Raw genomic sequence first — 72,089 nt, forward strand, 5'->3', positions numbered from 1 at the left:
AGAGGAATAGAAAGATTATTAAAGTTCCAAGGTTAGAAGAAAGTAGTAAGGCTTTAAAAAATATTGAGGATATGCGCTGCCGCACTGCAAAAAATCGGTTGAAAAGGCGAGTAGGGATAAATTTCCGGTGCTCATTGTGGTAAGATCTCCGTGTATCACTTCAAAATATAAAACATATTTCTAAATAGGTAATTGTTCACTGTTCTTCTTGTTGATTTTGAACTTCAACAACATTAACAAGAACTTTCCTATAAAGTTCATGATTTTTGAAAAAAAGAGAGTTGGAAACACATTTACACCAAAGCAACACCACTCGATATGATCCCCTACTGGCACTGTGGGCGGGTGTTATACCATTGACATTAACACCAGCACAGTGTCAAAATATCACCAGCGTGATGGTGTCAAATTGGCACCACAAAGTACCAGGTGAACACTTTTTCAAGACCATCACAACAAATTATTTTCTACACCTGTGGGTGTGGTCCTCTATTGACACTTGATCGATGTTAGATTGGACATCCATGGTGTTAAAGCTAACACCAATCTTTCTGCACTACGGTAATCTTGTTATTGTAGATACTGGGAGGAAAACAGACTCAAGAAGAAAAAAAGGCAACCTATAGCAAACACGGTAATGCCTTTGGTAATAAATGTAATGTGCATAAAGGTGTGTGTGTATATACTTCATATTATTTTTAACTGTGTCCAAAACCTGTGTGTGTGCCATCACACATAGTATTGTGTATGTTTCTGTTTGTGCCATGTATAACGATGTAGTATAGGCCTACCAGCCTACAAACATTACCGTGGCATATAACACGTATCAATATGTATACGACAAATAACAAAACATTGTAAAAAAAACATAATAATAGTCCTAGTAAAAGAATTGTATGTCAGTTTATGGAAAAAGAAAGGAAGAGAAAGAGAGAAAACAAAAACAGGGAGCAATAAGGAGCAGAGCGATTTGAGTGGTTTGAATAATTTTTGAAGTGGAAACAAGTACGATTGAGCCTTATACGTACAAAGTATATACCTCATGCAAATTATAGAATAACAGCGCTGCATGCATAGATACACGCACACATTCATATATATGTATATATATATATATATATATATATATATATAGTATATATATGAATATATATATATATATATATATATATATATATATATATGATCCCACATACAATATTTATGTCGTATTAAGACAGAGAGAGAGAGAGAGAGAGAGAGAGAGCGACGGAGAGTTGTGAATCAGAATCATTGCTTTGCCCTAACATAGCAATTACTCTTACAGTACATTATTATTATTATTTTTTCTTTGTTTAACGTGTAAACCGCTGTGAGTGTCGTCAGTTGCTAGTGCTTTTTTACGTCCTGGTCGATTGTAGGGATATTGCATGACATTGTGTGAATATGAAGCTATGAAAACTTGTTGAACATTGTAAATCAGGATGCTTAAAAAAAAATCAAAACTTGTGAATGAAGAGAAAACAAACCATACAGGGCTATTACAATATTGAATTCTCTCCATGTAAGGGTAGATTGCAAGATCATAAATGTTTAAGATTGTGGTGGCTCAATTAAGAAACATTGCTGACTGAGCCTTATAATTATGTTTAAAAGGGAAAAATGGTGTGTGAAATAAAGGTCATGTTCCACACTATCCAGATATCTCTGTAAAAACTCTACATTCTACATGAATATTGATAAATCAATGCCGATAATTTATTATCTAAATTTTATATTTCACAGATTCCAAATGGCATGGCATGCGCAGTCTTTATACTGCGCATGTATACAGGGGGGGGGGGGTGGCTGATTATAGATCTATAGGTCTGTAATATTGAAACTATGTGAACAGATGTTGCCCGAATATACAGCGAGAAATTTAGAATGTCAGATAGTCATCATACAAAGACATTGTGATCAATACACATAAAAATAATAACACATGAAGAGTTTGTTTGCAAAAACAGATAAGTCCATTTTTGAAGATTTTGAAGTACGGTCTCTGTCATAAAGCACAAAATAATACCTTTTAAATGATATATTGGTCACTATAAAGATATATTTTTGAAGTTATGGTCAAAAGAAGCAAACGTTTTCTTATTATTCTCTTTATTTTTCTCGACCTTTAATCGCAAATATCTCCATTTGACAAAAATGGACTTATCGGTTTTTGCAAACAAAATCTTCACATAATGGTCATGATGGTAACAATGATGGGATCATTATAATGACTTTGCTAACAACAAAGATAAAATTGATGACAATGTCAGAAAAGTGTTAAGGTGTTGATGGGAGGAGAACTTTGAACACGTTTGGTTCATTTTAAAGCTGATTGTAATAATCTGAGAATGACATTTTATAGATAAAAAAAATAAAATGACGTCAGACATTGAAAGTTTGATCATAAACGTTCCAATAAACCTAAGTCAACGAACGGATATTCAGTTACTTTAATAATAATCGCTATATGGGCCGAGAATAATGAATATCATCCAACACACACCATACACACAATCAAACAAAATAAAGACACGGTACTTTTTGAACCTTGACGTCGCTTGTGGAAAAAAAAAATTAAAATCTGAATGCCACGTCAAACGAAACTATGCTCTCCCTTTAAAGGGGGGTGGGGGTGGTGCAGGACTAAGAAAGAAAAGTTCAATGAATACAATGGCTAATGGTCTAAGTATTTTTCATCTGCACATAACAGGGCCGGCGCAGTGTCTTCAAAAGTGTGGGGGCCCACTTCCGGGTTTCATGAGCTAACAAGCAAAAACAAACAAACAAACAAACAAACAAACAAACCAAAAACAACTCATTCTCTCCCCTCCCATATCCGGGTGTTATAAAAAAAAAAGTCTTCACAGAAAACACTTAACCTTACCGCCGCCATACCTTACGTACTTCCGGGTTGAAAAAAGTGTGGGGGCCCAAAGTGATGACACCTTATGTATTCCTTTGTATGGTGCACAAAAAGTGTGGGGGCCCGAGCCCCCACGGACCCCACGGCTGCGCCGCCCCTGCATAATACTGTGAAATCAATGTATGGCCTATCATGCATCTTTATCTCCGTGTAAAGGCCTCTACATGGTGCTTGTATAGTCTACATGATGTACAGGCCCCTGTATTAATCCACGTATTATTAGTTCAGATCGTTTCATACAATAAGGCGAAATATAGTGGAGTGGGGTGGAGTGCACATATCATAACAACAACAGCTAGTGCATTTGATACTTCTTCTTTGTGCATAAATGCAGGATGGGGGAATTTCTTCATAGGATTTGTACTTACTTCATTGGTTTGCAACTGAAGATTGAAATGTTTAATCAGAGTATCACGGGCATGACAAGGAAAGTCAAATGACCTGCATTATCAACAGGATCAAATGCAACATTCCAAGATTGTAGGATTATATCTTGACCAGGCAAACTGCAGATAGTTGAATTTCACATTTTAATTGATATGATAGGCCTATAAAGGGTTGTAACACATGACAAGATATAACTGAATGAATGACGAGAGTATCAAAGGAAATAATGGAAAGATGAATTAGAACCCTACTTGATTCAATAAACAAATGACTGATAAAAAGACAAAATAAATAGCCTGTAGACGGATAAGCGTCTGAATTCAATGGGAAAACTGTATAATATGTATGTATGTATGTATGTATGTATGTATATATATATGTATATATATATATATAATATACACTGTATATATATTTTTTCACATCTGTATATTGCTTGTATGTTGTATCTCATGTCAATGGGTAGGATCCAAATTGAATGTTAGGATGAGTACTAAAGTGTGTTTACAAGTGTGTTTCGAAAGTCTGGTTGAAGGCCTTTGAAGTGTTCGTACATCGTATAAAAAAAAAAAAATACTAGTAGTAGTACTTCATGGTATTGCTGAGTGCGGAAGTACTAAGTGCTTGTGACCGTTCGGCTCAAACTCGCACGCAAGTGTACTCAGTATAAGTTAGGCTGGTATCTTGCGAAATTATGGCATCTGCGAAATGATGTCTCAAGTGTTGTATGAAAGGTATGAACCCGAGTACGTGTGGGAGAATTCAGTTTTTACCCAGACAGAATAAAATGGTTGTTTTTCATAGAGTAGGCCTACTATTGTACAATGATGAATCGTCAATTCGATCTCACAATAAATATCATTATTCTCCCTTATATTCGCTATACGTGATCCCATTTCAAGCTTGTCGATCGGGAAGGGGGGGGGGGGGGGGTCAGGGAGCAGGTGCCCTCACGAAAATAAAGGTGAGCGGACAAACATATAATTTTGATCCCGCCCCCATATTATAGAAATGGAAAATCTTTGCTGTTTTGGGAGAAAAAAATCTCCAAATATTTCACCCGATGCGTGTACCAGATGGTTGAATTTTAATTGATTGATTGATTGATTTTATTTCCGCAAAATAAAAAAAAAATATGTACATCAATTCTCATTGAATAATACAAAGAAATTATCACAAAAGTACATGAAACTGCGGCTGGATAGCCCTATATACTCTAATTCTAAACACACAACGAAATCTCCCTTTTCTGGCCTGGCAGGATATAAAATCTTATAAGAATTACTCTCAAAATGTAATCAAGAAGACATAATGGGAACTGTTTTTCTGAGACGAAGATGGATATGGACTGGGCATGTGGCAAAACTCAGGATAGATGCACTTACTACAGGGAAAGACACCGCCGGCGCCACGTTTTCAAAAGTGTGTGGGGGGGGGGGGAGGGGCATTTCCGCGTTTCTTCAGCAGACAAAAAACAAACAAACAAACAAACAAACAAACAAAAAAGGTCTTCAGCGCATGACCGGGCTCAAAGGTTAAGGTTTCATTCTATTTTCTTTTTTTTTTTTTCTACTACCACTTTCGGGGTAAACAAAAAGTGTGTGTGTTGGGGGGGGGGGATGGGGGAGCCCCCCCCCCTTTCCGGTTCCCCCGCCCATGAAAGAGGGGACGTCTCAAGAACACCTGGAGAAGCAGAATGGAGGAAGAATTAAAGGCCCTAAACAGATCTCTCCAGAGAAATGGAGGATGTTCGTTGCTGCCCTATATACCCATGGCAATGGAGGCATACCAGACAGTAGGCCTTATTAACAAGCACAAGAAGTAAGTAAAGTAAGTATGGGTCTTTAAGTAAGTAAGGACGGAAACTTAAGTAAGTAAAGTAAGTATACATATGTAACACATCTAATTGAGTGGGTAAACTCTTAATACTTGAATCCAAATAAAACGACCAGTCAGCGGGGAGCCATAAACAAATGGGTGGTTCGGTAACTCTTGAGGCCTGGGTTAATGAAACTGCACTTTCGGAGCATGCGCAAATAGAGGACGTATTTTCGCACTGATGATAATTTGTCAGACGCACTTCAACCTAACCGCACAGTGTATCCGGTCTGCGTATCTATTTCTAGGAAGGAACAACGTGAAAATCTGGGGTGTTTTAATGTTTTTTGCGATATATCGAGTTGGAAATGATGGTTGGCGTTTGATGGTGATATCAAGAGCAGGCAGTTTTCAAACCGTACAATTAATGGTAAGTATGATAAAATCAAGCACCGAAGAATCGAGAAGTTCATGGATTGTCGCAGTGCAGCGCCTACGTACAGCTATGTGCGTCACCGGAGGGGAGGTACGGACACAGCCCTCCTCCCAGCTCCGCGCACCGGCTTGCCGCTCCGCTGTTGTTGTTGCATGTACAGTACCGCCTCCTGACTTTCATTGGGTGGTTTTGGCCTGTGCTTTGGGTGTAATGACTTCATGCTAACCATGCATGGCCATGCTACAAGTACAGGTACTCATGCAGGTACTGCTGTACAATACTAATAGCCAGTGTTCCTGCCCCAGCCCACTCGCTGCACGGCTGCTTCCTGGTGAAAACGCAGGCCAACATAACTTTATTTTTGTTCATAATCATGCCGTGTATAACTGTAGCAACTCCACTGCATGCTGCACAGTTCTGCCACGTACCAGTGACCACTTTTGCTACCCAACGTTAGACATGTTGCTATATCCTGTGCTATATCTCATACGATCATTGTCAAACCACAAGTACAGCAGTTGGTGTAAGGTAAATTTAAATACGTAAACTTTATGTAAAGATAATGGTAGAATCCTATGGATATTTGGCCTTTGGGTGTCCAACACATCGACGCCCTACATGTAGGCCTAATCAAATGTTTTTGTATCAACAGATAGACAGGGTCTAACAGTTAGGTGACAGGTCCCTACTTAATAAAATATCTCACAATTTGCCTGAAATTTTACTCACATGTAAAGAAAATACGGCAGCCTCTGAATTCACAGGTGCACATTGAAAATGCAATTTGCGGTACATGCTGCAAGAAAACTGCTTTAAAGGCATAAGGTTATTTTGATGCGCTCGGTTGCGCCCAATTTTGAAACCAACATCCAAACCCTCTTGACATGACAATACATTGTACGTGTGAAATGCACTTAATGCTTTTCCTATGTGTATGGTATGTCTATGGTATCATTGTTTTGCTGTTGATCTTGTTTATTATCTGGTTTTCCAGTAATATATTTGGACATTTTCGAATCCCCAGTGAAGAATGCAAAACCACTGCGCGTAGTCTCATCCATGAAAGTTTGTTCTTTACGTGCGAAGCTATAAGCTACCAAATTGCAATTGTTTAGCATGGGCATGTAAGCAGGGAGTGGTGTTGAAGCACTGAAAACACTGGACACTCAAGACTAGGGCATTTGAAAAGTTTGTTTGACTACGGTATATGGTAAAGTTATCCCTGTGAAGAAACCAAGTTAAACCTCAATGATATACAAAGCATTATACTTTTGATAGTGCTAAGCGTATTAACCCGTTGAGGACGAGTCCCGAGTATACTGGGGTCTATGGGGATTGTGTGCTATAGCAAAATCAGTTCGTCCTCAACGGGTTAAAGTAGACTACAGGGCTTTTTGCACTTGCAAATTTTTGCTTAGTCCCGTACCAACGGTTGGGCTAAGGGGGCCTTAGCCCCACCATTGGTACCGGACTTTCCTTAGCCCACTTTCTGTTTACACTTGTTTTTGCGAAAGTAGGCTAGCCCCACCGATAATCCCGTACTATCTGGCCCTGCAAAAAAGCAGGGTTAGTACCGCAATTGCGATGCCAAGCAAGCGAGTGTAAACAGAACAAAGAAATAATCTGGGGCTAAGCGACGGAGACGAAGTCCGACCCCCACTGACCAATCAGAAACGAGGTAATCAAGTGCTGCTGGTGCGTGCGTGTACTTGTACAGTGTACAGTGTAATCATGAATATATCATGTAGTTTGGAAAGTACGGGACTAAGAAATATGAGTGTAAAAAGGTCAGTTTTTTCTTTAGCCCATGACAAGAGCTTAGTACGGGATTGATTGGTGAGTGTAAAAAGCTGCCAAAATTGGTACTGGATTAACGATTATCCTGAGTCAGAGAAAGTACGGGGGTAAGAAACACAAGTGTAAAAAGGGCTTTAATGTACGAGGAGTGCTCATCACAAAGTGACATTATTATGATGAGGCGCTCTCAACTCTGTTCAAACAGACCACCGTGCCCAGGGTGCCTTGAAGTGTGCCAAGTATTACCCCTTTTGAATTCATCATTTGGTAGCTTTCCTTCAATGCTCAATGAATCAATTGATAAAACTGTAGGGACCAACACCATGCCCGCGGCATTATATTTCACGTTCTGGCTGGTCACAGTTAGCTCTGGAAGTGGTATGGGGTGTGCGCTTTGCTTACTAATGGAGCAGAACTCTACAGTGTAGGTCCTCATATTAACGGTAAAAGGTCATACTGTGCTTTGTAACATGGGAAAAGCATGTTGTAGACTAAATCTCAAAGTTTTCAGTGTTTATACAACCAATATTTGGTTGGCAATATTCACTGGTTTGCAGCACATGCGGCATGGGCAGCTCCTAATGACAGCTCCTCTTGATACATGCTGTACTTTTACAATGCAGCAGTGGCTACTTTTTGCTGGTATTTTTTGAACAGTTACATAACTGTAAGAGATCATGTTGCTACTTTTGGCTACTCAATGATTTGTGTAAGAGAGGCATAATCAATATTGTAAGCTTCAGTCCACCGAAGCTGGAAAATCCAGTCTGAAGATTTGTGTCATGACCTTGTAATAATTATGATTTAATTTACCACACCAACAAAAATAAATCCAAGTTACAGCCTTCCTCTTTCCAAGAGATTATCTCTCTCTAGAGCTCTCTCTCTCTCTCTCTTTATGAATTCTCTGTCTGAGGCGTGACGCGTTATTAAAGTTTTCTGTCTAGATATTTGTGATGCTACTTTTTGCTATAGATGTTGATTCTGCATGTCTTCCATTACAATACACACACACACACACTCACAAAACCCCCCCACACACCTCACAAATAAACAAGCAACTAGTGAATAGCATGTGTATAATGCAAATTGACAATAGATAGTAAGTCCCCATTGATGATGGCACACGATTACATCAAAACTTTTCAGAGTGATTGTGAAGCCATCTCAAGGCAATGTTTAAAGAATGTTGCTAGCAACAGAGCTGAGATCTGGAAGATTTGAAGTGCTATTCCTTGAGTGTCCAGCACAGGACAGTAAACCAAACTCTCCACAGCACAGTCAATGCACAGGTTTCTTTTCTATGGCTGTACAACATTTACTTCTACTCTCTATGATGCACAGTTTTTTTTTTTTTTCTACAGCCTTGCATTGTTTATTCGAGCTGTGATGCACAGGTTTCATTTTTTACAACCTTGCAAGGGTCACTCTCTATAATGGACAAGTTTTATTCTTAAATACAATGGTAACTTGACAGATTGGCTCAGGGCAGTGGAATATTAAAATATTTCTTCCTCTTTTTGAAAAAGTGATTTAAATGTTTGTAAATGAATGTTGGCAAGAAAGGGCAGTATATCAACCATTAAAGATGAGCTGATTTTGATATAACACACATTTCCCATACACACCTGCTCGAGTATACTTGGGACTCATATTCAATGGATTAATTGCTCCAGATCAAGTAATGAATGGAGAAATAGTTCTAACAGAGTTACAAAGTGTACATTGTATACAGTGCAGTAATTAAAGGACAAGTTCACCTTCATAAACATAAGGATTGAGAGAATGCAACAATATTAGTAGAACACATCAGTGTAACTTTGAAGAAAATTGGACAATCGATGCAAAAGTTATGAATTTTTAAAATTTTTGTGTTGGAACCGCTGGATGAGGAGACTACTACAGCTGGTGAGTCATGTGCGTACAACAGTATAAAGAAAATGTAAAAGAAAATTGCACATATTTTCACTTTTTTCGCATAATAAAAGAGCTCTTGACTTCCCTCTTTCTAAAGGCAGGGGGAATAATATTACCCATAACATTTGTCGGTAACGAGTCAGGGGAATGTGTACTTTTTTCAAAAGATGAAATTTTGTGAAATTCTCTTTATATTTTCTTTATATTGTTGTACGCATGTGACATCTAAGTTATTCATACACTGCAGTAGTCTTCTCATCCAGCGGTTACTACACACTTTTGAACGGATTGTCTGATTTTCCTCAAACTTTCAATGATGTGTTCTATTAATATTGCTACATTCTCTCAATCCTAATGTTTATGAAGGTGAACTTGTCCTTTAAGGTAATGATGACATCTTGATGTTGACAAGTATGCATCAAAATTCCTGCCAAGGCATGTCTGTTATACATTGTAGTTCCACTTTGAAAGCACAATTTTGTAAGGTCTGTATAGCTTTTAAGCAGAAAGAATGTCTTATCTGTAAGTAAGCATTCATCATCATGAAGGACAGCTACAAAGTGTAAAAGTAAGTTGGGCTATTCCACAGGTTGGTGGACATGAGCTTAAAAATTCAAATTCAATATTTTTCTGTGTTATTCTCATTTTTAGTCCTTCATACATGATATTTTCAGGAACCAAAAATAAAAAGTTAATTTTCAAACGTTTACTTTGGGGAAAAATGGTTGAAAGTTGTGACTTCCATTCTGTACCAAAATACAAGAAAAATAGAGAAAAATGGAATATGGCATATTACCATTTCATTATTGCAACATCATACCAGTTTATTCATTTCCGAATTTTAGAAGACTCAAATTACCTAAAATACACAACAGCTTTTCAAGTAAATTTGTAGAACTCGTTCAAAAATAAATATTGTAACCCACTTAGGCGATGTAACGTGAGTAACCAAAAAAACTGACTTTGTTTTCTGAGAGAAAAATTCTTCACATTAAATTGGTGGGATTTGAAATTCTCTTCCTTCAAACAAACTCTGACAAGGTGATGACTATCAAAATCACAACAAAGTACTAATCTTTATAAAAATGATGAAGAAAAACTGTAACGTGAGTAACCTTGTAACGTGAGTAACCATTTTGTAACGTGAGTAACCAGCAAAAATTATGAATTTAGGTAACATTTACTGTGGGATGGCAAATTTTAAGTCTCATGGTAAGCTTTGAAGTTATTTTTGGTTAATTAAAAGTGAGATGAGAGTACCCCTCTCTGATGTGACTCTTTCCTCATAAAAAATAAACAAATAAATAAATAAATATGAGCTTGGTACATGGCATTGTCAATTTTGGAAACGCATGCTCTTTTCTACAAGGTGTTCCCAGATGTCAAAGTGGGAAAGTATAAGTAAAATTTACTGAACTTTGTCTCGATCAGGTCCAACTTTCAAACAAGCTTCCCCACAATGTTTGTTTTTAAGATATGTACAGTAAATATCACAAGAACTTCATCATGGAAATTAGTGCTCTTCACAAAGTATCATCACCATGTCCCATTCTGCATGAGCTCCCAGAGATCTAGAAATTCTTGTGTACATAGTGAACCTACACGTAAGTGAGCACGCTGGATGAATGAGTGCAATTTGTGCAAGGATGGTGGAGATTCATAAGAATCATGAACTCTGACAGTGCTGGTACCCAGTGTATCACCCCTAAATGTAATATCAATGCTAACTGTAATATCGATCCTAAATGTAATACACCTTAACCCTAAATGTGATAACAACCCTAAATGTAATACATTTTAACGAGATCTCAAAATGCAGCAAGTCAAGTTTAACCAGAGTCAGAGGAGGCACAAGAGAACCCATCTATCTATTAGAGACTGGTATACAGTGGAGTAAGACAGAAGAATGTATCCTGGAGAAGTAATTTCCAAGTTCTACATATCAAGTATATTTTACACTGTATCTGTAATGGAGCAAGTTGGGATGTATTGGAAATGGCCCAACCCTTGTAATCTTTTACATGAAATAGAAGATGTTTAAAGAAAAAAACTACCATAGTTGCACCAGCTATCAATATTGACAATAATTGTTGACACTTTAACTTTCAATACAAACACATATCAGCTGGATAGTATAGTCAAAATGCAGGCTAAATGACATGGACAGTATCAAGAAAGGAGAGCTCAATGTGAACATTTGATTTGGATTTTGAGTCTATGTCTAGGGTCTATTGTATAGCCAATCTGAAGAGTATTTAATTATGTTTGTCTATTTTTTTTATACTTACTGCTGTTCTTTTTTACACTTTGCAATTGATGCTGAGGCGAGAAATTAAATTGAATGCATTTGTTTTCGAGTTTTTAGCTCACCTGAGCCAAAGGCTCAAGTGAGCTATTGCGATCGCCCTTCGTCCGGCGTCCGTCGTGCGTCGTGCGTCGTGCGTCGTGCGTCGTGCGTCGTGCGTCGTGCGTCGTCCGTCGTCCGTCGTCCGTCGTGCGTCGTCCGTCGTGCGTCGTGCGTAAACTTTTTACATTTTCATCTTCTTCTTGAAAACCCCAAGACCGATTTTCATCAAACTTGGCAGGTAGCATCCCTAGGGGGTTAGGAACTCAATTTGTTAAAATGGGCACCATGCCCCACCCAGGGGGCCCCCAGGGGGGCCCAAACCCCCCAAAATTAAGGAATCTGTAAAAATCTTCTTCTCTAGAACCAGAAGTGATAGAGCTAAGTTAATACTATGAGTTAGTACATTGATGACTGTAGTTTCAAGTTTGTTCATGGCAGAATCAGGGGTGCCCCCCTTGGGACCCAGGGGAGGGGGAGGGGTGGGGAAGGGTTCTAATGGGGCCTAAATTGTACATTTTCATCTTCTTCTTGAGAACTCCATGACCCATTTTCACCAAACTTGGCAGGTAGCATCCCTAGGGGGTTAGGAACTCAATTTGTTAAAATGGGCACCATGACCCACCCAGGGGGCCCCCAGGGGGCCCAAACCCCCCCAAAATTAAGGAATCCGCAAAAATCTTCTTCTCTAGAACCAGAAGTGATAGAGCTAGGTTAATACTATGAGTTAGCACATTGATGACTGTAGTTTCAAGTTTGTTCATGGCAGAATCAGGGGTGCCCCCCCTTGGGACCGGGGGGGGGGGGGGGGGGGGGGGGGGGTGAGGAGGGGTCCTAATGGGGCCTAAATTGTACATTTTTATCTTCTTCTTGAGAACCCCATGACCCATTTTCACCAAACTTGGCAGGTAGCATCCCTAGGGGGTTAGGATCTCAATTTGTTAAAATGGGCACCATGCCCCGCCCAGGGGGCCCCCAGGGGGGCCCAAACCCCCAGAAATTAAGGAATCTGTAAAAATCTTCTTCTCTAGAACCAGAAGTGATAGAGCTAAGTTAATACTATGAGTTAGTACATTGATGACTGTAGTTTCAAGTTTGTTCATGGCAGAATCAGGGGTGCCCCCCTTGGGACCCAGGGGAGGGGGGGGGGGGTGGGGAAGGGTTCTAATGGGGCCTAAATTGTACATTTTCATCTTCTTCTTGAGAACTCCATGACCCATTTTCACCAAACTTGGCAGGTAGCATCCCTAGGGGGTTAGGAACTCAATTTGTTAAAATGGGCACCATGACCCACCCAGGGGGCCCCCAGGGGGCCCAAACCCCCCCAAAATTAAGGAATCCGCAAAAATCTTCTTCTCTAGAACCAGAAGTGATAGAGCTAGGTTAATACTATGAGTTAGCACATTGATGACTGTAGTTTCAAGTTTGTTCATGGCAGAATCAGGGGTGCCCCCCTTGGGACCCAGGGGGGGGGGGGGGGTGAGGAGGGGTCCTAATGGGGCCTAAATTGTACATTTTTATCTTCTTCTTGAGAACCCCATAACCCATTTTCACCAAACTTGGCAGGTAGCATCCCTAGGGGGTTAGGATCTCAATTTGTTAAAATGGGCACCATGCCCCGCCCAGGGGGCCCCCAGGGGGCCCAAACCCCCCAAATGAAGGAATCTTTAAAAATCTTCTCTAGAATCAGAAGTTATAGAGCTGAGATAATACTATGAGTGAGTACATTAATGACTGTAGTTTCAAGTTTGTTCATAGGAGATCCAGGGGTGCCCCTCTTGGGGGTAGGGGGGGGGGGTGGTTGGAAGGGTCCAAATGGGGGCCTGAATTGTACATTTTCATCTTCTTCCTGAAAACCTCATGATGGATTTTTGTCAAACTTGGCAGGTAGCATCCCTAGGTGATCAGGATCTCAATTTATCAAACTGGGCACCATGCCCCACCCAGAGGGCCCCAGGGGGCCCCAATTCCCCCAAATTAAGGAATCTTGAAAAAAATTGGGCCCTTATTGTACATTTTCATCTTCCACTTGAGAATGCCTCGTCAAAGTTTGGTGGAGCTGTGAATAATTTAGATTAGTGACTGCGTGAAAGGTGAACTTGCGATACTCAGGTGAGCGCTAGACCCGCGGGTCTCTTGTTTTCATTTGCAAAGCCCATGCCAGATCTCATACAGTATAGTAAATACATAAGTAGCATATACATATTGTCCAATTTAGTAAAAGAGAAAAGGAAACCTACTCAGAATGTTATCTTTAAACATAAACTGGTCTCTGATATCCTACACACATTATTTCAGAAAAAGAAACTTGAATGCTACACACATTAATTTTTTTGTGACATTTATATTAAGGACCATACATGGACAAAATGTAACGTGAGTAACCGTAACATGAGTAACCACCTTATCTGCACCCCAAGAAAAAAGCATGCGTTTGTTATTTTTCATACTATAAACAAAGTTTGTCTCCCTACTGTACCTCTTTGAAATGGATATAATTAACTTTCATAAAGGCTTGGTATGAGGACACTTTTCACTTTTGTCGACTTTTCATTTTATGCATGTCCAAATCGTGTAACGTGAGTAACCGACACATTTTAAAGATTTGCCAGGAGCATATCGAAATTTCTCAAGTTTTGTTTTTATACAAAGGATAGTCAGACTGTATACTTTGTTGTGATAAAAAGTTGTTTGGTTCATATCTATAATAAGGGAGTTACAGCTCCAGGAATGAGTGAAGGTTTCTCCAAGTGTAACGTGAGTAACCGTGGAATAGCCCAGTTAGTTTGATCAAATATATCCCATTGACATTGTTATTATCTATGGAACATACCTTGTACCATGGTCTGTAGCAAAATCCTTTCACATTTTAGATGCAAAGTCATGTGCAGATGTTGGAATATATGTCCCTGTTTAAACACTACACATAACTAGTGTTTAAACTCCTGTATCTGGGGAAACAGATAGCACTGCCTTTTAACCGGTTGAGGACTGACTGATTTTGCTACAACATGCATTTCCCGTAGACATCTGCTCGAGTATACACGGGACTTGTCCTCAACAGGTTGATAAAATAAAAAAGATACAGTGTACTGATGTGAACACTGTCTTTAAAAACAGAGCTGAAGTTTTACAAGTGTATGCTTGAGTTGATTCAACTAGCAACTGAGACATACAGTTTAGATGGACTATGATTTTAATTTCAGGGCTAAGTCATATGTGCTTATGTTGTAGTTTCTTTGAAAAAACAAACAGAAAGCAACAACATCCTTGTGCAGTGTGTTTTTGTACTTCATGCAAGATGGTCTTGGAGTGAGACTAGCAAGAGCTACCATTATCTGATACATAGGAAGTGTTTGTGAAATGAAAGGTGACATGCTAAGTACTACAGTATCCTTCATTATATCAGTTACAACCTGTAAATCACTGTACATTGGCTACACTTAAATGTATAATCACAGTCAAGTTCCTCTAGTTGAAATGAGGAATCCAATATCTACTTTAAAAGTCAAAATTACATTGTAGTAAAGTTATGGTGCAATAAAACTAGTGTCAAGGTATGCACTTCCATGTGTAAACTGTATATTTTAAATTGAAGCATGGAGTCAAAAGGGGTCTGAGCTTTTGATCATAGCAGAATCTTTGTTAGACTCAAAATGACATTTAAAATACAAAGTTTACAATCTAGATGTTATGGGATTGTTATGGTGTAAATTGAAATATAAAATAGTCATCTGAATGGTTAGAATTAAATCTGGGGGGGGGGGGGGCGTTTCATCAACGAGTTCATCGGAGGTTTTCACCGACAAATTTGCTATCAGCCAATCAGACGCAAGGATTTCAGTAGCTTTTAACAGATTGTCAGTGTAAATCACTGACAAAAAGTTTCATGAAACGGTCCCCAGTATTTGTATTTACAGTATACTGTACCTTGCAAGGGATCTTCAAAGATTATAGCCAAATTTGGTCTTTGGCCATTCATGTAGATACCTCTTTATATTCAATTACTTGTTATTCTGAGTGAAATTCTGCATTTTCAAGAGAACAGGGATGACAACACTTAACCCTAACTTGGCCGGGGGGGGCCTCCGAGGCCCCCCCTCGACGTTTCGCGCGATGTATCGCTATCGCGAGAAGCTATCGCCACAACGTTTCATGACTTTTTTCTTTCGAGTCTCCCGCATCTTTTGACACCAAATTTGCGATGCCCGGGTGTGCAGTTCCGAAGTTACGCATAAATATGCACGTGCATGTCAGACCAAAAATTGCTCAAAAACGTGAATTTGTGTACAATTTCAATGGAAACTGTGTTTACAGGCAAATTTCATAAAAGCATGATTATTTTGGGGTTTTATTGATTAAAATCAATTAATAACGCATTTTCTTGTTCGGAACAATGTCACGGACAAATTTCATCGAAAAAACAATGAAAAACATAAAGTCGAAAAAACAAAGAAATACATAAGAAATTCAAAAAACAATAAAATACTTAGGAAATTTTTTCTGATTGTGCAATTTATTTCTCTTACATTTGCTAAGGACACTAAAAAGAATATTTACAGAAAAAATGTGCCTGTTTTGAGCTTTATTTAGTGATTTATACCAAATTGTCTGATTTGATGCATCATTATGCATAAATTTGCATAATTTAGTGTAAATAATAATTTTTGAAGAAATTAACTTCGTGGTACTTTAGATTACATCATAGGCAATGCGTGTGCCAATTTTCATCGCGATCGCGCGGTCGACGGCCGAGATCCGGAGGGGGGGGGGGGCCTGGGAGGCCCCCCCCCTGGCTCTATCATCTACCTAAATAGCCTGGCCTAGTTAGGGTTAAAGGATACAGACAAAAAGAAAAGAAAGACTCGCAATTCTCTAACTGCTTATACAAAAAATTGTACAATCTGTAAGGGGGCAACACAACTTGAATACAGATTACCAAAACAGACAGCTCAATGCTTTAATACAAGAACAAGATACTAGCCCAAATACTTGTTCACCTGAAGTGGGTACCCCAGTAGTATTCCCTTTAAGTTTGAAAAAGAAAAAAAAAAAGAATGTGGGTGTACTGCACCGAAAAAAAAAAAAACACCCCAAAAAACTAATGGGAGTGTGTTTGCTTCAAACCTTTCAGGTTCTTTGTCAAGTAGTGCACCTGCCCTGCTCCTTTTAGTGGGGGTAGATTGTACGTTGTATGTTGTAGGGGTACAGTGTACAATGTACTTGTATGTGGTAGAAGGATATGCATTGTACTGAAGTGGAATCTCCAAACAGGTGCAGAAGAGTTACACTTCATACAGTGAGTTGATAGCAAATCATGATAGCATTGAGCATTTTGATGATGACATTTGACAATTCAATACAACTTCAGGCATTCTTTTTTTTAATTTTATTTTTACATTGTCATGTGCTGCAATGTACAGATGATGTGCTAGCAATTCATAGAGATATTTCACTTATTTTCAGAATAAGGGTCATCTAGGATTCTATATCTTTGGATAGTGAACAAAAAATCAAACCCTATTGCAAGAAACACAGGTAGGGAACGACACAATTTTTGTACGATCTCAAATTCCGTTTCTTTGTAAGTTAAAATTTCTAGCAATAGGTAGCCAGTGTACACTGTGAAAGCTTTATAGATGATTAAATACTTATGAATGGATTTACCCCTTTTCTTTGTTTTTATCTTTGCAGCTTGCACAGATCATTGACTAAGGACATACATTGGATGTCAGCTTCTGAACCTTGTTTATAAGGAGGAGGAACCATACACTTTACAAACTGGTATTTATTTCATGACTCAGTGCCGTCGATACTGGTGTGTAAGTGAGAGTAGAGGTCAGGAGGCAAGATGAGTACTACCAGTGGAGGGGTAGCTCCTGGCTCCCAGGACGTCCAAGCCACCTCCCAGGAAGATCAGTTTGAAGCTGATATCCAGAGAGCTTTGGCACTCAGTCTGGAAACTCAGCGAATGGATGAATTGAGACGAGACAGATTTGGCATTCCATCTGTAGCAAAGACTACTCCCAGTGGAGGGGTAGCTCCCAGCCTACCACAACGTGTGACAACCCTACCAAGTAGCACTACCAAAAAGCCTCTTGCAGTGACCAAGTCTTACTCAGTAAGAGACACTCAGACTGTATCCCATGGCATTGATACCTCTGGTCGCCATGGAGCTTCGGCTGGTCTGTCCAGGAAAACTCCTTTGAGTGCCAGTATGTCGGTGCCACCAGCTGAAGAAGACCTCATGTCATTTGGATTTGATCATGTCATGAAAAACTACAGTGCCAGCAGTAAAGGTGCCACAAGTACAACGGCTCCACAAGTTGGACCAAGCCCCTTGCCTAGCCCCTTGCAGTCTGGCTTACCATCCGTTGGCCCTCACAGTTTTGGATTAAGCATGAGTAGACCACCTTCACTGCAGAACACTTCCACTAGGCAAATACAACCAGTAGGAATGACAAAATCCCTGGATCTAACGAGTGAATCACCCAAAAATCCTTTTGCTCCACCTCTTGTACTTACCGGTCCTCAGACTAGCCACATGTCAAGAGGTCAACCACCTCGGAGCAGTGTGACAGGTGGTGGAGACGTGTTTAGTCAAGGACTGAGTGTGCAATCACAGCGACACATGAGTAGATCTTCTCCCTCCAGTCCTGAGACTCGGCATCGTGAAATGTCTGGACTCCCCGCAGCTACTGGCACTCCTGTAGAAGCCAACCTCACAAGTGGCAAAGAAATGTTTTCAGACCTTTTAACATCACTAGGAATTGACTTTGGGTCATCTAAGCCAAAAGCTGAATTTCCATCAAGTGATAGTAAAACTCCTGCATGTCAGAGTGATGTGAGTCTTATCAATCTAGCTCCTACTTTTGAACAGATTACTGGTATCCAACAAGGAGTTCAGTCATCAAACCTTGGTGGACCACCACCCCAGACTCATGGTCAACCGCCTCTTCCACCAAAGATGCGTCGCTCCCAGCAAAGTCAAATGGCCAATTGCCTGGGTGCCAGTAACAGTGGAATGCGTCGCATACACAGCAACCCCAGTTTCAGCTCTTTGGAAGTTCAGCCTGCTCCCCTCCCTCTTGCTACAACAGGACTGGGACCAAGAACTGGACCAAGTCCTAGCAGTCAGGTTTTTAGTCAACAGTCAGACTTGCAACCATCTGTACCAGGGACTCCCAAGGGCCCTATTGATCCTAATGATTTGATGGTGTTTAATCTTAGTTTAGCAGACAAAGCAGATTTCTTTGACTTCAGCTACTTTGACCCGTTACGGCCTCAGGTCCCTGACCCAGAGCCTTCCCCTGCCCAGGCCCAAACTCAGCAGCCAGGTGCATCTCCTGTTGACAGGTCTGAAGAAAAGATAGACTCAAATGCCGAGGATGAATCTCAGGCCGTTCCAAAGCTGAGGAAACCTAAACGTGAGGAGGGTTCCGGCAATCAGCGGCCAGCATCCATTGATGTGGAGGAGTCTGAACAGCCAGGAAAGAGACCAAGAAGTATCCATGGTGCTAAAGGTGCAGCTGTGGAGGTCGTTGAACCCGAGCCATGGATTCCAAAGTCAGCTGTCACTACTGCATCGGCCAAGAAATCAAAGGTAGCTTGACTTTTGGAAGATTGAAAAATGATAAAAATAAAATCAAAGGAAAATGTATCTTGACTCTAAAACTTCTAAAAATCAAAGGTAGCTTGACTTTTGGATAGACTAAAAAATAATGATAAAAATAAAATCAAAGGTACATGTTTCTTGACTTTAAACTTCTAAAAATCAAAGGTAGCTTGACTTTTGGAAGATTGAAAAATGATAGAAATAAAATCAAAGGAAAATGTATCTTGACTTTAAAACTCCTAAAAATCAAAGGTATCTTGACTCTAAAACTTCTAAAAATCAAAGGTAACTTGACATTTAGCCTGCCTCATGCACCCTGTCTGTAGTGTCTGTAATATCTTGCACACGTACTGTACATGCAGTACTTGGGATGTGGCAAGCTCTCTTGAAATTTAAAGGGGTTCCTTTCATGGTGACAAAAGTTACAAAATGATTGATTATGCTTGATCAAATTTTTATTCTAATTTTTATCTTAACTCAGGAAGTCTGCTCTCCTATAGTTAAAAAGGATTTGGCATTGCAGTAGATAATTTGTTTGTGTGTGTGTGTGTATTGCGTATGATGCGTGCAGTATATCATAGTCATTTGTTGCAACGCTAACAATGATGATGCATTAAATTGAAAGAAAAATCTTGGTCATGTCAAATTGGGTGACTTAAAGGAAGTCAAAGTCTGAATTGAGGTTCCTCTAAGTTTTGAAAATGGTCTATGAAAAAGTGTGGGTATTTTTTTCATTCACAGTCTTATGAAAACAGCAGTTAGAATGCTTGAAATAACATACTCAATGCCTAACATGATTTGTAAAATGTGAAGGACATCATGACATTTCTGTGTGTTTATATGTTTCTGGTAATCTTAGTATTTTAACATATGTTTTTTTTGTTTTCTCTCTTGTTCCATGACATTTTGTTATACAGCCCGAGAAAGTGTTTTTTGGTGATGGACTATTTGACCTGACTTCACAGAGAGATGAAGAAGGAGAGACATTTGCACAAACCATCAGCAGGTGTGTATCACTTTTTGACACAACCCGTTGAGGATGAGCTGATTTGCTACAACACGCATTTCCCATAGACCCTTGCCCAAGCACGATTATACTCGGGACTCATCCTCAGTGGGTTAAGAATCTCAAAATACGGCTGGGAATTTCAATGAATCTTTATTTCAGAATCATTGTGCAAATTTGATACATCATATATATTACCTGTGAAAAAAAATTCAAATGGAAACTGAAGATGGTGAGAATTTTATGTATATGCTGTGCATTTGGTTTTCTGCTCTGTAACAGGTAATTATGATATATATATATTTTTTTTTTGCAACTGATCGACAAATTGCCCTACATCGACGTAAATCGACTTTAATCAGTTGCAATGAAAACATCTTGATGGAAGAATTTCATTAATTTTTTTATGTATTTCTTGTTTTCTGAATTTGACAGGCTGAGAAAGAACTATCCAAGTATTGACACCATGACTAACAGAGGCTTTGTGAGTTCTCTCATCTTCTCTAAGAGATCTTATGAAGACATGGAGACAAGTGTTAAGGTGGTCCTACTCAGAAAAGATGTCAGCAGACCTATCATTTTCACCTGTGATGGTAAGACCTTAAAGATATCCTTTCCCCAAACTCTGTAACTTTCATTGCATGGTGGTTAAAAGCCTTTTGGATAATAGCATCAAACAATCAATTCTTACGCTGTAGCTCTCACCTGTCAAAAGAAAGAATTTGTGCATATCTTTTGGAGATATATGTACTATATATGAAAAAAAAAAATACTCCCAATATCTTAGTTTTACCTTTGATACTATAATGACTTTATCATATCCCTGTAATCCTGATGCTTATTGAGCAGTGCTGAGGTGTGTTAGAGACCTTCCTTATCACAAGGTTACTATCAATGTCTTTGCTATCCACATTTTTTTTCTCATAATTTAATGACCTTTGTTTACATTGCGTTATAAGCAATGCTTTGTACTGTACGTTTTGCAGTGTTTTTAATGATGTGATTTTCACAAGTTGGCTGATATTTTTGAAATTAAGACCTCTCTAAACAAGAGATATTTGCTTCTGATTTTGTGACTCTATTTCATGATTGCAAATTCAACCTCTTGTAAACTTGCTATGCAAGTCCCAATTTGCAAAATATGTGTCATCACAAGCGTGTATATAGTTGTTGGTATTAACATTGTGACCACATTTATTACTTTTGAATGGAAAAGGCAACTGTATTCCAAAGCAATATGTCACTCATGCTTACTGAAAGGAGGAAGTATTTCTGTAACGAGCAGAGTGCAGAGTACACTGTATACAATTGTATATCACAAATGAAGTGTTGGATCTCAAAAATGTGCGAGTACAATCTTTATGTTTTGCAGTGCAAAAATTATTCTACTCTTGAAAGTGAAACTTTTACTCCTTTTAATACATTGCGCATGTAGTAATTGATTTGTAATATATCCCTTATCTGCGCTCAATGCTGAATGTTCTTTTATTATTTGATTTCTTTGCTCTCTGCTGCAGTGAATACATCCATTCAACACGTCATCAGTCAGGCGCTGTGTTACATAGAGGGCAGTGTGGACATTTCCAGTGACTCATTTGTCCTCAAAGTCCCTGGGTTTTCTGAATATCTCTACAAGTGAGTTCACAGTCAAGACATTGCTTAATTTTATGGTGTGTAACATCCAGTGGCATGCTTTGTTTGGCCTGCATGTTTTGTTCTAGTACAGTACTATGACAGGGTACGAAACTTGCTGTCTTATTTTCATTAAATCCCTCATGAAAAGATCTCAGTTTATAATGACAATTCTAGCCCTACAATAGGTAGATACAGTAATGACATTGAATGGTGTGCCATACAGGTATTCAGAGAATTATAATTCTCCATCAATACGATCTTAGTGAGTTCTCTAATGCTATATCAACTTATATATTGTATTATAGTTTTGGTTGAAATCTAACTTCAGGTTTCTAATATTTTTTTTTTGTGTGTGAGATAATGAAGAACCTCTCATGAAATATGAAAAAGCATGTAATTCCAAGAGGAATTCAACTTTTATTTGACAAAAAATGGTTTTGAAATGGCAGAGATGTCCCAAACAGAACAATCTGAATAAAAGGTGGGACCCGTCCATTATTAAGATCTCTTTGTTTTACTTTGTTTTTGGATATCTCAGCCATTTCAAAACAGAATTTCGTCTAATAAACTTTGAACTCCTCTTAAAACAGTATGCTCTGTACTTTTTCATAAGTGGTTTCTTGGTATCTCTCTAAAAGTTAAATGCCCAATCCTCATCTCCACCAATACTAATACCATCCCTTTTAACGAGGCTCTTCACTGGTTTTGTGTGTTATTTTGTGGCAATGGGAATGCACTTGGTCACTTGAAATGAATATCATATTTAAAGTGGTTTCTGTTTTGCCATCATGTAAAATCTCAAGTAGTAGAATACTGTATATAGTATGGTCTTTGTTATACTGCCCTCAGTGAGACCTCCCTAGGTGACTATGAGTATGTCCAGGAATGCTACAAGCTGGACAGAGATGTCCGCCTGGTTCTGGTCAGAATTGAAGACGTGGACACATCTCTTGGGAGAACAGTAAGTGACTCTCCTCACTTTGGGATACCATGCAATGATGAACTCAATATTTAAAACTTTGAATAATGTATTATATGGATGTATGTATTTGTGTATGAATGTACAGTTGTATCTATGCATGCAATTTTTCTTTTCAAAACAATGAAGTTTAGAAAAAAACGTTTCTGATATTAATATTTATCTGTAAATCTCTAATATTGCTGAAATTGATGGCCCAACCATATGTAAACAAACTACAATTGTACAAGTGTTGGTACCCAAAGGATTCACTTTTTATACACTTTGTATGTTTTATAAATTCTTGTCAAAGTGTATTTCAGAGACTTGCTATATTGAATGGCAAGTAGAGCATTTTAATAAAACACTATTAAAGAAATAGAAAGAAAGAAAGATACATAGTATCAAAGGAAGGATTGTAGTTTCGAATAATAGCAGGAAAACCAAGTAACATTTCTGCCAAGAGAAATCTACCAGTGACTGGACAGGTGTTATTGTTCATTCATTTGTTTATATTCCTTGAGATCTCTTTAAAGCTAGATGAGTTGTTTATTTGGAATGTTTGTTTGTGCTTGATACTTCTACAAGAAATGACCAAATTACATTCTTAAAATGACATGTGATCTGGTATATATTCACCTCTAAAATCCCAAAAGCAATGCATGTATAATCAACATCCAGTTAAAGTTGATGTTACAGTGCATCAGATTTGTCTAACCAAGTGAGATGTTTTTCTTGTTTCTGATCTTAGAGTGCTGATGATGAGGGTGATGTTGGTATGAGCACCTTCTCCAATTTATTTGACAGACCCATCACTACATCAGTCTCAAAGTAAGTGTGCTCTACTACTATCCCTTTACACAGACATAGATTCTCAACAATTTAACCGAAGTTTTCACACCATCACCAGTTTATGTATACACCAGTGTATGACACTGTACACCTGTGAGGAAAGGGTGTGTGAATATCATTTGTACAGTGTAGTACAGTATTTGTAAGAAAATATTGAATGAAGGGTGTTTCAATGTCTGATTCACTGGATGGGAAACCTCTTCATGGTATGGTGTTCAGTTAAATGATAAAAATCACCGGTCATCTCAAAGCCTGTCAATTAAGGAAATCATGAAATTTTCGCGAATGGGAGCTGATGGTCTTTTTCACGGCATGAAATTTTCGTGAAGTGCCTCTGGCATTTAATGCATATTGTGTAGACAAGAGCTTTCACGTGCATTCTAATTTTGTGAATCTTGGCTCTCGTGAAATTCACAAAATAAAAATGCCTGTGAGCATTGCTCGTTTTACACTATATTTCACGAAGGATGTTATTCTTCTACTGTTAATTAATTAATAATTGAAAATAGATTCCATAAGGCAGTAATCTTGAGAAATATGTCTGTAGTACAAAATCCTCTGAGTGATGTGGTGTTCACAGTTTTTTGGGAAATTAATGTACAGTCTGGTTCTGAGTAAAGCATGATTTTTCTAGAATTTGAAGTATTTTTGTCTAGATGATGTAACTGTTGTTTTGATGAGTTTTGACATTATTCCTGTCATGATTCTAGGATGGGGATCAATGTACTGATGGATGCCTTTACCACAGAGTCAGAGAAACTGAAGAAAGCTGTACAGGTGAGGCAAGATGGATGTCAAATAGATTTCAACCCATTGAGGGTGGTCTGATTTTGCTACAACACACTTTCCCCATAGACACTTGCCCGAGTATACTCAGGACTCATCCTCAATGGGTTAATTTACAGCCAATGTTAATTGTCTTTCTTTGTTTATGTGCATTTGTCTAGTTCAGTCACTTGCAGCCTTGTGATGTTTTAATGTGTAATGTAGATGTGTCTCATCTTTGTAGCATGATGAAAGAGCTCTTGGTTTACTCTTTTCAAAAGGCAGTGAAAATAGTATTACCCTTTACATTTGTCAATAACAAGTTGAAGGAATATTTTCATATTTCAAAAAATTCTCTTTCATCTTTGTCTATTTGTTGGTGAGATATTGTGACATTACATGTTGTTGTAGCCTTACCTTCCAGTGCTGATGCCACATGCAATTTTCTAAACCTTTTACAATTCATAACTTTAAAATGGCTTGTCCATATTTCCATAACTATCACTGATATGTTATACCAATTTGTCTGCGCTCCAATGTATCAATGTGTTTGTAAAGAATATATTTCCCTTTAAAATCAAATACACAGAGAGGTAGATTAATACCAAATGTTATGGATTCTCATGTTTTATTCATCAGTGATATTAGATGCAACCACTAAATGCCATCAGAGGTAGCTTGAATTCCAACCACTCTGACCTGTCCATGAATTCTCTTTTTTGTGCTGTGATTTTTAGGCCAAGGTTCATCAACCCTACGTGGGTCCCTTAGTGCAGACAGTGAAAGCAATCTGTGCTACTCTTGCCTCAGTGGAGTCCAACAGTGTTACCATGGCAGTCAAGATCCTACAGACCGGCCATTCTCCACTCCTTGCTCTAGAGAGATTGACGGATGCTGTCCTTCAGCTGGTAGACATTTATTGCCAGGCTTTTGATACTGACATAGGACCTGAGTTGACACCGGGCGTGGCCTCCACACGAGGAACTATAGAGGCTGGGTTGGAGGATATTACTACCATGGGACAGAGTCTGCGAGTCAAAATAGCCTCTGCACATCGACTTCCACTGGCCTGGAAGAATGCGTGAGTTCTGACAAGTCTTATACTGGTCAACAGAACACACAATTTTTTTTTATACCCCCCCCCCCAAAAAAAAAAAAAGAAAAAATACTTTGTCAGTAGTATGGGATCTCTATGATGTGTTATGAATGGACCAGTATGGATGGAGTGCTTTTAGAGAAGCTTAAAGAAGAAGGAGTTAATCTTAGGCTAATTAAGATAATTAAAATTTTGCCAATTGTGATGGATTTATCTTGTCTCCTTTGTCAAAGTATGAGAGTCTTGTAAGGGTTTTGTGATGAAAATGTTCAAGTATTATGATAGAACAAGGGAATAAGTGTTTTTACTAGAAGATTTGTGGTTTTTAAGTGATATTCATTTTTTCATGTACATTATTTCCCTTCTTTGAATAATTTATGCAGTGTCCATTAGAAATAAATTTGTCTCTTCTGCTGGCACTTGATCTGGAGAGCTGAGATTTCTAGTTATCATTGTAGCACATGACTTCGACTCTACTTTGCAGGCATGACATGTTTGACATGATTTTCTAGTAATCATTGTAGCACATGACTTGACTTTGTTTTGCAGGCATGACGTGTTTGACATGATTTTGTAGTAATTATTGTAACACATGACTTGACTCTATTTTGCAGACATGACATGTTTGCAGTCACTTGTCAAGTCCTGTACGGTGGTCAGCCGCTCCACACTCCAGTGGAAACCTGGCCTTCCAAGATTTCCAACGGATTTTTTGACAAAGTTTCCTGGCATGAGGAGTAAGTGTGCAGGTTGAGCTTCAAGCTGCTTTAGAGACTTGAAGCTCTCATCTCATTTTATACAGATGATGGACAACTATAGGCGTGGTCAGACTGGCAAAAGATTGAGAATTTTAACATTGTCTTCGCGATCTTTTGTTGTGCGGTCACACCGGCAGCCAAACTTCTCGATCTTGGGTCATTAGTGCGCGTAGGCAAGAAAGAATAAATTGTGTACATGATGATGCATTGTAGTCTTCTTGCTTTAGGATTGTGTCATAGGACCATCTAGGAGATCTCTCAAGAGGTGAGAGTGTGGCAAATAGGGATCTATCAGAAACCTTTATAGAAGGATCACAGAAAAAAAGTTTGTGTCAAAACTTGTGCTAATGATCATCCTAGATTGGTTCACATTGTGTTCAGGACATTGAATAATGACTCTGGGTGGGATCTATTAAAGTATCCGACTAAATGGTGTATTTCCGTAAAATTTCCAAAGTACATTGTATTATACATACAAGAGATTTTTAACTACGGAGCATTCTACTCATAAATTTCAAACAGTGGTCAACGTATGATGAACTTCATAAGTTACATATTTGCAACAATTTTTTAGGTTGAATAATTTTCTGGAGAGTGACAAATTAATGTACTCTGGTATTATGACATCAAATATATACTGCAGTGATATGGTTGACATGTAGTTGTGTAACAGGTGTTGGCAGTTGAGTGCTAAGACTGAATGAGTTCATGTGAGCCTTCTGTTTTGTTTTGTTCTGTTCTCGTCAGTGTTGAGCTGCCAGTCCCAATTAGCCGGCTACCAAGAGAAGCTAGGATCTGCCTCTCACTGTGTGGAGTAGATATGAACAGTGGAGAGAAAACGGTACTAGGCTGGGTGGCTGTACCTCTCTTCAACTTTAGAAGGTAACCTGTCTATCAACCTCGGCTCATTTCTCATAGTGCTTTGATTGGTAGAATATTTTGATGAGAAGGATTTATTCTGAGAGGCGAAGGGAAGTGAATGATTTTACACTGTCTCTGTCATCTCCTGTCACTTTTATTAGTTTATTACATACACAGCAATTTCAGACCTGGGGCCAGTTTGAGGAGGATGCCTTTGTATTCTTAACCCGTTGAGGACAGTTTGATTTTGCTACAACACGCATTTCCCGTAGACGCTTGTCCTAGTATACTCGGGACTGTTCCTCAATGGGCTAAAAAGTAATCTGTGCTTGTTCATTGATTTCTAGCATAACCCCCTGCTTTTGAAGTGACACATGATAGACGATAAATTTGATTTTCTCTGTTTGTCTCTGTAATTATCTTTTCCTGTTTTTCTTTTGTTTTCTTCTTAAATGTATAGAGACTTTGCCAAAGATATTATGCCCTATGTAAGAAAAATGGTGATAATGATAATGATAATAAAGTATTGCAAGTAGATACTCAGTTATCGCAGCAGATAGTCGGTGATTTCATGCTTTCAAAGTCAGTGTTTGGCAGCTCATGAATCGTTCTGTAGGTCAAAGGGCAGCTGAAATTAATCCATTCACAACACATTTTATTTCACAGCAGATTGTCAAGATTATCAGATGCTTGAAAGAGGTTGATAAAGCAAGATTATTGGAAGTTAACAATGTGATAACCTTTATCTATCGCCGAGATGATTAATGGAATTTGTCACTGCAATCAGAAGGTTGGATTGTGACACATGTAATAAAAAAAATAATGAAAATGATGTACAAGTGGGACAGACATCATTGACAATGTAAATTTGAGTCACAGTAGTTGAGGAGAAGGATTAGAAGCTTCCTCCACGGCTGTAATCTGGCAGAACTCCCTAAGTCGATTTTGGTCGATTTTCAGGTTTTGAGTGTTTGGGTTTTTTTTTCTCTTGCTCTTTCAAGTGGGCCAAAAAATAAGTTGTGATTCGGTACAGAAAGTTATTTTTTGAAAGTAATTTTGGCAAAATTCCTGAGGAGAGAGGGCGATTAATCTGGCAGAACTGCTTAAGGCGAGATACGAAATGAATTTTCTGATGTTAATCAGGCAGAACTGCGTAAGTTGACTTACGACAACGCTTGGACCAAGGTGTTCCTGCATCCCGCACGGACATGGTATATCTTAACACGCGCGTGCGCGGCCTTGGTAGTGACGAACGCGCTGTGCGTTGTTTTGAAGTTACCATGCAGCACGTCGCAAACAAGCGCGCTAGTACACGACAGTCACGCTAAAGCAATGGATCCAAAAGCAGTGACCCTCAGCTCTTGGGGGAAATTGCCACTTTCTTTCCCTTCATAGACTGGCAGGCTTCAAAACAGGTCAATATGCGGTATGCCTTACTATTAAGTTTTGCTACAATTTTGGGTTTTTTAAGCCTAGAGCATTTCTAGATCTAACAAACGTTATAGTTTGCATCTTGTCTGACAAAACGCTCCAATCAACTTTAGGCCTAGGGTCTACTTAGTACTGCAGCACTTGTCCATTGTTAGTGTACGTGAAATCAATGTGTACTGTGCGGTAGGTCACGCGAACAACAATATCTGTAATCCATTGACCATAGCTTCTCATTTTGTTTTTCATTGTAATAAGCGGTTAGTTGGCTTGGATCTTCTATTTCTAATAAAGCTGTAGGCCTAAATAAACTTTTAGTCAGGCCTAGCTCCTAGTGTTCTTTAGTTTAAATAGAGTTTAGGCCTTTAGCCAAAAGGGTCTAGGCATACTCTCACTTTAGGCATAGAGTAGGAATGATGACATCAGTAGGCCTGTCGTATGCAGATCCCTATACCGCTCTACTAGTCTGACTCTAGATGTCTGTTGTATCAATATAGGCCTGAATAGACTACGGTCTAGATGGTCTACAATGTAGTAGCTGTAGTCATGATGAACATACAGCTTATCATCTAGTCTAATATTATTCTTAATCCAAATGCAATGCTTCATGAGATCGACAATGACCCAAGAAGCAGCCAGGCTTTTGATGTAGCGGTACTTCTCGTGCCGCTAAATAAGACTAAAACATAAACACAGACGGACAATATTTGGGGAAAGTAAGTTATTTTCCACATACGAATTAATAGATAAAGTGAAATTGAATGTGAATCAATAATGATGACTTTATACAATGTGAACAAATATTTCCAAAAAAAATGTACTCGATCTAAAATATTCATTGTTTTGACACTGCATCCGCTGAATAGTAAGAGGGATGGATGGTAAAATCCGATAGACAATCCGCAGAAAATAGACTGAGATACGTAGTTCTGGCTGATAAACCACATGTTTTATCAGCCAAAACTGCTTATCTCTAGGAGATACGCAGTTCTGGCTGATAAGCACGTGGTTAATGACGAAAAGAAATACATAGTTCTGCCTGATGAAACACGTGCTTATCAGGCAGAACTGCGTATCTCCTAGAGATACGCAGTTCTGCCTGAAAAACCCCCCGCATTGCCAAAGACTTACGCAGTTCTGGCTGATCAACCCGGGCACTTGACCAGAAATACGCAGTTCTGCCAGATTACGATCGCAAAAATTTGGCGATGATTAATCTGACAGAACTGCGTAAGTTTTTAAAATGGTAATTATTACTACTTAAAAAGGTTAAATTGTCATTTTTTTGCTGGAAATGAATTCTGTAGGCCAATTATGACCAAGAAAAAAAGAAAAATGCAACTCATCGTATGCCAGTTTAGAAAGGTGTAACATTGAATCTTTAAACCCGATTTCTGGCGTAGTGGGTTAAAGGAGATACGCAGTTCTACCAGATTACGGCTGTCCATTCTGCTGCAGTAAATATCTCACTACATGACATTTCTGCTGTAGTAAATATCTTACTACATGATACACAGATGAAGGAGGCTCATCCTGGCATTGCTAGATTGATTAATATCAACCTTTGACGTCCTCCTTTAAATAAACAGAATGATGTGTTGTAGACTTCCACTGCAAAACTTACACAGAAGTTATCAGACAAATGATTTGAAGTTTTCAGAGGGTTAGTGTGTGGATAGGAAGCATCACAATACTCTCATCTTTCCAGAAAGTTGTCAGAATATCATCTCTATAAGTCAGACTTTTTGGTCTATTAAAAATGTCCATGCCTGTTATGAAAGCAGGTACATAAATAAAGGCATATAGAGTTGCATCAATTATTTTTAATGCCTCTACCAACGAAGTGGCCGGAGGCATTATGTTTTCGGGTCGTCCGTCCGTCCGTCCGTCCGTCTGTCCGTCCGTCCCGTTTTTTTTTTTGTCGATATCTCAAGAACCGTGTGGTGGTTTTACATCAAACTTGGTATGAGGGTATATCCTGGGGGGATAATACTTTGTTTGGATTTTAGGGTCACGGGGTCGAAGGTCAAAGGTCACAGGTTATTTTTTTTAATGTGATTTTCAGGGTATTGGTACACTTTAACATAAATGCACAGGAAGGATAGTACACTGTTAGCACAATTCCCGCCATGGTATCAATCTTATGGTACTGTAGTGCTCTGATCCAGCACCTTACAATGCAGCACATCTATATGAAGGTCTTGGTTTCACTTTATTCAGACTTGGGAAATTTGTGATGATGCATGCAAAAGAAACAAGCCAAATAGCTCTATATCACACACACACACACACACACAAATCCAACTCAATAAATTGTTGATGGTTTTGCAAGCTCTGTGTGATAGCCAACTGTATGTTTTCCATCTGAAGAGGGCTGCATACCTCTACAGAGTTCATAATAACAAGCATTGAGTCATTGAACTGTACATGTCTTTCAAGTGAAGAGTTTGTTTGCAAAAACCGATAAGTCCATATTTGCCAAATGGAGATATTTGCGATTAAAGGTCAAGAAAAATAAAGAGAATAATAAGAAAATTTTTGATTCTTTTGACCATAACTTCAAAAATATACCTTTATATGTAGTGATCAATATATCATTCAAAAGGTATTATTTTTCACATTATGACAGAGATCGTACTTCAAAATCTTCAAAAATGGACTTATCGGTTTTTGCAAACAAACCCTTCAAGTATTGTTCAATGGTGTGATCTTTCTCCATTGGCTGGTTCAATCAAGTAGCATACTGTACACATGAATGTATGCCATTTGTACATGCATAAAATTTGCTATATGTGACCGTGCACCTCAAAACGAACATAAAGTCGCACAAACTGATTTTGCGTAAAGACTGAAAATAAGTGAAATGGGTCAACCTAGCCGAACTTGACTTTTTCATATTTTCTGAAAGAGCGGGTATTCTTTTACATTATGTTGAAATTTGGTATCATAAAACGGGCAGGAAAGTGTGTTTTTTTAGCAGTTTATCTCGAACGTTTTTGGTAGCATAGTGTGATTAGGTGTGTCTTTAGAATCCCTTTTTCATTTCTGAAAAACCTTGTCCACACTCTTCACTTTCAACTGTAATAACTTTTGAAAGGATAGTGCTAATGCTTTGAAAGTTGGCATTGAATATGAACAGAATGTGCTAATGAGGCATGCTTAATTTCAGTTTAATCTGATAATCCCTTCATTGTTGTTACTCTGGTGGTTTACTTCCTGTTTTTTGTCCCATTCATCGCACAGCCAGCACGGTTTGGTAAAGATTAAGCGCTTGAATAGACACTGTACTTCAGAGCCTCTTTTCTCAGTTCACACTTTTCCTGAGTTTGTGTTTTCTTTCCAATATTTAGATAGGTTAGGAGAGTCCATTTGATTTGAGTTATACATCATTTTAAAGCTTAAAGTCTGTTCTTTCAGTATATGGTCTTAACTAAAAATTCATGTCTGGCGACTTTTTGTTTGTTTTGAGGTGCAGAGTCACATATATGAATGACTGCAGATCTGACATCGTTACAGAATGCCTGATCACATTTATATATTCATATACAATAATACATATATTCACATACATTGTATATACTCATATATTCATATATTCATATAATCATATATTCATATATTCATATATTCATATAGTCCTATATGTAGTATGGACCTGTTGATCATTTGTGATTATTTGTAAATATTTGTAATTGTACAGTTACAGACAAGCCTGATTTCACATAGACCATGTACAAAGTACAGCCGGGCCAAAGGCGGGGCCTAAGGCCGGACCCAAGGCCACGGCCCAAGGCCCAATGCCCAAGTGGGCCCAGGCCCAGGGGCCCATAGCTCAAGTGGGCCCAGGCCCAGTGGCCCAGGGGGCCCGGTGGCCCAGGGGCCCAGGGGCTCACGGGGCCCAAGGCCGGGCCGAGGCCAGGAGCCTAAGTGCTGGCCCAAGGCAGGGGGCCCAGCCAGGGGCCACCAGACTGAGACCACTAAGAGTACCAGTCATGACTTGCTGTGATAATGATGTGACAGGCCTCTGCATACACATATTATGTAAATACACTGTACCAGGGCTGTGCATATTATGTAAATACACTGTATATAGACTATACACAGCCCAGTCTCTGTATAAATTGCGACAGGGCTGTACCTGAGCAGCCCACAACACAGAGCAAACACAAAGCAAATTTTACGATTGCATTTAGGTTTGATACTTGACATCAATTTTTGTCACCTCAAACGCATCAAAGACAAGCTTTATTAATGAGTTATTTGTGGGAATTCTGCGATCTGGGTACTATTCGCAAATCTAACAACATGTGAAAATATCAACTCCTGATCATGTAACGTGCATGTGTACATTTCTGTGTTCACTGCTGTATTCCATGAACATGAATTCAACAACTACTGTTATATCCTGTAAAATGAGCTGCCAGGACAAAACTCACGTACGCTCTGATTCTGTATAGCAATCACTTTCAAAGCAATGTATTGATACATTTCTGCCAGCTAAAAATTCTTAAATGTTGGTTCACCCATGTGAACGGGTACAGAAACTGAAGCCTGGGTGGTGGGTTAAGCAGAATTGCTGCTGTCCTTACAGTCCCACTCATATGTTTTCATGTTAGTCTGATGCTAGTTTGTGGCAATAAGAGAGTGTGCCAAGCAGTTTGCCAAGCAGGGATTCAGCTGGATGTCGAAAGTGATTAGCCATTCTGATACTTGAATTTAACAATACCATTTAACAATTCCATACCACCTAAAACCCCAATCCTATCAAATTCTTTAGAATTTCTGCTATCAAAAACAATGATAGGATAGTCTGCAGACAAAGTAGATTTTTTCTGTCACAAATCTGCTGTTACTGTGTTATTACCTCCGCCAAGGGGGAAGGTTATGTTTTCGTTACCGTTGGTTTGTTTGTTTGTTTGTTTGTTTGTTAGTTAGGTAGTTAGTTTGTCTGTGTGCAAAATAACTCAAAAAGTAGGTAACGAATTTGGATGAAACTTGCAGGAAAGGTTTAGATTGATACAAGTAACAGATGATCAAATTTTGGTAGTGATCTGAGAATTTTGGAGGACTTTATGAAGGATTTTTGATATTTTGGCAGGTAGGGTCAATGAACTTGGGAGTTCAGGCTGCGCGTATTTGAGGTTTGCATGCGCGCACTAAAGTGCGTGCTCTAGTTTCTGCTAGGGTGAGGCGCGCCGTGCAGCTGAGGGTTTATGACGTAACAAAGGCTTCTATATTGGGAAATTGGGCGACTTTCAGCACACAATGCTACTTAAAGTATGTATGGGTGGAAATCACTTCTATGGAAGATCAAGATCAGTGGTGGAAATGAGCTGCCTGCTTGGCGGAGGTCTGCGCTCTCAGAGTGCTTCTCTAGTTTTGAATGTCTTCCTCTGTGAAAAATGTGAAATCAATGAAAGGAAAAAATATGGTACCTGGGCCCTGTTTCATAAAGCTGTTCGTAAAGTTACGAACATCTTACGAGCGACTGGTGATCAGTTCTTGTGCTGAATTATGGAAATTCTAATAAGTATAGCACATCAGAACTGATCACCAGTCGCTCGTAAGTTGTTCGTAACTTTACGAACAGCTTTATGAAACAGGGCCCTGGTAAATATTAATAGCTGTGCACATTATTCACACATGTACTATACAATGTATGACAGTAGCATATATTCACTCACAAAAAACACTAATACATGTAAAGGAGTTAAAGAATCAGCAGACATAGTTTTACAAAATGTATTGCAGAGTTCAATTAGTATTAGTATTAGTAGTAGTATTAGTATTAGTAGTAGTATTAGTATAGTAGTAGTAGTAGTAGTAGTAGTAATAGTAGAAGAAGTAGCAATGATGATAATAATGATAATAGTGGCCACTTGTATAGCGCACAGGTCCGCTTTTTAGTGCTCATGGCGCTTCATAAATGAAAAGATAGATATAACACATGTTCAAACATGACAACAGAGAAGAAAATGGCAAACAACAACAAACACATACCAGATAAAGAATACAATTGTTCCGAACATTATAGACTGCAATTATAGTCCTCAGTGTGAGAGGAATAGGTAACGTTTTGAAGTTTGGATTTGAATGTTTCTGTAGATGACAATTATAGCTGTACACACAGAGAAAATGTTACAGTTAAAGTGGAACGTAGTCATACAAAGTGTATGTATTTCACATTTTTCAGTATTTTCAATCTTTCATATCCATATGCAATGGGCATAATGGCCTCATTTGCATATCATTTGCATAGTATGCTATCATGGGGTGTGAAAGTATGCTGAGTGTTGACATCCACTCATTGTATCCCCCGAACAGAGTTCGGAGGATACTATGGATTTGGCCTCGTTGCGCCGCGTCCGCAGCAGAGATTTTCTTGTGAGCACTCTACTGGCTGCAGTTCTTCTTAGATCATCTTCAAATTTGGCATGAAGGTGTGTTATGGTAAAACGAAGACGCCTATTGTTTTTGGTGATGGTGCCCTCGCTTGTTCCGACTTTATACATGAAAAAGTAAATTTAACAGGGTCTGCTTGTTTGTGCGACGCTGGCCTTGCTTCGTGACCAATTTTTTTTATGCCTCCGCCAACGAAGTGGCCGGAGGCATTATGTTTTCGGGTCGTCCGTCCGTCCGTACGTACGTCCGTCCCATTTTGTTTTTGTCGATATCTCAAGAACCGTGTGGTGGTTTTACATCAAACTTGGTATGAGGGTACATCCTGGGGGGATAATACTTTGTTTGGATTTTAGGGTCACGGGGTCGAAGGTCAAAGGTCACAGGTTATTTTGTGGAAAAAAAGGTTGAAAATTCATGTTTTTCTCCATATCTCGCAAATGGTTCAAGGTATCTTCATGGAACTTAGTATATATGCTTGTTCCAATGGGCAGTGATTATCTAGGGAAGTTGGGGGTCATGGTTCAAAGGTTAGGAGTCAAAGGTCAAGGTCAACTCCTCAAAATATCACTACTTTCCTTATATTTATGCAATGCCTGAAGGTTTTTTTTTTTAAAACTTGATGTATGCATGTATTACCCGATATATATTCTTTGGGAAGTTTCTTGCCAAAAGGTCAAAGGTCAAAAGGTCAAAGGTCAAGTGAAAGTGTTGAATTGCACTTTTTCCTCCATATCTCAAAAGTAACTCAAGGTATCATCATGAAACTTACATATTTATGCATGTTCAACCTAACAGTGATTCTCTTTGGAACTGTGAGGTCAAAGGTCAAAGGCCAGATAATGCTATTTTCCCATTTGATACTGAAATTATACTTTTTCTCAATACCTTGAAAATTACTCAATGCATAAACTTATAAAAGGATCAAAAGTCAAGTAAAAATCATCAGTTCCCCAAATACCTGCACTCTGACATTTTTAATCATTCATCCAATTGAACCAAGTTCTAGGAAAGTGAACATTCAGCACATTTGTGGCAAACCTGTCATTTTAATATTTTGCCAATTGTGTGAAACTGTCATCACACATTGTCAAGACATTGTACTATAGACCTATTAGGAGAACCATGCATTATGGCGGAGGCATATCAGTCGCCGTAGCGATATATCTAGTTTGTCTGATATATTCAAATCATTCCAACATTGTATTGTGTGCTATACAGAGTCATGTTTCTTGATGGCTACATGTTTTATTACAGTGTGTTACTGACAGGTAGTCAGTTACTGGGACTATGGCCTGAGAACCAAGCTAATCCAATAGGAACCTGTGCATCCAACCTCCTCTCACCAACCAGTGCCATATTACAGGTATCTCTCTCTCTCTCTCTCTCTCCAACTCTACTTTCTTGATTCCACAGAGAGATTCCCATGGTCTGTACCCCCACAATAGTCGATTTTATTCTAGATTCTCCTCCCAAGTGTGAAAATTGTACAGTCATGTAACTCTTTGCAAAGTAATGCAATTATAGATAACCATTAAAGTATGAAACTGGTTTTCTTTTTTTATTATTGTATGTACATAACGTATAACATTTCCTTGTCTGAAAAAAAAGAAGAAATATTAGCATCACAAAACCACCAAAAAATTACCAAACATGGATTTTTATTGAAAGCAGATTCTGAAAGAGCAGCCTTTAAGCTTTAAGATGGCATATCCTGTGTAGGTCAATACATTATGGTCTTTCCAAACTTGGCTTGATAATGGAGAGAAAGTAGACACCCTGGAAAAGTGTGTAGTGAGAAAAGAGGCTTTGAAGAGATGGGTCAGTTGATGTGATCAACCTCACCAAGCTGTACTCTGGAACAAAGGACAGGAAATTAAACTCCATAACAACCACTATGAAGCTATTATTGAACTAAACTGAAAGTTAGCACACTCATTAGAATTCATTCTGTTCATGACTGATACTATATTGTAGTTGTCAATGCAATAGCATCATTCTTTCAAGTTATTTGAGTTTAAAGTGAAGCCTGTGCTCTGAATCTATAAATCTTAGAATGCCTTTGTCAAACTGAAAAGTATTGTAGAAAAACTGCAAAAAGGACATTTTTATTTTTGTTTTATAGTCACAAACATTAGAAATATAGATAAGAAGAATTGCTCTTTCAGAAAAAAAAAAGAGAAATTGAATAGGTTGACCCGCCTCTTACGAGTTCTCACTAAAAATCTGGATGTATAGCTTGTTGTTGATTTTGTGATGCATGGTCATATTACACAGAACATGGCTTCTCTTCTAAACAGAGGAAGCAACATACATCTGAATAGTACCCTAAATTTTCTGGAACCAAGCAAAGCATTGTTAATCAGAAATGTTCATCAGAAAGCAGACCTTTAGACTCATGCATAGAACTACTCTATAGTGTCTGTGTTCCTGCTACAAAACAAGGAAAGCTTGACTAGAATTGGTTGTTAGAAAAGATAAACCCTTGTTGTAAGCAGTAAAAGAAAGGTCCCTGTTGAATGTGCAATGTAAGTCCTTGTTGAAAGTCCTTATTAAAAGGGGAAGTCCTTATTGAAACCATGAATAGAGAAGTCCTTGTTGAAAGCTCTAAAAAAGAAGTTCTTGTGGAAAGCTCTGTTAAAGTTCTCTTCATCTCTTTGTTTGCTGACAGGTGGATTTCTCTACTTTCAAACACATCGTCATCTTTCCTCCCATTGAACCCAAGAAGGCAGTCATCCGTCCAACCAGCTTCACTGCTTTGGAGGAACGTGAACAGTATCGTCTCCATGGCATACTCAAGAAAGACTCTCTCTCACCGTGAGTCTTACCAGGCTTTTCTAGTTCACTTTCCATTGTGGAATGCTTCATTCATTGTGATATTTCATTTTTGCATTTGGCTTCTTCTTAAAGAGCCAAGGGAGCTTTAAAACAAACCTGAAGTTGAAGACTAGTCTTGAGTATACATGGCGAGGTGTCTATGGGAAATGTGTTTTATAGCAAACTTGGCCCATCCTCAATGGGTTAAGTACTTTTAGATCATAGTTTGCGAATGTTATGCAACAAATCATGTTTTCAATATTATTTGATTTAATACAGAGTACAGACAAGAACATATTCCCATTAAAATAGGAACTATTTTACTTGTTAGTGATAAAAATGTAGAAATATCTGTAGAAAGCTTTCAAGATTTGATAGTAATCATAATCCTTCCACCATGATAGAACGTGCCAGAACATTGAGACATAATGGCACAAATTCACGAAGGTGGTACAATCTTGTCCACTGTTTAAACCATGGACAAAGACCGTAGTTCTGTATGAGGTGCTAAGTGTTGCATGGCCTATCTAGTTACTAAAGAAGTCATTTTGTCGACGAAATGACAATTTCATTAACAAAATAACTGATTTTGTAACGAAATAGGCCATACGACACTTGGCGCCCCATACAAAACTATGGTTTTTGTCCATGGTTTAAACCATGATTGCAATTTTACCACCTTCATAAATTCGGACCAATGTGTCAGAAATACCATACAGGGGAATGAGGCTCATGTGAAAAGGCTATGAAGATGACAGTAATGGCCAGACTCACAGGCCCAGGAGTCTAACATCATGTTGTAGAGTGATTCAATAGGAAAAGATATGTCAGGTTGATGTATGTATGTGTCTTCAATTACAGGCTGCGAGAGGAGGATGCTGTCTTTCTGTGGAACAAGCGTCATTTCTGTACCAGGATTTCCTGGGCTCTAGCTAGAGTCTTACAGGTGGCTCCCAGCTGGGACTGGGCCTGTCTGGCAGACATCTATGCCCTCCTGGAGGAATGGGTTCCATTGGATCCTCTTGATGCATTGCAGCTTCTCCATCCTCGGTAAGAACTCATCTTTTCTCTGCTCCTCCATCCTGGGTATGAATACTAGTCATTCTAACTATATTACTGGAATACTTTGTTTGACAAGAACACAGTGTTTCTCAGAAGTCGAGGGCATCAAATTCTTGATCACCTGAAAATTATTGCTTGATCATCAGGCCAATCATATTACAATGATAGTTCCATTTGATTTTGATGGAATGTTGATTTTGATGTTTGTGTAATTATCGTGAAGAGTTAGAACTGTTGTCATCTTTTCAGTGAACATCATTTATTTTCCTCTTAACCTGTTCCATATGGGGAACCTGGTGTTCTGTGTGCTAAGTCTATGGGGATTACAGAATTTAGTATTGAACAGGTTAACTTTCAGACAAGGTCATTTCTTTTCATGGTGTAATGTGTGAGATATCATGTTGACATCAGATTTGGAGTAATGTCTTTGTGTTCATAACTCTCTTTGTTTGCCATGTAGCTTTGCCGACCAGCATGTAAGGGCCAAGGCAGTTCAGTGGATCCAACCCACACCTGATGATGAACTCTGTGACTATCTACCACAACTTGTTCAGGTGGGACAAAGTAACAGTGTTGCAGGTCTATGATTGCTGTAATCAAGAATATACATTGTAGTGTTATGTTTGAGAATATGAAACATCTAAGGCAGAAAGTAGCCACTCTGAAAGTTTTGTGAAGACATCAAGTATGACAGAATGCCTTTACTCTAATTTGAAGTGCTCTGAACATAGAACCCTTCAGGCTGAATGATACATGCTTTATATCTATCCCATCTTAGGTTTGCAAAATTGTTTGTAGCATGACACTCACCTAGTCTACCTGCAGCTATTTAGACTTTTATTTAGTGTCATTTTATTGCAATTAATTGTGTTCAAATACTTTTTTTTTATCAACTACAAAGTAAGGCTCTATAAGAGAAACATATGAGTTAATTTCTGGTCACCTAATATCAAATGTGTTACATTTTTACATCCGTTTTGGCAGTTTGCCCTGTGTAATGTAATATGTAGAGTAATTGATATTGTGGAAAATTGATATTTTCGAAAATACATTTTACATGTACCACTGCAGTAGATTATCTGTAGATACGTCGACTTATATGAAATGTAAAAGCTACTTAGTTGTTGAGTCAATAATTGATAATCTTATATATTTTTGTATTGAATTTAAAAGTAGATGGTAGGAGAGATGATGCTTTTGACATTTCAATCTACAATAAGATGCAGTCTTTCAGTAACTGGATTTAACATATTCAGTTTATATTGAAGAAAGCAGTGTTAGATTGAATTACAGGGTACATCAATGGGATTGATGATATTTGTACAAACATATTTTGAGGGTGAAAGTATCACTTTAAAAACTTTCACACCATGACTTTTTTTGCATCCATGTGAAGATTATTATGCAACATTGCTAGTAAATCTTGCCTTTTTACAGTATTACACTTGAGCAACCACAATGATAGACAGTGTCTTGAGTTGTAAATAGTGCTCAAATCCTGTTAGTGAGTCCCATACGTATCTCATTCTTTTTCCATGTGGACTCATCTTTCAGTCCTATCACTGTACGTTCCTTTCACCAGGCCCTCAAGTATGAAAGCTACCATGACTCAGCCCTGGCCAGTTTCCTCATTGAGAGAGCTCTAAGCAGTATCCGAATTGCCCAATACCTATACTGGTGAGTTATGACCTTTTACTGCAAACTTTGCTTTGAGAGAGCTCTTATCATAGCAGCGTTTGAATTGCCCAATACCTGTACTGGTGAGTTATGACCTTTTACTGCAAACTTTGCTTTGAGAGAGCTATTAGCAGTATTCGAATTGCCCAATATCTATACTGGTGAGTTATGACCTTTTACTGCAAACTTTGCTTTGAGAGAGCTATTAGCAGTATCCGAATTGCTCAATACCTATACTGGTGAGTTATGACCTTTTACTGCAAACTTTGCTTTGAGAGAGCTATTAGCAGTATCCGAATTGCCCAATACCTATACTGGTGAGTTATGACCTTTTACTGCAAACTTTGCTTTGAGAGAGCTATTAGCAGTATTCGAATTGCCCAATACCTATACTGGTGAGTTATGACCTTTTACTGCAAATTTTGCATTGAGAGAGCTCTTATCATAGCAGCGTTTGAATTGCCCAATACCTATACTGGTGAGTTATGACCTTTTACTGCAAACTTTGCTTTGAGAGAGCTATTAGCAGTATCCGAATTGCCCAATACCTATACTAGTGAGTTATGACCTTTTACTGCAAACTTTGCTTTGAGAGAGCTATTAGCAGTATTCGAATTGCCCAATACCTATACTGGTGAGTTATGACCTTTTACTGCAAATTTTGCATTGAGAGAGCTCTTATCATAGCAGCGTTTGAATTGCCCAATACCTGTACTGGTGAGTTATGACCTTTTACTGCAAACTTTGCACAATGCATCTGCAAACTGTCACATGTAAAGATGTTAAGATAGGTGTCTAGCACAGAAGGGACATTTGGACACAAGTTGTGGGACTACTCGTTGAAATAAAGGCAATAATTTGCTGCTACTGAAATCATATTAAACTCACTCTTCAACTCAAGACATTCTCCCCATGGCTAGATGTTCTGTATGTACAGCAGCAATTTATCACTTTCTTTTATCACCGTTCTCAGATCAATTGTCCTGGGAATTCATAAAGCCATCATCCTATCTGTTGTAGAATATCTTGATTCAGATCTCTGGGCTTGCATTTCTTGTCAGGTACCTCCATGACAGCAAACATGATCACAAGTTCAGCCAGAGGGCAGAGATGGTGTTGTGTGCTCTTCTCAGCGTCTGTGGGAGATCGCTACGGCAACAGTTTCGTAAGCAGGATGCCCTCATGTTGAACCTGAGTAACATTGCAGAGCAAGTCAAGGCAGCCAAGGATTCCAGTCGACCAGTGAGTGTGACTCGGCTGTATAGCAGTCTTCCTCTCGTTTTGCTCCATGTGCTCTAGTGTATGCACCACTCTGTGTAAGACTTTCACATAGCCTTGACTTCACTTACTATTAGTTCCATGTGCTCCAATGTATGTATTGTTCCATGTAAAACTTGGGACAGTGAGCATACAGCTGTATTTAAACTCTGGAAGGATAAGACATAACTGAGTCATTTTTCCATCATCATTGAGTAGTATCATGTTTCTTGTTCCTGTTTTTTCGTGATGGATTTGACAACCTTAAGTGAGTAGTCATCTGATTGGTTCCTCTTCTCAGGCTCTTCTTCACAAAGCTCTTGGTACACTCCCACCTGACTTGTCTCAAAGGGTCCGACTTCCAACCAACCCAAGTCTGGAGATCAATGGCATTGAAGTCCAGGTAACAATCACTTTAATTGAAAGGATTATTTCAGTATCATGTGATGTACATGTATATCATCAAATCACTGAATACTCTGAATTCCACATAAAAAGGGTGCTGCTTTCACTGAGTAGATTCTTTCTCAAAACCTGTGAAACATATTTCTTTTGCCATCATTTGTTTACCATCCCCTGTATGCGTATGATCATAGCTTTGGGGTTTAACCCTAAAAAGACTAGACATTTCGCGTGATTGCTCTGCAACACGCAATGCTCTCGCCTCGATAGCGCGATCCACAGCCGAGATCTTAAGGCCCATTAGGGCCCCCCCTCCCCCCCCCCCCCCCAAGTCTTTCGAGCTACCAAAATAGCCCAGTCTTTTTAGGGTTTAAGGGTTTGTACAGTTCTGGTCCAGGTGAGGATTTAGCTTTTAATGTTTTGCGAGATATTCAGAATGAGATGCCAAAGAGCATGCAATTCTAAGGGGTATCAAAAGTTTATTTGATGAAAATCAGTTTTGAAATGGCTGAGATATCCAAAAACAAGGTGAAACATAGAGATCCTAATAATGTTGTGGCATGTTGCCTTTTATTATTATCACTTTTTTGGATATCTCAGCCATTTGAAAACCAATTTTCATCAAATAAACGTTGAATACTTCTTAAAATCACATGCTCTTTCATATTTCGTAAGAGGTTTCTCATTATCTCACTCTAAGAATGTTCAAAACATCAATCCCCACCTCAACCAGTACTGTACAGTCCCTTTAACTTTGAATGGATATAGTAGTAATTCCAGATAAAATGCTTTCTTCTCACTTCAAGCAAAATTTTTTAGATACTTTTATAACAGTGTGACCAGTAATTGCAAACATGATTGTGGTAAATGATGTTTGGGATTCTCTCTTATGAAAAACGTTTGCTGGGTTATAAGGAAGGCAGTTATACGAGGGAAATCAATAATGCTGAAGTTTTTCATTTGTTCTTACTTTATCAAGTGACTTCATGTTTTTCCAATTCATCACAAAGTATGATTATACTTCTCCCCTTTTTGTCACAAAGGCGTGTTCATACTTCTCCTCCTTCACGGTTCCTCTGAAACTCAACTTCCACAACTTTGACCCACTGGGTGGAGATATCATCATGATGTTTAAGGTAAAAAAGATTTGAGATGGCGATGTTTATGAAGTCTGTGTGTGAGATGTGATGTGCATGATGGACTAAGGGAATAGATGGTTGTAAATTGGAGCTAGGGATGTTATGTTTAATGTGGATTATGAGAGAGTGTTGTCATTGCGAGTTAAACTTGATTTATTATTGTTATAGTACGTGTAATAATGAGTCATCTATTAAAATGTGATTGTGCAGAAGTATTGATTGTATTGATCAAGTGTTCTAAGATATAGTTAAGGATGACTTTTGATACGTGTGAGTGTGTTTGTCATTCAGATATTATGTGTAGCTACATTGGTTATTGAAGTGTGAAGTAATCTGTGTGATTTTTGTGAGTTCCTTCTTTGAGAATGACACTGGAACTAATCTTCAGGGGGGCATTTCATGAAGCATTTTTGTCCGACAACTTGTCGGACAAATTTGCTCCCAGCCAATCAGATGCAAGGATTTCAGTAGCTTTTAACATTTGGTCAGACAAAATATCTGACAAAACGCTTCATGAAATGCCCCCCAGATATACTGTATACATGGGTGAAAAGTTATTGACCTATAGCATTAAGGTATTTCTGTTTGTGACAAGCAAGTGGATGATTCTCAAGTGCAATTTTGTCTCTGTCTGTGACAGGCGGGAGAAGACATGAGACAAGACATGCTGACCATGCAGATGATTAGAATAATGGACAAACTGTGGCTAGCCGATGGACTGGACCTGAGGATGGTCACCTTCCGATGTATGACCACAGGGGTTAACAGAGGTTAGATTCTACTCTCCTTGTCTGCCAAGATTCGTTCCTTTGATTACTTTTTGTCTAGACAGCTCTCTCTCTCTCTGACTCTGTGTGTATGTGTGTGTGTGTCTGTGTGTGTGTCTGTCTGTCTGTCTGTCTTTCAGTCTCTCTTATGTTGGATAGGGGATGATGACAAGTTTGAAAAGCTGACATACTGACAACAGTGACAAACTTGTAGTTTCTCATAATGATACTACGAAGATTTTTATCATTCAGTCTGCATGTACTTCCTGTGACTTTCCAACATGAAAAACATTTTATTGCTCCTTTAGAAATCTCTGTTGGTTAAAATCTTCCTCCTACCAGTGATGTACTCAATGATTTTGATTTGAAAATCAAGCAGTTATAGCGAGAGTCTTTAAGTTTGATTTTGTCGTGAAGCTTAGGTGATACACTGACTCAAGTGGAGAACCTTGGGTAACACTGAGTCAGAAATGGTCCAGAGAAAAAGAGAGATGACCACAATGAGGTTGAAGTTTGACTAAATATTCATGAATGAGTTTATCTTTGCTAGAGTAAGTGTGAGTAAATACATTGATCTTTGCTATCACTTAGCTTAATGTTAATAGATAATGTTAATCTTTGCTACCATTCATTTTACATGTACATGTGAATGAATGTTTTGGTCTTTGCTCAAAGTGTGAATGAATGAATTAATCTCTGCTACCAGTCATTTGGGTGTTGATGAAAGTATTGATCTTTGCTACCATTTAGGATTGGTGGAGCTGGTTCCAGAGTCAGAGACCCTTCGTAAGATTCAGGTAGAACATGGTGTGACTGGTTCCTTTAAGGACAAGGTGCTAGCAGAGTGGCTTCAGAAACACAACCCTACTGAACTCAACTACCAGAAGGTATTAAAAAAGTTGGAATGTTGAAAGACAACCCTGCTGAACTATCAGAGATTTTATAACCATACATTGTAACATAAAATGAGTGGGTGTCCTGTTATGTATGTCACTGTGAATTTGATAAATTATTTGTGCACATATAGCTGATGTAACATTTGATATTCTTATTATACTGTATTTAAACCTTTATAGATCCTGCACCATTTGTGTCTTTTTTTTTATCCTCTTGATTTCAACAAAATTTGTGCCTTGGCCTCATTAAGTAGAAACAGGGGATGACAGAATGTCAGCTAAAGTAATGGACTGAGCACGACTGTGTCATTACATGAACCACATATCTTGGATTAATTTCAAATTTAAACATGTACATTCACCATTTCTACTTAAGTTGTCTAGAACATCATACACAGGTTAGATAGGACTTGATGTCATTTTCTAGACCTCACTGTAGGATGATCCATCAATTATTCACACATGAAGATAGAATGTTGAAAGGGTTTGTTTCTTTTTTTGTCTCTTCTCTACAAGTATGGTGGAATGTTGTGAGGTTTCATTTTTTTTTGTCTGATGTCAGTTTTTTTTTTTTTACCTGATGACCTTCCAATTGTGTTTCATTCAATGATAAAAAGGAGAATATTTCCATGAAACAATGCCATAATACATATGGATTAAAGGAAAGCAATGAACTCATTGGCCTGTATATCTACTGTAGACCAAGGTTTAAACCCATTTTAAACTCACCTATGGTTTAGCTGGACCCGAGGTTTAATTTTGTATTCTGCTCGCGAGGTTTAATTAAACCCAAGTCTATTTCGGGTTTAAATTAAACCCGAAATAGTCTGGGGTCAAGCCACCATGGTGCCCTCTGTGGAAGAAGAAACTCTCCCTCTCTGAGTACTTTTCGTTCCACAAATCCACTTAAATTTATCATTGGCAGTGTATCAGCCACATGAGTGTGACTTTCTTGGATTGTGAATAGTTTTTACGGGTATTTATGTCGAATAAGGGCATGCTGTATTTTTGCTTGCGATGACTCGTAAAGCACTGTAGTCTATACATTAGTATACTGTACCTCCTTGTTTGTTTACGTGTGCGGCGCACATCACAGGATACATGGTAAGCGTAGCGCTATTATTCCTGGCTAGCTAGCTTTGAATGCTCAGTGTACCAGCAGCAGAGCCATCGCGCCGCGCGCCGGCCGGCGGCACGGTTGCTGTGTGCGCTGGATGGGACATGGCTGTTTATAGTATGTCGATCGAATTGTGAATTTGGAATGGATTGGCGATTGATCAAACCAGGAGCTTGAGGTAGGAAATTGAATAAAAGCTTTTCTCTTAAGGCGTGCACTTAAGCATCCGAAAGATTGTCAGTTAATAAAAATGGAAACCATTCTAAAATTTGGAAATAGGCCTATCAATCAACCCTGTCTCAATATTATTATTAGAAGTAGATTTTACCTAGATACCTACCACACTAAACTAACTTTAGATCTAACGTTAGTCCTAACGTTACAATTGTAGTCTAGCTACTAACGTTAGTATTTGAATAGGTCCTACGATCTAGGTTCTTGATCTAGTCTAGGCCTATGCCTAGATTGACCTCAGGCTCTACCCTCCAGACCCCTTACATTGAGTTCTTGGTCTAGTCTTCAGGTTATTTTCATCGTATAAGGTCTAGACTAATGTTATATTAGTACAGGTAGTACTAGGTAGTAGTATTTCTAGATCTCGAGTCTCTTCTAAGTGTACAAGTAGTAGACCCCTAGGCGTATCTGGTGTGTACTACATATGCGTGTGTGTGGCCGGCTAGCTAGCTGCATGCTGTATCCAGCCAGTCACTCGTTTCGTGCCATTGATCTGTACAACACACGCTCAGTGTGCTGGTACCCGTACCAGTCATCGTTAGACTCGTATTAAACTCGAAATAAACCTCCTCCAGGGTAGGTTTAATTTAAACCCGATTTAGACCACAGCTGGACTTAGTAGAATACAAATTAAACCTGGGTTTAAACCTGGGTCTAAACTGGTGGTTTAAACCCAGGTTTAAACCCCCAAAACCCACTTTTAGACCCAGGCATGGGTTTAAACTTGGTCTAAGTTTTTAGCAGCATACGGACCATAAAGATCAATGTCAAGACCAATGCCTAGGGTTCTATCCATGTATTTCACTGAGCAATGCAAAGTTAAGCGGTGATATTTTCCTGTTGCCTACTGAGCTATGCAAAGTTAAGTGGTGATATTATTTTCCTGTTTCCTACAGGCGGTAGAGAACTTCACCTACTCCTGTGCTGGTTACTGCGTTGCAACCTACGTCCTTGGGATCGGTGATCGTCACAATGACAACATCATGGTGACAAAGACAGGTCACATGTTCCATGTCGACTTCGGCAAATTCCTTGGCAATGCCCAGATGTTTGGAAACATTAAGAGGTACATATGTGACGAATGTGACATGAAATGTTTTCAATCAGAAGGCCACAGGCTCCAAGTTCATCACACGGTGAACCACAAATCTCATGATATTCATACCACCATCCATACATACATCATGTACCTTCAAAAAAACATGGAATCTTCTCGACTCTGTATGGAAGATTTCATGTCAAGTGAGGCCATATTGTAGTTTTTCGTTGAAGGACATTACATTGTACTTAATGTTATATGATTTCATTCCAATGTAAGTATTGGATACCAAAGTATGCCATGGTAGCTGTACACTGATGTCACTTTATGCGTCTACCATTAGAGTGCCATTTAAGTTGTACATTTGTACGTAGAATGCTACTACCACCTGTCTGTGCATGTATTCTTACCAAGAGTCTGACAGCCTCTCCCACTTTCCCTCCCTCCCAGGGACCGAACTCCTTTTGTTCTCACGTCTGACATGGCCTATGTCATCAATGGAGGAGAGAAGTCAAGTAGTCGCTTCCAAGAGTTCATCGACCTCTGCTGTGAGGCATTCAACCTGGTGCGCAGACATGCAAACCTCTTCTTCAATCTCTTTGGCTTGGTGAGTAATAGTGTGATGACCCTTGGCTTGATTAGTGATAGTGTGATGACCTTTAGCTTGTTGAGTAAAAGTGTGAAGGCCTTTGATGGCCATGTACATTATAATGCGTTTGTCAGTGTCATGAGGATACTTGTAGGCTCACTGCTATTGCTTTTGATTGGAATAAATTAGTCACTAAAGCTATTTAACATGGTAATAATCTAATCATGTGACTGTAAACAGCAAAACTCCTGATTCCACTCAGATGCTGAACACTGGGATATCTCAGCTGTCCAGAGCTGAAGACTTGAAGTATGTCCAAAATGCTCTTAAACCTCAGGCTAGTGATGTGGAGGCCACAGCCATGTTTACCAGGTGAGTTTAGTCTGTTGTGTCTAAACAACTTGTGTGCTTACTGGTTGAGTTATTAAAGTCTGGTGTGTCTAACATCTTGTATGTTTACAAGGCAAGATAAGGCTGGTGTTTTTAATAGCCTGTATGATTCCAGTGTACGTGCAAAGTGAAATGAGACTAAATATATTAAGTATGAGATGAGAAAAGGCTGGGGTCTTTATCAATTCGAGTCTTTGTTCGTATCAATTTTGTTGACAGTACCCCCCCCCCCCCCCCCCCCCTCTTCACCCCCAAAAGAAAATAAAATATTCATGCCAAAGGATAGATATTATCAATTATGATGGTTTTGTTACTTTATTTAAACACTCACAGAATGGTATGTGATCTTTTCTTTCCTGTAGAATGATTGAAGCAAGCCTCGGAGCCAAGTCAACTCAGATCAATTTCTTCTTCCACAATCTGGCCCAGATGAGCTTCTCTGCGTCAAGTAGCACAGAACTCTCCTTTGCTCCCAAGAGATACAGGTGAGATGTGTGTGCTTGTTTATCTCTACACTCAAATTATTACACTCATAGTATCGTCTAGTTTGTCAAGTGCCAACTGGATGGACTCCAGGAATCTTGCCAGGTCTCCTGTAGAAGTTTGAAGAATGGAATGTGGTTACTATTAATGTTTGCCTACTGTGTCTCTGCCCCTAAAGGGTGATGACAGCATTATGTCTTTGTCTATCTTCTTGTCAATCCACTCATCTGTATCAATAAGAGGAAACATCTTTTGACACTTTTGTTCATTCTCTGCCACCAACAAAGGAGAAATCATATAGAAATTAGTATTCATAGCTTTGAAGTATCCATTACTGTCTTATTGATACAGTTTGATAACTCCCCATTTTTCACAACATCCATTCAATCCTGAGAATGGTCTGTCTGTCCGAAAAAAAAAAAAAAAATCTATCTTCTCTAGGAATGAGTAATGTTAAATTGAAGGAGGCCACAGTGTGGATATCATGATGTGGAATGTAGATATTGTGTTGTGTGACTCACTCCTATTGAATTTGTATAATGTAAACATGTCAAATTAATGTCAAAAGGACCATTTTGTGTACAAGTATGGGCCAGAAGTAGTATTTGCTATTTGTTTCCCAGGGACTTGTTCAAAAGTTTGTTTCAATTATTATGACTGGTTTTTCCATAATCATAGGGCTTAAAAATATCTATTGAATACTGTGATATTTAGCATTCCTCTTGATTGTATGCAGTCATCAAATTTGTCATCTATCCTTGTGTGTGGTACTTTCCTGACAAAGTGACTACACTAACATGTAGTATGATTGTTTTGTTCTTTTCATATATCAGTCTTGCTACTGATGGGAAGATCACGTCTGCTGCTGTGTTTGGCATCCAGAAGAGATATGAAACAGAGAAGTATTATGTGAGTGTCCAGAAGAGATATGAAAACAGAGAGAAATAGAAAATAAACATAACCAGTCATTAAAATAACATTGGATGGATGCTAATCGAGTTAGTGGGCGCTTGTTACTTCTTTTTTTTTTAATCATGGTGACAGGATGTTAGATGTTAGCTGTGTACGATTGACAAGGCTGTGTGAGCTAGAACAACTTAAGGTGTTTTATGAAAGACAAGATGACCCCCAAAATGTTCTTGAATGCCGAGGACTCATCATGCTGTCTTGATGCTGTATGCTGGTGTCCTGTTCAGACTGAGGATGTTCTATAAATGGTAGTATAAAGGTTCTTTTTCCTTCACTAATTGATTTATGCAGCAAACACAAGCCATTCCATTACGTTTGCCTAGTCTTCTGAGTAGAATGAACACACCCATTTTTTTTTATTTTTTTTTTTTGCTTTCTAGAATCACCAAACTCTTTGACAGTAACTTGGCCAACAGATTCGTGTGACTTTTCTTGTGAAGTCACCTGACTGTCCCCCCTGCTGTCACCTGATATTTCTTCCCCATACAGTCACATTGCTCTTCTCCTAATTTTCAGGAAGTCACTGGACTGTGCAATATCTCTTCCCCACCTCTTTGCTGTAGTACAATGTTTCCTGGTGTTTTACTGCAAGAGTCACTGGTTGTGTTATTTTGTACTTTATGTTAAGAAAATGGAGTACTTACTCCTGTAACTAGCCTTGCCACAATGACTACTTTGTGTTCCCTAAACTAACAAGTTTCTGACTGCTCTCTCCTAGGTCTACATTGTTCGTATCCTGAGGGAGGGGTCTACGGTGCCAACCTTTATCTTTCGACGGTACAGTGAGTTTGAGGAGCTCCATGACAAGCTTGGCTTGCTGTACCCACAGTATGGCCTCCCTCCTCTTCTCTCTCATAGGAGGGTGGGGCGTACTCATGTCAAGCAGGTGGCTGAGAGAAGAAAGAAAGAACTGGAACGTTACCTGCAGTGGCTCTTTACTATGCCTCCAGCTGTCTCACAGGTAATCCTTTAACCCTAACTAGGCCGGGGGGGGGGCCTCCGAGGCCCCCCCCTCGACGTTCCGCGCGATGTATTGCAATCGCAGAAAGCTATCACCGCGACATTTCATGACTTTTTTCTTTCGAGTCTCCCGCATCTTTTGACACCAAATTTGCTACGCCCGGGCGCGCGGTCTCGAAGTTACGCATAATTATGTACATGCACGTCAGACCAAAAATTGCTCAAAAACGTTAATTCGTGTACAATTTCAATGCAAACTGTGCTTACAGGCGAATTTCATAAAAGCATGATTATTTTGGTGTTTTATTGATTAAAATCAATGAATAACATATTTTCTTGTTTAGAGCGATGTCGTGGACAAATTTCATCGAAAAAACAATGAAAAACATAAAGTCGAATAAACAGAGAAATACATAAGAAATTAAAAAAAAACAATAAAATACTTAAGAATTTTTTCTGATATCACAATTTTTTTTATTACATTTGCTAAGGACACTAAAAGGAATATTTACACAAAAAATGTGCCTGTTTTGTGCTTTATTTTGTGATTTATATCAAATAGTCTGATTTTATGCATCATCATGCATAAATTAGCATGATTTAGCATAAATGATGATTTTTTGAAAAATTAACTTCATGGTATTTTAGATTACATCATAGGCAATGTGTGTGCCAATTTTCGTCGCGATCGCGCGGTCGACGGCCGAGATCTTGAGGGGGGGCCTGGGAGGCCCCCCCCCCCGGCTATATCAACTACCTAAATAGCCCGGCCTAGTTAGGGTTAATTTTGGTGCACAATATTGATTTGTTTCACATTTCATTTCTAATAAATTTGGTTGCATTTCCTTGGACGGTAATGAGAGATGACATTTGACATTTTTATCTCATCCAGTTTATGAATGCACAGTTCTGACTCATATTTCTGTTTTTTTGTTTTTGACAAAACAAAATTTTCAAATCCTATAACTCTTATCATGTACATCTCTATATATAATTAATTTTGAAGAAACTTCTCCTGTCTGTGTGTGATTTTACTTTGTTGATAAAAGTCAGTGTAATATTGAGCAAAAATTGACTTTGATAATCATTCTCTGCAGTAAGTGGAGTCAAGATTTGAAAATAAAATTAAATTGGAATGGATCATGTTGATCAAAATTGCTGGAGTTAATCCCTTATGCTTCTCAGCTGGAGATGTACTGTAAAACACTATAATTATATTCGTGGCATGAAAATTTTGCGAATTGGAGCCTATGGCCTTTCTAGTGGCATGAAATTTTCACAAATTACCACTGGCATCCCATGCATATTGTGTAGACTAGAATTTTAGTGTGCAATTTAATTTCGAGAATGTTGACGCTCGCGAAATTCGTGAAATTAAAATGCACACAAACATTCCTCGTTTTACAGTATTGATATAAAACCTTGGCACACTTTTCACTCTGGGCAATCAGACAGTATAGAGAATAGGATGTCCATGACTGCTGAGTGATCAAATTTACTTCAATGAGAGATAGAGACAATCAGAGTATGAGAGTACATTTATCTAACATTGTGACTTGTCTTTCCCACAGTGTGACTTGGTGTACACATTTTTACCTATCATTTTGACTTGTCTTTTCCACAGTGTGACTTGGGTGTACACATTTTTACCTATCAATTTGACTTGTCTTTTCCACAGTGTGACTTGGGTGTACACATTTTTACCTATCAATTTGACTTGTCTTTCCCATAGTGTGACTTGGTGTACACATTTTTACCTATCATTTTGACTTGTCTTTTCCACAGTGTGACTTGGGTGTACACATTTTTAGCTATCATTTTGACTTGTCTTTCCCACAGTGTGACTTGGGTGTACACATTTTTACCTATCAATTTGACTTGTCTTTCCCATAGTGTGACTTGGTGTACACATTTTTACCTATCATTTTGACTTGTCTTTTCCACAGTGTGACTTGGGTGTACACATTTTTACCTATCAATTTGACTTGTCTTTCCCACACTGTGACTTGGGTGTACACATTTTTACCTATCATTTTGACTTGTCTTTCCCATAGTGTGACTTGGTGTACACATTTTTACCTATCATTTTGACTTGTCTTTTCCACAGTGTGACTTGGGTGTACACATTTTTACCTATCCTTTTGACTTGTCTTTCCCACAGTGTGACTTGGGTGTACACATTTTTACCTATCAATTTGACTTGTCTTTCCCATAGTGTGACTTGGTGTACACATTTTTACCTATCATTTTGACTTGTCTTTTCCACAGTGTGACTTGGGTGTACACATTTTTAGCTATCATTTTGACTTGTCTTTCCCACACTGTGACTTGGGTGTACACATTTTTACCTATCAATTTGACTTGTCTTTCCCATAGTGTGACTTGGTGTACACATTTTTACCTATCATTTTGACTTGTCTTTCCCACAGTGTGACTTGGGTGTACACATTTTTACCTATCATTTTGACTTGTCTTTCCCACAGTGTGACTTGGGTGTACACATTTTTACCTATCATTTTGACTTGTCTTTCCCACAGTGTGACTTGGGTGTACACATTTTTACCTATCATTTTGACTTGTCTTTTCCACAGTGTGACTTGGGTGTACACATTTTTACCTATCAATTTGACTTGTCTTTCCCATAGTGTGACTTGGTGTACACATTTTTCCATCCGTCTCTACGAGATGAGAAAGATGCAGGCCAGGCAGGAAGTGATAAGGTCAAAGGTGAGAAATAAATCTTTCAAAGTCATTGTAGATTCTGTCATACTATTAATCAATTTGCAATATTCATATTCTTACCCACTGTTGACTATTTTTGCACTGCTTATGATTGCTCTATTCTTCAATAAGGCCTTCAAAGCAACTATGCTTCAGAAGGTATTGATTGTGAATAGCTACTGGTGGCATTAGTTGTAATATTGATCTCAGTATAGCTTTCCTGGAGCTGCTGCAAGGGATTAATTTAATATTCAAATGTCAAAGTATTGCAGGATGTGGATTGTGTGGTCATGTGTTTTCTATTACTCATATGTTTTTTGTTGCTGTGGCAAAGTCCTAGTTTATGCCATATGTTATATTTGTGTATTACTGACCCACTGCTTGAGGCATATTAGATAGAAACAAGAAACCAGTGAAGAATTATGTAAAGTAAGAATGGGAAGGAAGTTAAAGATTAAAACTCTCATCCATACATAGTGTATGCAGACACATTAAGATTTCCCTCACAAACACACACTAGGAAGACAGGAATGTATTCTCACCTGACGAGAGCTAATTTTTAAATGTGATTGTATCTCGGCTACACCTGACGAGAACTAATTACATTTTTCAATGTGATTATATCACAGCTACACCTGACCAGGACTAATTTTTGAATGTGATTGTATCACAGCTACACCTGACCAGGACTAATTTTTGAATGTGATTGTATCACAGCTACACCTGACAAGGACTAATTTTTGAATGTGATTGTATCACAGCTACACCTGTTGAGACTAATTCTATAATGTGATTGTATCTCGGTTACACCTGAAGAGGACTAATTTTTAAATGTGATTATTTCACAGCTACACCTGATGAGGAGGAAGAGGCGGCTACTCACTCTAAAGGAGGTCAGATTGGTGGCCAGGTCAAACTTGCTATCCAGTACAGACAGGGGGCGCTCTTCATCATGGTCATGCATGCAAAGGATTTGGTGAGTTTCACACCAAAGAGTCAATTCAATATGATGACAAGAACTCTGCTGTTTCGCACACATGCCTGAACTTTGACAGTGTTTCACATTTGTAAGAAAGGAAAAACTCAGTCCTAAATTATCAGTCTTTAAATAATCTGTTGAAGATTATTTTACTGGGAAAAGCTCTATTTCTAGTTGATCTTGAATACGAGTTCTCTGCATGGTGGTTCTCATCAGGTTTAAATGAAACAATGGTCTGCCCGCTAATTCAAGTAAATGGAATATGGTTGGTTCAAAAGAATTGTACAGACTGCAGTGCACTACTTATGGAATGGATGGAAATAAGTTTCAAATGTTGTGTGTCCTGTGACCTTTGACCTGTCTCCAGGGGTCAACGGATGGAGGAGATCCTGACCCGTACGTCAAGACGTATCTGACCCCTGACCCCCAGAAGACTACCAAGCGAAAGACGAGAGTGGTTCGCAAGACACGCAATCCTACCTACAATGAAATGGTGAGTTCTTACCGTTTTCAAGAACATCAGAACATAGAAAACAAAAATGTAATTCATGTATGTACCTGTTAGCCATGTGTTGTAACCAACGGACAAGTGAAGTCAGTATTTATTGTTTGTGGTTTAATAGTGGAGTGATTACACTGTGACATGAGATTTGCTCTGGTCTTATTTTCTCCAAGGACCTACAATTAGGGCGAGGGTTAAGGTTGTGATAGGATTTTAGGTTAAGTTTGATGTGAGGATTAAGATTAGGGTTAAGGTAATGTTTGTGGGTAGAATGTATATGTTTGGTTTAGCATGCAGATATTTTATGGAAACAATTGTGGCAGGAGCAAAGGTCATGGAACCAATTACAAAGATTCATTCAACTCACAAACAAATAATCAGCAGTGACTCAGAAATACTTCATTGTTAATAGAGAAAAGAGGTAATGGAGGAATTGAGTTGAACATGAATCACTGTCTATTAGGATTGTCAACAATTACTTTCCATTTAAGAAAAAACTCAGCCCATGTTATCCAGTGTATTACAAGCTCTGTCTTAAGTTAACACTTTTGCATGGCATATACTCATACTCCTTTTGTATGAAGCTCAACATAGTTTGGTTCACTCTAAATCAATTTTCAGCATGTATTTTATGCAAGTAACAAGATGATGATATTGGTGTGATTTACCCTCCATGAATTTGGATGTTGAGATGAGTGAAAAAAGAAATATGCCTTAGTTTGTATGGATTTTTAAACTACTCATATAACAAACAATACTAATGACAACTTTGTTTAATTCTGTGAATGTATAAATATGTGATTGATATATCAAGAAAACAAACAAACAAACAAATCAGGGGACACTCGGATTGATGTGTGTGATATCTTTTTTTTTCATGAGTTGTTTGATTAGTGAGGTATGATTGACAGCTGCAGTTCATCTTTCATGTCCTGGCGTAAAATGTTTATTGTCCTGGTGTAAAATGTTTAATGTTCTGGTGTAAAGTGTTTATTGTCTTGGTGTAAAGTGTTTTTCTTGTGCTGGTGTGAAGTGTTTCATGTCATCTTATTTTTCTTGTGTTCCCAATGTTACAGCTGGTGTACAAGTTTTCTCGCCAAGAAATTGAGAGGAGGAATCTTCATCTCACTGTCTGGAACTCAGATCTTCTCAAGGAAAATGCTTTCATGGGAGCCACTCACATCCCCCTCAACAAAATGGACTTGTCCGTTGAAACGGTCAGGTGGTATCATCTAGAAGATCTTATGTAGACTCCTATCAAAATTAATTTGTATGGTGAAGCAGTCAAGTGGTATCATGTGAAGGATCTTATACACCATCTACACTTCTATGTAAATGGACTGGTCCATTCGAACAGTCAGGGGGGATTGTGTGAAGGATCTCATCTAGATTTCTATCAAGATGGACTTCTCAGTTGAAAAAGTCAAGTGGTATCATGTAGAAGATGCTATACACCATCTAGACTTCTATCATGATGGACTGGTCCATTGAAGATATAGTCAAGTGGTACCATGTGGAAGATCTGATGTAGATATCCATTCGTCAGACAGTACCAGGAAATCACCTTGACAGTTGAATCTTTGCTGACTGTTCTAACATCGCCAAAGAATTGTGTATGCCACTAATGGCCTCCTACACTCTACAGGTGAAATCTATCACCTCTCTCACAGACTGACTAAAAACTTGGATGTGATTCTCTGACAAGAAATTGCTTGATTCTCTCAAAGATGGTTACTGGGTCTCATTCACTCATTCTTCTAACGGTTGTGTTTACTTCTCATATTTCATTCTTGTTGATAGATATCCACACGTTTCTATGTTGGTATGATTCAATTTCAGACACCATTAAGTTTGCTGACTTTATTCCATTATACTTACTTGATCTGTCTCTGAGGTGTTTTAAAACAAAACCCTATTTTGACCTTTGACCTCAATACAAAGTGTCAACGTAGTTGTGGATGAAACACTGACTCTGGCATTTATGTGGCTCTGACTTTTATACAACCTTGTTACGAAGTTGGGTATATTGAAGGAGGGTGGCTTTCTGAGGAATTCAATTTCTGTGGCATTTGTGTCTTTACTAGCAGACATGTTTTTATGTATTTAAGCTGTAAAAAGAAATTAATGAAAAGTTGTCACTCACAACATTTAGGTTACAATCTCCTGAAATCATGTCTGTTTAAGCTCAATTTCCATGAGGAGAATGCTCAAATTCTTTCAAATTGCATTTTGTGTTTTTAATGTTGCTGAGAAAGTCTGATGAACTTCAATTGCTGAGTTTACTGCCTGTTCATTGGAGACAAAGTTGGGGAGTCAACTATTTACTCCTTATTTGCACAAAAACTGAATGTTTGGATAAAGACATTAGTGCAGCTGTCTCATAAGACCAATGTTTTCTTGCAAAACTGCCCATTATAATAATATTCTATTAGTGAACATTGTAATATAATCTTTAATGTGGATTTTAACAGGTTTTTGAAATGTCACCTGGAGACTCTAACTGAAAAAAAATTAAAACTACAATTTGCAATCACGTGGTGGAGTTTGGGGATGATATTGACACCAATGACTGAGATGGCGCTTCAGGTTTCCACCTTTTTTTTTCCACCTCCTAGGAGATAAGAAAGAGCATACTACATGTATTTGAAGAGGAATTCAAAGTTTGTTTGATGGAAATTGGTTTTGGAATAGCTGAAATATCCAAAACAAATTGATCCTAATAAAAAATGGGACCCATTTTTTTTTTTACTTTTTTTTTGGATATCTTAGACATTTGAAAACCGATTTTCATCAAATAATCTTTGAATTCCTCTAAGAATTGAGTGCTCTTTCATATTTCTTAAAGTAATTTCTAAGCATCTTGCAAAAAGTTAAAGGCCGAGTCCTCACCTTTAACCAGTACTATACTATCCCTTCATATCTACATGGTGGCATCACATGTAAATTTTGGAAAGCTTTGAGCAATTATTGGTTTCAACCTGTAACAAGTAAGATGAATTTCTTTGTCCTTTTCTGGGGGTTTATGTCAGTGAATACTAGCCTAGTACAGATGATAGTGAAGATTCTTTGAAACAAACTCCAGTCAACAGACAAAACTCTGAAATGATATCAAAGGTATTGACTGTTTAGCAATCTTGTAAAGTGAGCTAGATTTAGCTGTGATTCAAAACCAGCTCAAAGCTCATTGAATATCTACCTGATTAGTTTTATAATTTTTTCCTGATTTTATTTCAAGTCTGAATATCTACATAGAAGTATATCTTGTCATTCATGACTGAATTTTTATATCAAGATGTGAACATCATGTGCTGTATAATCTGTGCTGTAAAAATGGCAAGTGAATATGAAATATCAAAACAAGATATGAATACTGGAGTCTGTAATCTTGTTGTCAAAGGAATGTAGACGTTCAGAAATCATGGATGGTCATGGTTGCTACCTGGTAGACTGTCAGTGATTATTGGTTGCCATAGCAACAGCTCCTCTATATTCTGCTGTGGCTAATGTAGAGGCAATTATGTGATATCTGTTTATTTGTTACAAGAATTACAAAGCCTGTCAGAACACATGATGTGGAATGTAGAATGCTGCTGAGAGTGTACAGTGTTAACATCTCATGATGGTGGGTATTTTCATTATGTGCACTTTGCTCATCCAGCAAACATTAAAGATTGAAACAAAGTTACCAGACCAGAATACTGCCAAATTAAAGTCTTGGAAATGAATCTGCACATCTTCCAAAACGAAAAACAAAAAACTATTTTATCTAGTTAACTTATATTCTATACAGTGTTACTTTCACATGAAGTCATGGAGTAATGTAATATGTGGTAAAAATCTTGCATACGTATACATGGTACAGCAAGCAGAGTGCATTCTATATAGTCAGCCATCACGATAATTATTTGCATTTATTTGAGGGTAATTTACGGGGAGTAGTGTGGATGTGACTTGAATGAATTAGCTATGATGTAGAGACATATATACATTACGCATAGAAATACGTAACTGAGTGGAGCAAAGTGTTGCACACAATTCTACATTTATTTACAGGTGACATTGCAAAAAGCAAAGCTAGCAAATATATGAAAACTACAATTATGCATTTTGTGTGAATGTGTTCTTATAAACACTCCCACATCAAATCTCCATATGTCCTTTCCCACAGACTTATGATTTATTTTGATCATGATCATAGATCAGAGAATATGGTGTAGAGATCCCATATCTATGACATTATATCCTATGGAAGTGTGACTTATATGAGAACTGAAAAATAAAATACATTCTGTAGAGCAACCACAAATCTGACCATGTCCATACTTCACTACTGCTTTATGTGAACATATCTATGTTATATATTATGTAGATATTACAGTAAAATGTATTATGTACTGAGGTCTGCATATCCTTACTGTAAATGATCATTTAGTGATAGTGAGGGATGCTTGGCACTCAATGCTTATTGCAATCTGCTGACTGGAATCCTTTGTTCTTTGGGACAGCTCTGTATATAGTGGCATATTTTTGACTTGAATAACAGCTTTGCACATGGTGAATGATGAAACTCAAAGGTGTAGTCCAAGAATGCTCTAAATATGTTGTTTGTCAATGTTTGTAACTACTACTATGTTTGTCAAAGTGGAACCTTTCCTTTCAACGTTTAGTGAGTGTTAAATAGCGTGTATATGATTCACTTATTCTACACAAATGCATACTCTAATGATTTAGTTTTTATTAATCCAGATTTACAATTTGTCAGACAAATTATTAAATACTGATCGACCATAAACATATATTTTTATATTTTGCCTGTACATTAGCTTGACTTTTAAAGTCAGCTTGAAAACAAGAATGTGATGAATAGAAAATTGCAGTATGAGAAATTATTGATGTAAATGATGCCATATAGCTTTCTTGTTTTTGAAATCTAGTGTTTATATCTGTGTTGAGCAGACAAAGAAATGAAACAAATGTTATATTGACCTTCCTTACTCACTGTAGGGATATAATGAATAATTCAATATTAACTATTCTTCTTTTTGGAGCATAATTATGTTGTGACATTTATTTTGCAACGAATGGAGGGCGAACAGCAAGTGTGAGGTACAATTGTGGTGACATGATATCAAACAGATCTTATTCTATTAGAATATGCACCTTTTGAACATTTGATTTTATAAATTCATGGTTGTATTATGCAGATCTACAAGAAAGAAACAAGATAAATCCATGGTTGTCATGCAAAGGCTAAATCATGTATGTAGTATTGTTTGTACCTTCCTTTTTGTATGATAATAATTGTGAAGTCATCTAAAGAAATCACAACAAAACAACCTCCACTCCAGGATTTTGTTTGACGTAGGACCTTGAAACAATCTGTTTGTGACATACTAGAATGGGAGAGGTTAAGTTGAAGGGAAACTTTAAGTAAGTCAAGGAGGATGTTTTGTTCCTCATTTCATTTCCTTTGATTACAATGAATTCATTCAATTAGTGTTGTGGTATTATCATTTATTCTATGAATGTGCAGAATAGTCTTGTTACCAGGCACATTGCTTTTCTTAATGTGTTTGAAAGTTTGAACTGGTTGAATGGATCAAGGCTGTGTTTGAAATACAGTGAAGATGTCGGTAAAGTTGATGGTAACTTGTCTTTCTACCTAATCTTTGATAATACAATCTGTAGCCTGTAATCAAACATGCAATGAGTATACATGATGATAATTATAAACTAGTTTAGAAAAGATAGAATTATAGAGTGTTAGTCATTAAAGGGTGTGTACAGTTCTGGTCAAGGCAAGGATTTAGCTTTTAGTGTTTCGCAAGATATTCAGAAACCACTCTATGAGATATGTCAAAGAGCATGCAATTCTAAGGGGTATCAAAAGTTTATTTGATGAAAATTGGTTTTGAAATGGCTTAGATATCCAAAAACAAGGTGAAACAAAGAGATCCCAATAATAGGCGTGACAGTTGCCTTTTAATATTATCACTTTTTTGGATACCTCAGCAATTTGAAAAGCAATTTTCATCAAATAAATGTTGAGTCCTTCTTAAAACTGCATGCCCTTTCATATTTCATAAGGGGTTTCTCATTTTCTCACTTAGAAATGTTCAAAACATGAATCTCCACCTCAACCAGTACTGTACAGTCCCTTTAAGACCTGCATCAGACTGCTCAATAAACACATTGGTCAATGATACTCAATGTTTTTGTTGCTAGAGTAGGAAATGCCACATGAAACCACAGAATCTTTCACTCCTCACTGTAAAGTTTCATGGGATATGGTGAATCAGAAGGATTGGCTGTATACGTGTAGATCACATACCATGGTAACTCACATCATCACAAGACAACTAGCTGTAAACCAAGGCCCAGGTACAAAGACAGACATGCAGAATGTCTATAAATTATTTATTTCATTCATTTAGTAGATTAGAAAGGTTATAATGTGTGCTATTTTCTCTGCCCAAGTGAAACATACCTATAGTTATGTAGATTTGATGATCCAGTGGTTAAAAGTATCTAAAGTGTTTTATCTTACAAATGAAAACAGTGAAATCTCTTTTCATTTTGTCAACTGGTCACTTCCTTTAACTGCATCTTTTCTTCTAAAAGCTATTATACATGTATTGCATTCTGAACATTTGATAGACAATAATTATATCATGTCAAACTGTTTAAAACAGACCAAGAGGAACTCGAAACATTTCATCTTGAGGTGTGGGCATGTTATACACTGTGTATGGATGTTTGGATACTTCAGTGTAGTTTCTTAGGTGCATGATTTTCCAATGGTATTTCATGTCAGTAGCCGGGTTCACACGTACACCAATTAGCGGGATACAAATCTCGAGATTTGCATCGCGATCGTCATCCCGAGTTTTTTGCACGTGTGGACAGAAAAAAACCGAAAATTAGCGGGATAAGCATCGCGATGCTAATCCCAAGAAATCTTGCGCTGGTTCGTCAATTAGCGGGATAATTGGCCCCGCGCTGGTACGTGTGAACGGTCGGGATTAGAATCTCGAGTTTTTACATCCCATCATGCAATACGCACATCACAACAGCGAGGCCTCTGCGAAGAGGTCCTTCACCTCTTTGGAGTACAATAACAACAGCGCGCGAACCACACCACTGACGCGTAAAAGACAATGGACAAAGGTAAGTGCGCGCAGGCAGTGATAGAGAAGGGCGCTGTGTGACCCAGTTTGCAGGCTTTGCTGTTATATCTATCGGCAATTAGCGGGATAATTCGGTACGTGTGGACGCTCGCCAAATTAGCGGGATACCGATCGCGATCGCTATCCCGCTAATTTGGTACGTGTGGACGCTCGCCAAAAAACTCGGGATGAGCATCGCGATCGTCATCCCGCTAATTTGTACGTGTGAACCCGGCTATTGAGACAGTTGCCAACACATCCTGTAACTCGAGATGAATAGCAGGAATCCAGTGTGTTCACACACTCTATGCCAATACAATAGGTTACCTGTGTCATACTGTAATGGAATGGCAAGTGAAATGCTATGTGTGTATACGTCTTACTGATGGATTGATGTTCACCAAAATTCTTACTAATTTTGTCAATAAATGTTAAAAAAGTCTCAGAGCATTTGTATCGTGTGACTGCCCTTAACTTAGCAAAGTGTCAGATTTAGATGCTAACACGTTGCTACCTCATAAAGTATCTATTCACGAGGGTAGGTGCTGCTGGTGGTGGTAGATTGTGTCGTCCTTCTGCTGTGTGATATGTTTATGTGAGCTGTCTAATGTTAGTTTCAAGTACCATGTATGATACTGTGACCTATGACTTACAATCAACCACACCAACGTGATTATGAACCAGAAAGTGATCACATGGCAATTAAACATTAGTTTTACAGAACATATGATAGAGGTGAGAATCTGGTTGATATCAGGGGTCAAAGGTGAGAGGATTTTGCAAAGATCAATCTAAAAGTAGGGCATAAGATATACAAGCTTTATACAGTGGACACGTGCATTTAATGTCAATAAATTGTAATATGTTTACTCCTTTTATTGACAGGTTAAACCAAGGTTCATAAAGTGAGGCATGTAACAGGCGATCTTTTTGTGGAATACATACATATATCGAAAACAATTACCTGGTAATTGAATACAAAGTTATAGATTGAAAAAATAATCGTGTGCGTTGCATCAAACTCTGATCTACTTGAATGTGTACAACTTATCTCACTTCAGATTAAGACATGTCTTATCTCACTTCAGATTAAAACATGTCTTATCTCACTTCAGATTAAGACATGTCTTATCTCACTTCAGATTAAGACATGTCTTATCTCACTTCAGATTAAGACATGTCTTATCTCACTTCAGATTAAGACATGTCTTATCTCACTTCAGATTAAGACGTGTCTTATCTCACTTCAGATTAAAACATGTCTTGCTTTTATCACTAGGGTAAAAAAATCTACACGTAGCTGGCTGAAAGCGAAAATCTCAAGTTCAGGTCAAAAATAACCAATATGATACTTAAGTGAAAAAAATAATAAATCGAGAAAACTTGCAACTTTGTCTTTCATGACTGAGGTAAGCCAGTCTTGCGCGTCTTCTAATAATAATACCAAACTTTAAGAAAGGACTTACGATTAGAAGGCAATGGGGCAAATTCTAAGTCGGGCTCGCGACTTGCCGGAAATTTCTGACAATCATAAACCAGAATTAGCATGAAATGAGATAGATTATATCACATTCCTTTAGATACTCGTCATGATTGGTAGATTGTTATTCAATTATACAAACAAGTATTTCCTGTGCTTGAATATTTGTGTAAGTTCTAACGTTCAAGGTTACAGTGGGTGAACATTTTATTTTTGGTCTTTTTTCGAAACGTTATATATCTAAGACCTTACAGAGACAATACAATACAAAATAATTGATTTGACTAAAGCTGTTTTAATGTTGTATCTATGTTAGACCTTGATGAATCAAGTTTTTTTTTTTTACCACAAACATAATTTCCATGGCTTTCATGCGTATTTCATGAGTAAAAAAGATCAAAATCATGCATAAATGTGCGTACATAGGACCTATATATACAGTCAGGCACAGGCGCAGAAAACTGCGCCTGTCGAAAAGCGCCGATTTCTGCTATCATGAATATTATAATGACAATACCCATCATGCCACGCGATGCTCGTAGTGTAAAAGGCATGGAGAAAATTTAGGTGATGAAGACACCTAATCGATATTAATTTCGTACGAAAATTCTAACCTTGACACTTTTCTGATATTTCCTTTGTAGTAAGCCAAATACCTAATCTTGCATAATAATCATTTCTAGGGGAATAAAACCTTGACATCTGGCGTAATTCTGGTCGGAATACATAATTAGGTAAATGTTTTTTGAATGACCACCGGTTTGCCCTCTTTTTAGCCTTGTGCAACAGGTGTTGGCTAGTGTAACAGAAATGTACTCCTTCCTATCAGACCTTCCTCTCTCCCTTCTCCTCTCTCATCCCCTCTCGTGGCTTCTTTCCCTTTCTCTCCCCCAGCACAGCCACCTCCATCTCTCAACGCATCATCTCTTTCCCCCTCTCTCTTCTCTGTGGTACTCTCCCCGGCAGGTTGGGTTCTTATCTCTGTTGAGTAAACATAGGGCAGCAGTTTAAAACAAGGAAAGTGTTGTGAAAGTGCGGCCAGGCTCTCTGTGGGGCCTACCTCGTACCTCCCTGGTCTTGAACTGACCATGGGCAAAGCACAGAGGCAGGGGCTATGCGATAGGTATTGCAGTTTTAGATTAGATTCCAGAGAGACAGAGTTATACAAGAGAGCACATAATAAACATGAGTTATCAGAGTTAATTGCAGATGATTCTGCAAAGGAAGCAGAACAGCGTAACATCGTAACAGCAAGGTAATCCCAATGACTCCTACTTCATTCTCAATCTCACTATCCTATTTCTTGATTTATAAATGAGCTATGGTCAGTGTGGAGAGACCTATATAGCGCATGGTGTTTGTTGGTGAGAGCGTATGGCTCTGGATGTGCCTGATGCATGCTGTATGTCGATATAATTATGGTGATACAGTGCAGTATACACATACATACTATCGTGTTTTGGCAATTTGTCTTGCATACAGTACTTAGTGCACTGCAAATCAGTAAAAAGCAGTAACGGGCGCCTGGTACACAGACGATATCAATGGAACCGACTGTTCGCGAAAACTACGAGAATCGATTGTAGCGGGCACACTTGCTCGGCGCTCGGGCGGATAACCCCAAAGTAGCAGTTTTCTGCGCCTGGCGGGAGGCGCAGTTTTCTGCGCCTGTGCCTGACTGATATAGCAAGAAATGAACCGATTTCGCAAATCCATTAAATATGTTGGGGGGGGGGGGGGGGGGGGGGGGGGGGGAGTCGATAGCCCCAAAAGCCCAGTCTGATAAGGATTAAATATAAACTGTAAAACAATTATTTAAACGGCTATAGAGAAACAATGAAGAGCGCGTGGGCACACACACACACACACACACACACACTCACACATACACACACATAGCATTGTCAATATCGACTTTATTCATGAGCAAATATCACATGTCCGTAACGTTTTCTAAATGATTCAGTCTAACACTGCTGTTGGAAAAAAAAAACAACAGAAATGCTCTTAAAAATGGTCTATCGGCCCTGTATGGATCTCACAACTCATTAATCCTAAAATTGTTTCAAATCAATGCTTATTTTTCACCACTTGTTCATTATAATTCTATGTTTGTACTAGTCATACAAGAATAGCAAACGGAATTTTGAAAACTATGTCTTAAATTCTAGTCGAATGAAATGTGTTCATTCAAAATTTTCTCATGTCACTTGAAATGTTAAGGGTTGAATTTGATACAACCAACAATAACTCATTTATTTCGATGAACTGAAAACATTACCTTAGACGTTATTCGCTATTGGTTGGTTGTTCATGGTTTCACTTGACTTCATGTCGATTTTCTCAAAGAGCGGAGCGTTTTTCCCAGCGCTGCATGTTATCATTTCTTTGACAGCTGTTCTAAATTCAGGAAAGCGAGCCGCATAAATTGGATTGGCGCAAGAGTTGAGAAAGCCAAGGAACACCAGCACCTTCTGCAGAGAACTGTGGTTGAAGGAGGCAGGGACCCAGCCTAGGTTAAAACCGAGATAGGCAATCTGATTAGGACTCCAACATACGATGTAAATGGCGATCACTATAAACATCATCTTGATAACTCGTTCTCTCGCCACAATATGGAAGGAAGGAGTCCCGCCAGCCCTCCCTCCAGTGCGTGAAACGTGGCTGAAGAGGGAGGCTTGCTTACTTAGCTCACGAGCGATGAGTATTTGGGTGATGACCATGGTCAAGCAAGGAATGACCATCCTGAGAGAAAACCAGTAGTAGGCGATAATGACCTGGCCTGTTGGATAATGATAGTCCAGTTGACATGTGTGAGTTTCGTCATCTACAGTTTTCACAATAAATCCAAAAAGTACAGAGATAACTGACATAACCCAAACAAGTACGATAAACATTGAGACACGTCGTCGGTTAAAGTTCCGATTGAAATACAGTGGAAAAACGACGGATATGTAACGCTCCACAGAAATGGACATTAATAGATAAGTCGACGCAGTTATTGAACTCCAAAGAAGGATTGCAGTAGAAACTATCCGACAATAAAGCTCTCCAAGAAATGATGTTGGAACTGATGATGCAACTGGTATTGGGATGATAAGAATTGAGGTGATGAAATCTGCGCCAGCGAGACCGCCAATCAAAGTGTCTGTCGAACGGCTCTTAGCTCGTCTTTTGAATAGGACGGCCATCACAAGAAAGTTGCCTACAATTCCTGCAATAGCAAATATCAGCTGGATGTATTGACTTAAAGTCCAAGCTATGGGGATCCATACCCAAGAGACTTCAGCTCCAACAGATGTCTTAGTACTTTCGATGCTGCTTTCACTGGATGTTGATACATCAAATAAAATCGATGATTGATCTATCGATACCGTCTTGGACGACCATTTTGAACTGGTTTTATGAAGTAGACTGCTTGTCATTGGTTCGAATCCACCCTCGTTTAGCAAGCTTGCATAGTCCGCCGTCGTCTGCCGATAGTCGCTCCTTTTTGGCGTTATTGTACTTGACGTGACGAGGATCAGTTGTGCTGCAAAAAGCATCGCATATGTCATGGCAGCAAACCTGATTGATATCATGGTTACTGAATCTTTCGTCGCACTGAGATTTGATCTGTGGAAGGAGGACAAGGAGGGAATCTTAATATAATCTTCAATATTTTTTATTATTGAGTGAAGAGTGAGCAGTGGCGCCATAGGTTGCACTGCAGCAGAGCTCTTCAAAAGGAAGTTATTTTCGCCCTGAGTTGCTTCTGTTTTTCAGCAAATTTGGTAACATCCTCTCTGGCTATCCCGTTTTTAACCTTGTGTAAATGTAATGCATGATTATAGGACTGTAAGGAATATGATATTGGTATGACAGAATAATAATTATTTGATAGGTTTTTTTAACACTATGATTTTTTCTTTAACTGTGAATGTTCTATAATCATGCATGTACTTTTACTTTGAACGCATGACACTATTAGTCTGCGGACTTACTGTTATGCTTCTTTTGATTTGCAATAAAACCGAAATTGAATTGAATTGAATTGAAATACCTCATGAAGGTTATGCAAGGTTTACAATGTATTTCGTTGTTTTGTCAGGCGCCTGCCGCTTTTTCATGTGTTTCTGAGGTTATAAAATATGCACGTGTGTATGATGAAGGATGTGTTCTACAGTGGAATCAAAGTCGGAAGTGCCAAACCGTAAAGACAATAAAAGACAATATCTTTCTACGGATCGTGCTAACCCTTCCACCCCAACCGAAACAGAAGAAGAAGAAGAAGAAGAAGAAGAAGAGGAAGAAGACACTTTTTATGTCACAGCAACGAATAACAGCAGCAAAAAGAGCAAGAAGATTTTGAATCAAAGTAGTAATGCATTCGTCAAACGGCACGGTCAAAGATATTTTTAGGAAGCCTAAAGAGAGTATCAATCAATGCAGTCTCGGTATCAAGAAAATCAGGCATATCTCTTGGGATTTCCAGACTGTGATATCACCTACTGACCTATACTAGAAACTTGATTTATGTTGCTTATTCCCCTCACTTGTACAATTTCATTTATTTAACCTCACATATTTACCATGGTTTCTTATTACGCCCTGTCAGACAAACTTGGTAATTCGCCGTCAGAAAGTAGAGCATTGGATTTCATTTATGGACAGTTTCTTTTTTTTGGACAATCAAATTTACGATTATGCATTCAATTTCCAAATTGAAGCATGACATTTCAGGTTTTTCAATTTTACTAGAGTTTGTTGGTAGATGCATTCATGGCACTGGATTATATTTATTCGCAAAGAGATTCAAATCTTAACAAAATGAAGTTGATAGACTTGAATACTGGTTCTATTTAGTTATATTTTAGATAAGTTATTAGGCCTTAAGCTGTTAAAACCATTTCTTTCTTTCTTGCGTTTTGTTTCGTGATTTGTTTTCTCCCTCGATTGATCTTCCAAATGTTTCAAATGTAACTGTCAATGAGATAGTCTCATAATATACATTACATCTATATATCGCATAATTTTTCTATGCTTGTACATCTTATCAAATAATTGAGGCAGAAATGAATGTGAAAGCAATGACGGCAACAAGTGTTTTTATTTTTTCCCCCAGGTCGTTCCGTTTTACTTTGGAAATACTATAGAATATGTAATGCTTAGATGCCAAGTTCAAGATAAACAAATTGTGGTAAACAAAGTATAAATTAGTGAGAAAAACCATCACACAATACCAATCAAGTACTGAAAGTAAATCAAGTAAAATCAGAATGCCTAAACAATGATAATGACTTAGTGAGTGATGACATTATGCAAAAAACTATAATTTTGATTACAAAATATCAACAGCCCTTAAATGATCGCTCGATCACTGATACATGATAAACAGGAAAATTCATACACAATATATGAACAGAACCAGCTCTCTGTGCTCGCAGATTCGTTTAGTTCAAATTTCTGAACCCAAATTAAATCCTAATATACCCTCCACTCACAAACTCAACGTTAGAGAAAAATCTAAAACATCATCATAGCTATGCAGTATTATGTTCTATAAGACGCCATGGATTTTGATGAATGGAATGTATTGTCTGATGGGCTTAGACGCTGTTCTTCTTTTTTTATCCTATATAAAATAAGAACATCGCTGATTTAAATCGTTTGTTTACCGTACAATTTCTCTTAAAGAATTGGGTAACGTTTTCTCCTTTTTTTGGTATATCATAATATATAGCCTCACAATTTTTACCGCTCTTACAATACCTTCTATTCTCTCAACTTCTCCCTATTCAGCTATCTAAATCCCTGTCTCCTATATTCGTCTTGTTACATCTCCTTTGTCTTGTCCTCCTTGGCTAAATGTTATTGAAAATACTCGACTTCAAATTATTTACTTCGCGTGACGTTAGTTATTTCGAAGATTTGCTAATCCGAAAATGTAAGGTTCGATATTCAGAAGGTTCATATTCCTCATGCCTCATTATGTTCGGGGATGAAAATGAAAAAAAAAGAAAGATTCATTAATCCGAACAATCCGAAGGCTTCTTGTTCCGAAGGTTCGTTTATCCGAAGATAAAATAAGGTTCGTTACTACAAAAGCCTAAAAACCATGAAAACCATGCGAGATGGTAACGAACCTTCGGATAATTACGAACTTTATTTCGTTTTCGCTTTTTTTGTTTGTTTGCTCAATGAATAATAACTGAAGGAGAATGAAAACATATCATAACGTACAGAAGCCGTTATCCCAGTCAGGCAAATTGCTTATTAGTGACAGTCTCTACTACTCTGTGCCCAAAGAAAAGATAACATTTATGTTCGTGTGCATCACAAAACCAACAAACGTCGCCAAACATGGATTTTAGTTAAGCAGATTTTGAATGTGCAGACTTTCAGCTATAAAATGATGTATATCCCAATTCAGATACATTTTCCTTACCTATCCTGATATTGGAAAGAAAACACACTCTCTGGAAAGTGTGAACTTAAGAAAAAAAAAGGCTCTGAATTAACGGGAATATTTAAGTGCTTTATTAAATGTAACAGAATGAAAACCACCGTAGCAGGGACAATGAAGGGACTATCAGATTATGCTGAAATGAGCATGTTTTATAGACATATTCTGTAAATAATTACTGCCAACTTTCATAGCAGTAGTTAGATGTGTCTCATAGAGTCAATTTCCATTTCTTAAAATTAAAAACACCCTGCTTCCACTAGTTGAAGCAGGGTGTTTTTAATTTTAAGAAATGGAAATTAGTGGAAGCAGGGTGTTTTTAATTTTAAGAAGTGGAAATTGACTCTATGAGACACATCTAATCACACTATTCTAAAGAAAAAAATATTTGAAAAAAAAATGCTAGAAACACGATTTCCTGTTCGTTCTATGATCCTAAATTTCAGTATGATGTAGTAGACGACTTGTGCTTGGAGAAAATATGAAAAAAAAATCAAGATTGGCTGGTTTAACCCATTTCACCTGTTTTCAGTGCTCACACGAAATGAGTGCGTGCGACTTTTTGTTGGTTTTTTTTTTGATGCACAGTCGCATATTATACTATTATACACGGAATGATAAAGAATATGTTATATGATTACACTGTAAGTTTTTTTTTTACAATATGATGTTAAGATTATTGGTTTTGTCTTAATGATTCTATTTGTAGAAGTGGAGGAATGAAACAAATTAAAACTAAAACTGCAACCGAAACAAGATGTGGATGATATAACGACACCTTTTCCTTCGCGTTGTCAAAAATTTCGTCATGAAAAAATAAATCAGCGTTTACGAAACATTCATGAAAGAGGAAAGAAAGAAGAAACCTTTTGATACACGAGAATTTGATCGTTTTATCTGTAGCGTTGAGGACAGTCATGAGTTGATTTATTTAACTACAGTGTTGGTAAATGAGACGATCATGATTTATTCAAATTTCTGAATTGCGGGATTATTGTCTCTATATTTTAGAATCACTTCTAGAATCAACTCTTTCTGTGTTTTTTTAAGCAAACATCACAGGATCCATGCATTCTAGTTGAAAGACAGTTCTAGCATGTAATGAAGTTTCATGGTTCCAGATAAATTTTGACAAGGAAATTTGAAGTTTGATCTTCAAAACATTTCGATTATATTAATAGCGTTTACTTACGGAGTGATGAAGTATTGAGCGGAATGCTCGTCCGCCGACTGCAGATAACAGAATACCCAGCTCCCTTGGCTTCAAAGTACGAGTAACCAATTCTGATAGTGCGCACTCATGTATGAACACTTTCCAATAATCGTATCGACTGCTCATGCGCAGAAGATTACAAGATGATATATCAGAAACTATGGCATAGTGGATAGGACTTCCGACTCCCAATCAGAGGATCCGCTATCATTTTCCGCCCAGTTCTTACCTCATTGGAAAAGATGTTTTACTCACTATGTCCCTCTCGACCCAGGACGGTGTATAAATGGATACCTGGCCACGCTAGAGCAAAAATAACGGCAGGGCCCTCTGGTAGAGCAATGGCAACATTTGAGAAGCTACCCTGGATAAACAAGACCTTATCATTATTACATAACTTATTACATTATTATCATTTTCATTATTATTATTCTTATTATTCTTATTCCTATTCTGATTATTATTGTTGATATTATTATTATTATTATTATCATTATTATTATTACATTACTTTGATTATTATTGATTAGTATTACATCATTACTACTGTTCTTCTTCTTACTTACTTATTGTTTTTGTTAATATTATTATTTTTATCATTATTTGTCAGGCGTCAAATAAATACATGCACAAGGTTTCAGTTTTCACAATTTGCACAGTAATCGATTGAAATGACTGGAGTTTTCTTATAATATGTTATAAAACATAATAATTATGAATGACACATTGGAATGAACGCTTTTGAATCGTTTCAAAATTTGAACTGTAA

General features: G+C 38.1%; 2 protein-coding genes across 2 annotated transcripts; one reads left to right on the plus strand and one right to left on the minus strand.

Annotated features, from left to right (window-relative positions):
• The first annotated feature begins 5,416 nt into the window (after nt 1-5,416).
• On the plus strand, nt 5,417-58,428 carry LOC139726063 (phosphatidylinositol 4-phosphate 3-kinase C2 domain-containing subunit beta-like). The gene is made up of 31 exons (XM_071637146.1): nt 5,417-5,579; nt 17,338-19,246; nt 20,176-20,264; nt 20,700-20,857; nt 21,782-21,899; nt 22,749-22,860; nt 23,609-23,688; nt 24,420-24,486; nt 25,212-25,555; nt 26,185-26,307; nt 27,076-27,210; nt 36,274-36,382; nt 37,688-37,833; nt 38,695-38,883; nt 39,356-39,449; nt 40,478-40,572; nt 41,634-41,814; nt 42,131-42,232; nt 43,275-43,367; nt 44,011-44,140; nt 44,888-45,024; nt 47,281-47,450; nt 47,874-48,030; nt 48,275-48,384; nt 48,765-48,887; nt 49,719-49,794; nt 50,573-50,815; nt 53,460-53,541; nt 54,384-54,511; nt 54,882-55,007; nt 56,093-58,428. Exons 2-31 carry the CDS (start codon nt 17,495-17,497, stop codon nt 56,264-56,266), a joined length of 5,643 nt encoding a protein of 1,880 aa, XP_071493247.1. The 5' UTR covers nt 5,417-5,579; nt 17,338-17,494; the 3' UTR covers nt 56,267-58,428.
• A 7,516-nt stretch (nt 58,429-65,944) lies between these two features.
• On the minus strand, nt 65,945-67,243 carry LOC139726041 (QRFP-like peptide receptor). The gene has a single exon (XM_071637123.1). The coding sequence runs from the start codon at nt 67,241-67,243 to the stop codon at nt 65,945-65,947; it is 1,299 nt and encodes a 432-aa protein (XP_071493224.1).
• Nucleotides 67,244-72,089: the final 4,846 nt, after the last annotated feature.

This window comes from Diadema antillarum, unplaced genomic scaffold (assembly GCF_040938485.1).
Source record: "Diadema antillarum isolate AM-2024a unplaced genomic scaffold, OU_Dant_1.0 seq00000076_RagTag, whole genome shotgun sequence".
NCBI lineage: Eukaryota > Metazoa > Echinodermata > Echinoidea > Diadematoida > Diadematidae > Diadema > Diadema antillarum.

Excerpts from the sequence above, each read along its gene's own strand:
- LOC139726063 (XM_071637146.1), top strand. The coding sequence starts at position 17,495 with ATGAGTACTACCAGTGGAGGGGTAGCTCCTGGCTCCCAGGACGTCCAA. Across the intron at positions 26,308-27,075 it reads AAAGTTTCCTGGCATGAGGA|TGTTGAGCTGCCAGTCCCAA; the intron begins GTAAGTGTGCAG and ends TGTTCTCGTCAG. Across the intron at positions 49,795-50,572 it reads ATGAAACAGAGAAGTATTAT|GTCTACATTGTTCGTATCCT; the intron begins GTGAGTGTCCAG and ends GCTCTCTCCTAG.
- LOC139726041 (XM_071637123.1), bottom strand. The coding sequence starts at position 67,243 with ATGATATCAATCAGGTTTGCTGCCATGACATATGCGATGCTTTTTGCA.